General features: G+C 38.4%; 4 protein-coding genes and 2 pseudogenes across 4 annotated transcripts; 2 read left to right on the top strand and 4 right to left on the bottom strand.

Moving 5' to 3' along the window:
- The first annotated feature begins 3054 nt into the window (after positions 1 to 3054).
- LOC140616800 (glyceraldehyde-3-phosphate dehydrogenase-like) lies at positions 3055 to 4076 on the top strand (annotated as a pseudogene).
- Positions 4077 to 5878: 1802 nt separating this feature from the next.
- LOC140616941 (olfactory receptor 8S1-like) lies at positions 5879 to 6835 on the bottom strand. Its single transcript, XM_072797593.1, has one exon. The coding sequence runs from the start codon at positions 6833 to 6835 to the stop codon at positions 5879 to 5881; it is 957 nt and encodes a 318-aa protein (XP_072653694.1).
- A 26211-nt stretch (positions 6836 to 33046) lies between these two features.
- Positions 33047 to 33982, bottom strand: LOC140616801 (olfactory receptor 8S1-like). The gene has a single exon (XM_072797551.1). It carries the CDS (start codon positions 33980 to 33982, stop codon positions 33047 to 33049), a length of 936 nt encoding a protein of 311 aa, XP_072653652.1.
- Positions 33983 to 45771: 11789 nt separating this feature from the next.
- Positions 45772 to 46722, bottom strand: LOC140616942 (olfactory receptor 8S1-like). Its single transcript, XM_072797594.1, has one exon. It carries the CDS (start codon positions 46720 to 46722, stop codon positions 45772 to 45774), a length of 951 nt encoding a protein of 316 aa, XP_072653695.1.
- An 8370-nt stretch (positions 46723 to 55092) lies between these two features.
- LOC140616802 (glyceraldehyde-3-phosphate dehydrogenase-like) lies at positions 55093 to 56134 on the top strand (annotated as a pseudogene).
- Positions 56135 to 57916: 1782 nt separating this feature from the next.
- Positions 57917 to 58873, bottom strand: LOC140616943 (olfactory receptor 8S1-like). Its single transcript, XM_072797595.1, has one exon. The coding sequence runs from the start codon at positions 58871 to 58873 to the stop codon at positions 57917 to 57919; it is 957 nt and encodes a 318-aa protein (XP_072653696.1).
- Positions 58874 to 72089: the final 13216 nt, after the last annotated feature.

A 72089-nucleotide genomic window follows, 5' to 3' on the forward strand; every position in this document is an offset into this window, starting at 1 on the left:
AAGATTTTTTTAAAATAAAAATTTAATTTTAGAATAGTTTTAGATTTACATAAAAGGTGCAAAAATAGTGCAGAACATTCCCATATACCCCTGCCTAGTCTCCATTATTATTAACATTTCACATTAGTGTGGTACATTTATCACAATTAATGAACCATATTGAAAAATTATCACTAAAGTTCATAACGTATCCATATTTCCTTAGTTGTTACCTAACATCCAATTTCTATTCCAAGATTCTATCCAGGACAGCACATTACATTTAATTCATGTATCCTTAGGCTCCCTGGATTGTGACAGTTCTCAGCCTTTGTTTTTTTCATGACATTGGCAGTTCTAAGTCAGATATTTTGTACAATGCCCCTCAACTTGGTTTTATTTGATGTTTTTCTCATGATTAGGGCTGTGGGTTTTGGTGATGAGGCCCACACGGTGAAGTGTCATTCTCATCACATCATATCAGGAGTGTATACTATCAACATGAGTTAACCACTGCTGACATTAATCTTGGTCATCTGTCACAGGTAGCATTTGTCAGGTTTCTCAACTTTTCCCCCGTTTTCATACTGTATTCTTTAGAAGGGAATCATTACGTGCAGCTCACCTTTAAGGAGTGGCTAGTTATACTCTACTTCATTGAGAGTGCAGTTTCTATACAAGTTATTTGGGAATTCTTCTGAAAGGGAGATTGTCAACTCTCTTCCATTTATTTAATTATTAAATTATTTATTTATATAAGTATATTATTTTATACTTTGGTTATGATCTAATACTATGCTACTTATTTTGTTGCTCAAATCGGTCCATCCTTAGTCACTGGGGGCTCTTTCATTTGGCTCTGGTGTCCCTTTAACATACCCATATCATTTTGGGGTGGGTTTTTTTTTTAGTACTTTCTGTTGCTATGAGATGCTTCAGGTTCATATTGTATCTTCTTTGTTTCAGCCTTAGAATCATTCAATTCTCCATGTGGCCTTGGTTCTTTCTTGTTGGAGAATGGTGTTAGAAATCAAGCTCTGAGTACTTAGTGTGCTCCTTGTTACTGGGATGTTGTTACTTTTAGGTCTTCTCAGCTGATAGAGTAAAGAAATAATGTGCATACCTAGCTGTCTATATTCACATATCTGTAAATATTTCTATATGCATCCAAAGAGGAGAATATTTTTATTTTTACCTTCTTGGATGCTGAAGAAAGAGCCACGGACAACACTTTGGGATTATGGGTGATACTGGCTTTTTATCCTTTTCAAAATTTTTCATATTTTCTAAAATAGTGGATTGTTTTGTAATTGGAGAAATGATAGTGTTAAATACTTTTAAAGAATTGACAGATTGCAAGAAAATGGAATTATTTGTCAAAATTGTAGAGGAGTAATTATCATGTAGACATGAAATGTAAAAAATTCCATATATCATACCTGGCTAATAGTAAAAGCTCAGTAAATATTGATTTCCACTTGTTTCTAATGACTTTATCTTTCCTTACATTCTCATTCTCTTTCCTCACCCTCCACTGATCTTGGAGGTACAGATATGTGGGAACTTCTCTGTTTTTAGGTTGGTCCTGGGTTATCAAGGTGAATCACCCAACAATGGGAGAGAATGGAGTCTACTTACTGAGTGGGGATTGTGTAGGTATGTGAGGTATGCTTTGAGCCTCTTTAAGATAAGAACATGAGTATAGTTTTTATGAACATTACAGGAAGTGGAGGCCTGACCCTTGTGTGCATCCTGTATTTTTGAAGGAAGTTTCCTTATAATGCCAGTAGATTGTTTATAATGCATTGATATCTGAAGGGGAATATGAAAGATCTCTGTGAGAAATTCTGTTGTGAGTGGAATATTCCATTCTGAGAGTCATCTGTATCTACTTAGCACAGAGTATACTAGAGGAAGAAGGTATTTAAGTTGCAAGAAGAAATCATTGAGACATCAGTGGTTAAATGTAGGCAAACTGAAATTACACTAATATAATGAAATTGGTGTCTATTTTGTGGAATTAAAAAAAGACATGTGAAATATTTGGCAATGATACTGTTTAGGAAGGAGAGAAGCCTGTTCATAAATGCATGTTATTAGTAACATTTTAGTTGTTAGGTTAAGCTGTGAGACCATGGAAGGTTTATGTTATCATTAAAAAAAAAGGCAAACAAATATGCAACAAAAAGTAAACTAAAAAAACAAGATGTACATGTATGGACTAATTATCACACGTTGCAAAGGATTATGATTTTTTTTTATTGGAATTCAATTTGCCAACATATAGCTTAACACCCAGTGCTCATCCTGCCAAGTGTCCCCCTCAGGGCCCATCACCCAGTCACCCCAACCCCCCGCCCACCTCCCCTTCCACTACCCCTTGTTCATTTCCCAGAGTTAGGTGTCTCTCATGTTTTGTCACCCTCACTGATATTTTCACTCATTTTCTATCCTTTCCCTTTATTCCCTTTCACTAATTTTTATATTCCCTAAATGAATGAGACCATATAATGTTTGTCCTTCTCCAATTGACTTGGAGCATATTTCACTCAGCATAATACCCTCCAGTTCCATCCACGTCGAAGCAAATGGTGGGTATTTGTCATTTCTAATGGCTGAGTAATATTCCATTGTATACATATACCACATCTTTAAAGGATTATGATTAATTAAATTCTGCAATATGAATTTTTAAGGCATATAACAAGAAAGAAAGGAGGAAAACCTGGCTTCAAATATTTTTGGAAATATTGCATGACAAAAAAATAGGTTAATATTAGAAACACTAAAAATGTTTTGCCATATCTATTTCATATTTTTCTTACGGTGAGAAATGGGAACAAAACTAAGCACGTGCTAACTTGTTTCATAAATCCTTGCAGTATAAAAGTGAATGGAAAAGAGAAATAATAAAAATAAAACAAGAATCTTCAAAATGTATAAATGATGAATCATATATTAAGGGTTGAATATTTATTAAAGATTAAAAAAAATTACACCATTGCTCTCTGCTCCTCCCCATTCGACAGACAGCCGCATCTTCTGGTGCAGTGCCCGCCATGTCCCCGAGACACGATGGTGAAGGTCAGAGTGGACGGATTTGTCCATACTGGGCGCCTGGTCACCAGGGCTGCTTTTAACTCTGGCAAAGTGAATATTGTTGCCATCAATGACCCCTTCATCGACCTCAACTACATGGTGTACATGTTCTAGTATGATTCTACCCATGGCAAATTCCATGGCATGGTCAAGACTGAGAATGGGAAACTTGTCATCAATGGGAAGTCCATCTCCATCTTCCAGGAGTGAGAACCTGCCAACATCAAATGGGGTGATGCTAGTGCTGAGTAGGTTGTGAAGTCCACTGGGGTCTTCACCCCATGGAGGAGGCTGGGGCTCACTTGAAGGGCGGGGCCAAGAGGGTCATCATCTCTGCTCCTTCCACTGATGCCCCCATGTTTGTGATGGGCATGAACCACGAGAAGAATGACAACTCCCTCAAGATTGTCAGCAATGCCTCCTGCACCACCACCTGCTTGGCTCCTCTGGCCAAAGTCATCCATGACAACTTTGGCATTGTGGAAGGCCTCATGACCACCGTCCATGCCATCACTGCCACCCAGAAGACCATGGACGGCCCCCCTGGAAAGCTGTGGCATGATGGCCCAGGGGCTGCTCAGAACATCATCCCTGCTTCCACTGGTGCTGCCAAGGCTGTGGGCAAGGTCATCCCTGAGCTGAACAGGAATCTCACTGGTATGACTTTCTGTGTCCCCACCTCCAATGTGTCAGTTGTGGATCTGACCTGCCACGTGGAGAAAGCTGCCATATATGACCACATCAAGAAGGTGCTGAAGCAGGCATCAGAGGGCCCCCTCAAGGGCATCCTGGGCTATACTGAGGACCAGGTTGTCTCCTGCGACTTCAACAGTGACACCCACTCTTCCACCTTCGACGCTGGGACTGGCATTGCCCTCAATGACCACTTTGTCAAGCTCATTTCCTGGTATGACAATGAATTCAGCTACAGCAACCAGGTGGTTGACCTCATTGTCCACATGGCTTCCAAGCAGTAAGAGCCTCCTGGACCACCAGCCCCAGCGAGAATAAGAGGAAGAGAGAGGCTCTCAGCTGCTGGGGAGTCCCTGCCCTGGCTTAATCCCCCAACACACTGAGAATCTCCTGACCTCCAATTTTCATCCCAGACCCCCTGAGGAAGGGGAGCGGCTTGGGAAAATCTACCTTCTCATGCATATCAATAAAGTATAACGTATCCATACTCCCCCAAATTACACCATTAATGGAGAAAGGGAAATTGAAAAGTAAAACTGAAAACTCCTTGAATTATCAAGGAAGATAAAATAGGAAAATAGACATACCAATATGGCAAAATTGTAGGAAAGGCCCGAAATAGGTCTATCATGTATGGCATTTTGAAATTAGGTAAATGCAGGTTTTTCAATTATTGTATCACTAGATTATAGATAATTTTTTTTCAAGCCAAATCATTTGAAAAAAGGACTTAGGTAGACTTCGAGCATCCTCTAACTCTGGGGGATATCTGTCAAGTACTGTGCCTGGGTGGGAACAGAAATCCTGTGAGATGGAAAGGTTACCAACAGGGAAGAAAAATCCCCCAGAGCAAGACAGTCCCTTGAGTTTGAAATTTCAGGGATTCCAGAGTTTGAAAACAGAACTGTTGACTATCTTCAGGCCATGTTTTGCCTGAGCATAGAGTTAGAGGATTCCTTCCTTCTTTCAACTGCTGTGTACATTGGCGCAGTGAATTCCTCACACCACCTGAGGGCGCCAGTGCATCTATAGCCTTGGGTTTCGAATTCCTTTTCTCCCAAGGGTGTCCTCCTGGGGGTACCCTTACTTGTCTGACCCTTACTGAAGTCTTCTTTGTAAATTTCCCCTCATTCCTCCCATTCTCCCTTCTACCATCTGGTCTTCTCTTGTCTAATTTTCTTTTCTTTTTCTTTTCTTTCCCTTTCTCTACCTTGCCTTGCCTTGCCTTGCCTTCCCTTCCTTTCCCTGCCTGAGGAGGCTCATGTTTACCATTATGTGATACACCAGTTTTCTGTTGGCCCTCAGTCCTATGCTTATCCAGTGTACTTGGCTTTATATTACCTGGACTAGATGCCCACAGAGGATATCTCCCAGATTCCCAGGCTGGTGGCTTTTTCTTAGGGTCAACCAATGGAAAGTGTGGGTGAAAACTAAGAGAAGCAGCTAATCTGGTTCTGGGGGAGGCAAGGCAGTATCCCTTCAGCAGCCTCAGCATCCTCATTGATGACTGCCCCCTGGCCTTAGTACCTCCTCAGCATCCCAACAGTGGTGCCCCAATGACAAACTAGGGCTGATGGCTACCCCAGAAAGAGTGGATTCTCTCCCTGTTGCCACCAGGTGAAGGTAACAGGAGAGGCACAAAGTATGGAAAGCGTTTGTGAATCTTCCTTTGGCTCTGCCAGCCATTTTTAGATCCTTCTATCTTTTCTACAAGTCCCTATCTAGTCCAAGCTTATCCCCAACCTCCCTTCCAGCTCCTGAGTCTGGAATTTATGAGTCTTTATTATCAATGGCCTTCTTGGTGCTTTTACTTCTAGCAAAGCTTCCCCTCTAAATATTAGACCCAACAAGAATTCAGTTTCTTGTCAATTTTCTTAGTGCTAATCTCAATGGGAATGTTTCATAATTAAAAGGGAGAATAAATCCATTGTTTTGTCTCTGAATAAATTAAATATGAGCCAACATAAGCAAGTAGCTCTTGGATCTTCCCAGGCATTCCAAAGGAAACTAGCCCTTATAAGATATTTTGTCATTCTGTTATGAACCAAGAAAATTTTCCCTACATCTGTTTTTCAACCATCTGATAAGATTCTTCCCCATCTCCCAGTCATCCACTGCCTGTTCTCTGCTCTCTGAGCTGTTTTAAACCTTTTTGCAGCATTCTTTTCAGAGCTGATTTTACTTCCTTGTTCTTCAAGCTGTAAATAAGGGGATTTATTAGAGGAGTGACCACACTGTACTGTATGGAGAAAATCAGCTCCAGAGGTGAGCCTGAGGTTGGCATGAAATAGCGAAGAAAAGCAGATCCATAGAAAAAGCTCACTGCAGTGAGGTGGGAGGAGCAGGTGGAGAAGGCTTTACTTCTGCCTGAGGTGGAGCTGATGCTCAGGATGGTGGAGACAATGCGAGTATATGAGAAGAAGACCAGAAGCAAGGTTCCAGAGGCATGAATGATGGCAGAGCACACCAGGACTGTAAAGTTGGTGGAGATGTCAGAGCAAGATAGAGAAAATAGAGATGGCAGTTCACAGCTGAAGTGAGGGATGACCTGAACCTCACAGAAGTCCAAATTCCAAGCCATGAGGGTGTTAATGAGAGCATCCAGAAAGCCCAGTGCCCATGAGACCCATACCAGACCCCCACACAACTGTTTACTCATCAGCTGGCCATAGAGCAGGGGGTAGCAGATGGCAGTATAGCGGTCATAGGCCATGGCAGAGAGCACAAAAACTTCAGTTCCGGCGATGGAAAACACGAAAAATGCCTGAGTGAGGCAGCCTTCTACTGATACTGATTTCTTGTGAGATACGAGATTCTCCAGCATCTTGGGCACAATTACTGAAGTTAAACAAAGATCCAGGAAGGAGAGGTGGCTCAAGAAGAAGTACATGGGGGTGTGGAGATGGGTATCAGTCATAGTCACTATCATTATCATCAGGTTCCCCATGATGGTCAGGAGGTAAATTGCTAGGAAAAGCACAAAGAGCAGAACCTGGATGTGGGGGTCAGCAGACAGTCCAAGGAAGATGAATTCTGTGATGGTGCTGTGGTTTCCTAAGACCATGGTAGAAGATGTTCCACTGGAATGAGGACAAAAAGACACATGAAATATTCACCTTCTTTTTGTGCCACCTTAGGATTACTACTTCCTTCTATGTATGCATGTATCTCTTTTCAGTGTGTTCACCTTTTGCATGGATTTTTAAAAAATCTACTCTTCCTCCCTCTCCAGAATTCTTCCCTCACTTGGTTGCCAGTTGCTTGGCTCCTGAACCAGCCGATTTGTGCTCTTTTCCCTTGTGACTACTCTCCCACAAATAAGCTCTGGTGACCTTTACATAATTTTTCAGTTTAGTTTATGACTGATTGGTTTCATCTCCTTGAACTGTGCTTTGATTTTATCTTGCAACACTACCAGTTAAATTATATCCAATATACCTCTTAGAGAAGTGATTCTAGTCATCTCTGGTTTCTTGAGTTACACAGTCTTTCACTCTCCATTTAAAAGCTCACAATAGACCACTATTACTTAATAATAATAATACTTAATAATAATTACTTATATTTATTATACTTCTAGTTTTCATGTGTCTCTCTCTAGTATATTTGTTTATTTGATTCAAGGGAAAAATTTGAAATGTATTTGTGTGTGAGTATGTATGTGGTGGGGAATGGGGTTAAGCAAGAATAGTGCTAATGTGTATTTTTAACGGTTAACCCTTCCCCCACCTCCAAAACTCAGATCTAGAAGACTCATTTAGTTCCTCAATCTGAACAGATAGGATTTGCATCTACTCTATATGAGCCTATGACCAGAATGTGAATTCTACAATGCTCCTGAATAATGATAAACTTCTCTGGTTGGCATTTAAAGATTAACCACTATTTGAAGTAATTTCTCTACCTGCAGAGAACTTGTTTTACTTGGTCTTTTCTGGATCCTGGTGATCAGTATTTTAAACATTCCCCATGTGGTTCTGGGTGGCTCTGTGCTGCAGAATCTGGTACCAGTTGGTCAGACAAAACTTGCTCTGGTACCCTAATTATTTTCCTATTCTCCACATTGACTTCAGCTGATACTTTTGGATTTTTTTCCTTTAAATCTTGGCCTAAATGCCACCATTTTTTTTTCCATCTCACTGTAATTTCTATTTCTTCCATCAGACTTCTGTCTTGATTACTTCTTTCTCTGCCTGCACAGATTATGGAAAATAATGACACCCAATATTTAATTGATACCAATTATATGTAGGTATTATCAAACATTCAGCTTTTTCTCTATTTGAAGATCTCAACAAAACTATGGGGGCTACATTATTTCAAATTTTAGAATAAGGGAATTGAATCTGAAAATGTGGTAACTTGTTGGTATCTAGAGGATTAGTGGATAAGCTTTACATGTCTCCCAGGTGTATAAAGCTTCCATATCTGTGATTTTTACACTCTGACTAGCTGACATTTATTTGCTTAAGCACATCTACCTCACTCCATGTTCCCTTTTACCCCTTACCCTCTAACTGTTTTTGGCCTTCACTTGTATATCTATCTTACTCTGGCTTTTACTTTATTTCTTTGTTTCTATGGGTTTTAGTAGGATGTATGTGTAAGTATTTCTTTTTTCTCAGGTGCGTTGCTTGTTTATGGAGAATAGATTTGGTATTTAATCATCTATATTAAGTCCTGATCCTACAGCAGAATGAAAGGCAATATTGGGACCTTGATATTTGTTAAATGTAGAAAGAATGAATGAAGCAAATATGAGATATGTGCTTTGTTAGACGAATATCTCCAGCTTTAATTCTAACTAGAAATAAATGAAACTTGAGGCTGACTGAGAAGTGGTGGAGAGAGAAAAGGCTATGTGGGGTCGAGGGGCTCATTTTGTAGTGGTTGTGAAGGCAGAAGACTTATTTTCTTTTGTAATAACTGGTACCTAAAGATTCCTTCCCCCTGGGGGGCAGCTCAAACTTACTACCTCATTTTTGTCCATGTTGGGAGGGTGGTTTAAAAACATGACATTTAGGTGTGCACTCTATTATCCATCCTGTTGGTCAATTCAGTCATCTATCCATCTATGTTTCCACTCAATCATTTATCCATTAATTCATCAGTTCTCTCATTTATCTAATTATTTGAAATATTATGGATCTACTTTGTGCAAGGCCTCCTACTTGCAATAGATTGGCCAAACAACCTTAATGTTTGTTGAACTGTTGTGTGAATGTACATATTTGTTTTGCTTTTCCAGTCATACGTTAATGGCATTCAGAGCTGAATTCTTGCATTGGTTAATTTTTTTCATACTCAGCTTGAAACCTCAGATGCTGTTCCTTCATAAGTCCTCTTTCCTGGTATGGTAATCTTGACATCTAACCCAGAATTCTGATTTGACTCTGAGTTTCTCAGTTTTCATCTAGGGGATTTCTCTACAACGTCACATTGTTCTTGCCCAGAGAACTCATCAGAACAGATTCTATTCCTGCAGGGTCAGGTAATACCCTGGTTTTTCTTTCTTTTCTTATTCAGACAAGTGCTTATACTCCCATTCCTTATCAGAACCCATATTCAAATTACCTCTTTGTTCTATCTGATGAGTAACTTGCAGTCCAGTTTGATGGCCCAAATTAATTCCGATTCTGCAGTGAAGATGAATGACCAGATGGAAAGGTCAATTCTTCCTGTCTCTGAGTTTGTAAAATCTCATTGAAATAAACAGTTTTGGGGCACCTGGGTGGCTCAGTTGGTTAAGTGTCTGCCTTTGGGTCAGGTCATGATCTCCAGGTCCTGGGATTGAGCTCCGTGATGGGCTCTCTGCCCAGTGGGAACCTGTTTCTCCCTTTCCTTCTGCCTGCCATTCCCTCTGCTTGTACTCTTCTTTCTCTGTCAAATTAATAAATAAGATCTTAAAAGAGGGAAATAAACAGTTTCTTTGTGTTCTTCACACTCAATTCAGTACATTTACTTTAACTAGAAAATTTCTCAAGATTTAGAATCACTGATTTTGGCCACTTTCTTCATATTTACTTTCTAGTTTCTCCATATTTACTCCCATTGTAGACCTGGCTAAAATCTCATTTTTATCTCCAGCACTCAGCCTAAGCCAACTCCAGCATAACCAAAAGATTTTTGGAGCAACTATGAGTTAGAGATCCAATACTTGAAAATCTCTGTGCTATGCGGGGGTCCACACAACCCATCAGGAAGGCAGGTGGAAGCCCAACTTGTGAGATTCCATGATTTGCTTCCCCCACTCCTAATATAGATACTCTGATTGTGACCACCTGAAGACAGGTGGGCTTCATTTCAACCATGCAGTGAAAGGTAAGCACTAACTTCAATTTCTCTGCACTTACCTTGTAAAAAGGAACACAGTGGCTTCAATTCACATGAAACTGAATGCCTATTTTGAAATTTATAAAAGTCAAAGAGAGAGAAGTTTAGGCACTTACCTAGAAAAGAGTGGAAGTAATAGAGCCCAGGGGGATCCTCTTAATAAAACGTGTTATTTACCACATTGCCTTTGTAGCCATTTGAAACTTCTCAGATAGGTCACCTCTTAGTATCTCGTATATGTTTACATCAGATATCATCTCAAACAGAAGTGGAGCAGGAGATTGCATTTTATGGGTCATTTAAAAAATAATTACAAAGAATTATCATCTTCCATCCTATGATTTTTTTCAAATATTTTTATTTACTTATTCATGAGAGGCACAGAGAGAGAGAGAGAGAGAGAGAGAGAGAGAGAGAGAGGCAGAGACACAGGCAGAGGGAGAAGCAGGCTCCATGCATGGAGCCCAACATGGGAGTCGATCCTGGGTCCCCAGGATCACACCCCGGGCGGATGGCGGGCCAAACCGCTGAGCCACCACGGCTGCCCCATCCTATGATTTTTGGCTGAAGTTTACACTACTGCGAATTCATTTTACTTAAAATGAATATTTGCCTAAATTTAAGATTTACTCAATTCTGAGAGGCAAGAAATATCAATATGCCATTTAGATACAATGATCTTCTATCATTCCCAAGGAGACATTCCAAGAAAAAAAAATCTCAAAAGTTATGTACTTGGTGAAATTACACAGAAAATATTAACTACATAAATGACAGGATAGATAGATAAATAAAGATAGGATGAGAAGCAAGTACAGTGCTACAAGGCAGAGATGGTCTGGATAACTATTATTGGAAAAATAAGACTTTGATGTTCTGAGGCCTGAAATGGGAAGACAAACTTCACATACATCATTATTTTCCTTAAAATCTTCTCTGAATTCTGCTTTTCCTATTCCCCTTTAACCACTAATAGCGATGACCAGAGCTGATGGAGTGGTTAATATTATTAGAAAAGTAAACTATTTTTAGCACACACATTTAGGGTCTAATAGAAGAAGGAGGATCTCAGACCACTAAAGTCTATCTATTATGATGTGCTTTTACCCACTCCTCCCTAGACGGGGGACCTCTTAGCTCTTGGTTTCAGCTTCCCAAACCAACGCAGATTCTTAGCCAGGATGCACTCATTACTAGAGAGCACAGAGAGATTTATTTAATAGATGCAAAACAGTTAAGGATAAGAGCCCTAAAGGAGAGAAATATCTACAAAGTTATTAGTCTGTAGCACAAACAAAAGATGATGAGAGAATTCAGTGTAAGAGGAGTTGCCAGAGACAGTTAGGCAGAAGGCTAGATGAAAACAGAGACTGGAAATCACCAGATGGGAATGAAGGGAACCTTTAGAGAAATCATAGAAGTCTGAATTTTTCTGGCACAAAAGTTATCTTTTGGCTCGAGACTTAAAAAAAAAACAATTAATTAACATATAGTGTATTATTAGTTTCGGTTAATACCTATTCTCCTGAAGCTGTTCCAAAAACAGAAATGGAAGGAAAATTTCCAAACTCTTCCTATGAGGCCAGCATTACCTTGATCCCAAAACCAGACAGACCCCACCAAAAAGGAAAATTACAGACCAATATCCCTGATGAATATCACCAAGATACTAATAGGATCCAGCAGTACATTAAAAAGATTATTTACCACAGCCAAGTAGGATTTATTCCTGGGCTGCAAGGGTGGTTAACATCCACAAATCAATCAATGCGATAGGCCACATTAATAAAAGAAAGGACGAGAACTATATTATTCTCTCAATAGATGCAGGAAAAGCACCTGACAAAATACAGCATCCTTTCCTGATAGAAACTCTCTGCAGTGTAGGGATAGAGAGAACATACTTCAATATCATAAAAGCCATATAGGAAAAGCCCACAGCTAATATCATCCTCAATGGGGAAAAACTGAGAGCTTTTCCTCTAAGGTCAGGGACATGACAGGGATGCCCACTCTTACCACTATTGTTCAACATAGTACTAGAAATCCTAGCCTCAGCAATCAGACAACGAAAAGAAATAAAAGTCATCCAAATCAGCAAAGAAGTTGGACTTTCACATTTCACAGGGGACATGAGACTCTATGTTAAAAACCTAAAAGACTCCACCTCAAAATTGCTGGAACTCATACAGAAATTCAGCAAAGTTGCAGGATATAAAATCAACGTACAGAAGTCAGTTGCATTTCTATATGCTAACAATAAGTCAGAAGAAAGAGAAATAAAGGAATCAATCCTGTTTACAACTGCACCAAAAACCACTATACCTAGGAATAAACCTAACCAAGGAAGTGAAGGATCTGTACTCTGAAAACTATAAAACACTTAAGAAAGAAAGTGAGGAAGACACAAAGAAATGGAAAAACTTCCATGCTCATGGATTGGAAGAACAAATATTGCTAAAATGTCTGTGGTTGGGAGGCCTGGGTGGCTCAGTTGGTTAAGCATCTGCCTTTGGGTCAGGTCATAATACCAAAGTCCTGGGATCCAGCCCTGCATCGAGCTCCCTATTCAGCGGGGAGCCTGCTTCTCCCTCCCTCCTGTTTGTGCTCTCTCCCTTTCTTTCTCCATAAATAAATAAATAAATAAATAAATAAATAAATTCTTTTAAAAAAAGTCTATGCTATCCAAAGCAATGTACATATTCAATACAATCCCTATCAAAATACCGTCTACATTTTTCACAAGGTTGAAACAAACAATCCTAAAATTTTGGCTCTAGTCTTACCATGGTATAAGAAGTCATCTTTGGTCAGGTGATCACTAGGCACAGGAGAACCAATATTTCTATAGCCTAATTTCAGAAAGTGTACATGTTTTTTATTTACAAGTCTCAATGAGCGAAGGAAAACTGCTACTCTCACTCACTAAATACAGTGGGAAACATTCAAATTTTGAAAGGAACACAAGAGAGAATTCTCTCATACCATGCCAGACCAAATCACAGAGGCTACTCCTCACGTATCTTTCTGAGTCTATATACTGGGCAAAGAATATCAGTGAAGCATTATAATCTAGCTGATACAATCTAGGTAGATATAATCTAGCTGAAGGGAACCAGAGAGTTTGGTGGACCTAGCGGAGCTCAGCAGTGCAAGGAAGTTGTATTCCCTGAGGTCGTAGTCTGAAGCCAGACTTTAAGCTCATTAACTAGAAGAATGAAGTTTGTAGAAGTCCTACCAGGTTCTTACAGATACAGGCTATAGAAGTTTAACCACAGACCCTGGAGTCTTATGGGCTCAAAAGTAGGAAAACTGGGAAATATTTTCCTGTTGACCACTTACTGGAGGGATACCTTATTAGGAAAGTATTAAGGGAGATGTGTAGTAAGATATAATTCATATCATAGGAAACTGTATTTGTTTACAAAGATTTATTATTAACTTTAGAGAGAGTGGGGAGAGGTGGGGGAGAGAATCTCACGACCTCGAGATCATGACCTAAGCCAAAATCAAGAGTCAGATGCTTAACCGACTGAGTCACAGGTGCCCCTTAGGGAACAGTATCTTTTTTTCGTTAATTTTTTATTTATTTATGATAGTCACAGAGAGAGAGAGAGAGAGGCAGAGACATAGGCAGAGGGAGAAGCAGGCTCCATGCACCAGGAGCCTGATGTGGGTTTCGATCCCAGGTCTCCAGGATCGCGCCCTGGGCCAAAGGCAGGCGCCGAACCACTGCGCCACCCAGGGATCCCAGGGAACAGTATCTTTAAAGAACTGTGATGAACATTTTTCTGATTCAATCTATTAATTAATAAGAAACAGTTACCTATGCAACTATCTAATTCATTGGATGCATCTGTGAAACCTCATTCTACACAACAGTATGGCAAAGAGCAGTGTATAAACTAGCATAATCACAGGTCCAGCTTCACATTCTTATGGGAGACATCTTTATCTCTGAGGATGAATTGTTGGTCAATAATGAGAATTTACTCAGGTTAAAGGTTTGCTTTAAAACCTTTTTTGTATCTATTAAAATTTTTAAATTTGATATATAATTGACATTGTATAAGTTTAAGGTGTAATTATGTTGATCGATACATTTATATGTTGCCAGAGGAGTGTGTGCCATTAAAGGTTATTATTTTTTAAATTATATATATATATATATATATTTAGTTTTTATTTATTTGAGAGAGAGACAGAGAGAGAGAAAGAGAGTGCATGTGAGAGAGCACGAGCAGTGGGGAGAAGCAGACTCCCTGCTGAGCAAGTAGCCTGATGCTTGGATCAGGACCTTGGGGTCATGACTTGAGCTTAAGCCAGATGCTTAACTGACTGAACCACTCAGGCGCCCTACAATTTCTTTTTTTATGACGGAATTCAGATCTAGTCTCCTCACAAGTTTGATGTTTGTAATACAGTAATCTTGCCTATAATCACTATGCCAGGTTTTAGATCTTCAGAACTTATTTATCTACTATTTGCATGTTTGTATCCTTAAATAAAATCTGTCCTATTTCCCCATCCCCCCAGCTCCTTGTAATCACCATTCTACTCACTGATTTTGCAAGATTCACTTTCTTAGATTTCACATATAAGTGATATCATACAAGATTTGTTCTTTTCTGCCTGACATATCTCATTTGGCATAATGCCTTCAAAGTGTATCTATGTTGTTGCAAATGGCAGGATTTTCTTCTTTCTTCTGGCTGAATAATATTCTCCCTCTGTGTGTGTGTGTGTCTATGTGTGTATGTGTATACACCATGTCTTCTTTATATATTCTTCCTCTGATGGATATTTTGTTTGTTTTATGTCCTGGCTGTTGTGAATAATGCTGCAATGAATAAGGGAGTGCAGATATTTCTTCCAGATATTGATTTCATTTCCCCTAGATATATACCCAGAAGTGGAATTGCTAGATCATATGATAGTTCTATTTTAATTTTTTGAAGAACCTCCATACTATTTTCCATAGTTGATGAACCAAATTACATTCCCACCAACAGTGTACATGGGTTTCCTTTCCTCCACATCCTCAAAACACTTGTTATTTAATCTTATTCTAATAGCTGGAAGGTGCTATCCATGGTGTTTCGATTTGCATTTCCCTAGTGATTAGTGGTGTTGAGTGTCTTTCCATGTACCTATTGCCCATTTGTATGTCTTCTTTGGACAAATGTCTATTTGGGTCTTCTGCCCATTTAAAAATCAGATTGTTTTGTTTTTCTTTTTGATGATTGAGCAGTGGGAATTTTAAAAATATATTTCAGTTATTAACTTCTTATCCAATATGTGATTTGCAACAATGTTCTTCCATTCTGTAGGTTACTTTTTCACTTCACAAATGGTTTCTTTGCTATGCAAAGGCTTTTAAGTTTTATGTAGTCCCATTTGTTGATTTTTGTACTTTTGGTGTCACATCTAAAAAATCATTGTCAAGACCGATGTTAAGGAGACTCATCCCTATGTTTACCTCTAGGAGTTTTACAGTATTAGATTTTATGTTTAAATATTTGATCCATTTTTTTTATTGGAGTTCAATTGCCAACATATAGCATATCACCCAGTGCTCATCCCGTCAAGTGTCCCCTAAGTGCCTGTCACGCAGTCACCCCAATTCCCCACCCACCTCCCTTTCCACTACCCCTTGTTCGTTTCCCAGAGTTAGGAGTCTCTCATGTTTTGTCCCCCTCACTGATAAATATTTGATCCATTTGAGTTAATTTTGGTGAGTGATGTAAGATAGGGGTCCAATTTCATTTTTCTGCCTATGAGTATCCAGTTTCCCAGCATCATTTGTTGAAGAGGCTATCTTTTCCCCATTTGGTATTCTTCATTCCCTTGTCAAATATCAGGGGCTTTCTATTCTGTTCTATTGGTCTATGTGGTTTTTTTTTTTTATGTCAACACCATACTGTTCCAATTACTATAGCTTTGTAGTATAGTTTGAAATCAGGAAATGTGATGCCTCTGGCTTTGTTCCTCTGTTTCACGATTTCTTTGGCTCTTTGGGGTCTTTTGTGGTTCCACACAAATTTTAGGATTGTTTATCCTATTTCCGTAAAGAGTGCCATTGGGACTTTCAGAGGGATTAAGTTGAAACTACAGGTGCTTTGGGTAGTATAGACATATACAAAAAATAATTCTTCTGATCCATGAACATGAGATATCATTCCATTTGCTTGCGTTTTTTTTGAGTTCCTTCAACAATGTCTTGCAGTTTTCATTGTGCAAATCTTTCACTCCCTTGCTTAAATTTACTCCTAGGTATTTTATTGTTTTTGATGCTCTTGTAAATGGAAGAGTTTTCTTTATTTATTTTTCAGAGGTTTCATTGTTAGTGTATATAACACAACCAATTTGTTTATGTTGATTTTTGTATATATTGCAATTTTACTGAATTCATTAAAATTGAAAAAACCAACAGTTTTTTGGTTGAGTCTTTAGGATTCTCAATATATAAGATCATATCATCTGCAAATAATGACAGTTTTACTTCTTCCTTTCTGATTTGGATGCCTTTTATTTCTTTGTCTTATCTAATTATTCTAGCTAGGACTTCCAGTAGTATATTGAATATGAGTGGTGAGAATGAGCATCTTTGTCTTTTTCCTGATCTTAGAGAAAAAGCTTTCAATTTTTCATGATTGAGTATAATGGTAGCTGTGGATTGTCACATGTGGCCTTTATTACTTTGGGGTATGTTCCTTTTGTACCCAATCTGTTAAGGGTTTCTATCATGAAAGGATGTTGTGTTCTGTCAAATGCTTTTTCAATATCGATTGAGATGTTCATATGATTTTTATCTTTCATTCTATTAATGTGGTGTATCACATTGATTTCTGTATGTTGAGTCATCCTTGCATCAGGAAATGATGTATAAAATCCCACTTGGCCATGGTGTATAGCTCTATTAATGTGTTCTTGAATTCTATTTGTTAATTTTTTTGAGGATTTTGCATCTATATTCATCAGGGAACTTGGTCTGTGGTTTTCCTTGATTGTCGTTGTGTGGCTTTGGTATCAGTGTAATGCTGCCCCATGGGAAGAGTTTGGAAGTGTTCCCTCCTCTTTGATTTTTGGGAAGAGTTCAAGGATTGGCATCAATTCTTTAAATGTTTGTATAATTTGCTAGTGAATTGGTCTGATCCTGGGATTTTCTGTGTTGGAAGATTAAAAAAAAATTTTTTTTTAAACTCAAGTTAGACAACAAATAGTGTGTTATTAGTTTCAGGAGTAGAATTTAGTGATTCATCAACTGCATATAACACCCAGTGCTTATTACATCGAGTGCCCTCCTTAAAGCCCATTGCCCAGTTACCCCATCCTCCCACCCACGTCTAATCCAGCAACCTTCAGTTTGTTCCCTTATAGTCAAGAGTTACTTATGGGTTGTCCCTCTCTGTTTTGTTTGTTTGTTTTTTCTCTCTGTTTTTTTTTTTTTTTAGAATTTATTTCTCTTTAGAGAAATATTATTCTTTTTTTTTAGAATTTATTTATTTCGCTTCTCTCTAGAGAGACAGAGACAGAGAAAGAGTGGGAGGGGCAGAGGGAGATGGAGAGAGAATCCCTAGGAGATTCTGTGCTAAGTGCAGAGCCCAATGTGGGGCTTGATCTCATGACACTGAGATCATGACCTGAGCCCAAAACAAGAGTTGGATGCTTAACTGGCTGCACCGCCCAGGCACCTGCCCTCTCTCTCTCTGTTTTTATCTTATTTTATTTTTATTTTTCCTTCCCTTCCCCTATATTTATCAGTTTTGTTTCTTAAATTAAATAGAGTGAAATCATATGGTATTTGTCTTTCTCTGGCTGACTTATTTCACTGAGCATAATACACTTTGGTTCCATCAATGTCCTTGCAAATGGCAAGATTTCATTCTTTTTGATGGCTGAGTAATATATATATATTGCCTATATATATATATATATATATATATATATATATATATATTGCCCACATCTTCTTTATTCTTTCATCTGTTGATGGATATCTGGGCTCTTTCCATATTTTGGCTGTTGTGGACATTGCCTCTATAAACACTGGGGTGCTTGTGCCTCTCTGAATCCTTATGTTTTGTATCCTCTGGATAAATACGTAATAGTGCAATTGCTGGGTCATAAGGTAGTTCTATTTTTAACTTTTTGAGGAAACTCCATACTGTTTTCCAGAGTGGATGCACCAGTTTGCATTCCTACCAGCAGTGTAAGAAGTCTCTTTACTGGGAGACCTTTGATTACCAATTCAATTGCTTTACTCATTATTAGTCTATTCAGATTTTCTATTTCTTCCTGATTTAGTTTTGTCAGGCTCTTAGTTTCTGGGAATTTATCTATTTCTTCAAGGTTATCCAATTTGTTGTCATTTAATTGTTCACAATAATTTCAATGATCCTGTAGTAATAGTTGTAAATGTATCTTCTTTCATTGCTGATTTTATTTGAATCTTTTTTCTTCTTTTCTTAGTCTAGATAAAGGTTTGTCAATTTTGTTTATCTTTTTGAAAACCAAACTGTTATTTTGATCATTTCAGTTGTTTTTCTGTTTTTTTTTTTTTCCCTCCGATCTTTGTTATTTCCTTCATTCTGTTGACTTTAGGCTTAATTTGTTCTTCTCCTAGTTTCTTGAGGTGTGATGTTAGGGGTTTATTTGATCATTCTAATTTCTTAACATACGCATTTATTGCTATTAATTTCCCTTTCAGAATTGTTTTACAGAATCCCATAGGTTTTGGTATATTGTTTCCATTTTCATTTGTTTCAAGATATTTTTTTATTTCCTTTTTTGAACCACTGGTTTTTTGGTAGTGTGTTTTTTAGTGTCCAGATGCTTGTAAATATTCCGGCTTTCCTCTTGCTCTTGATTTCTAGTTTCATAGCATTGTGGTCAGAAAAGATGATTTCAGGCTTCTTAAATTTTTCAGGACTGGTTTTGTGTCCTATTACTGTGTTCTCTATCCTGGAGAATCCTTTACATGTGCTTGAAAAGAACATGTATTCTGCTGTTATTGGGTAGAATATTCTAAATATTTTGTTAGGTCCATTTTGTCTAAAATATCATTCAAATCTAACTATTCCTTGTTGGTTTTCTGTCTGGATGATCTATCCATTGTTGAAAGTGGAGTACTGAAGTGCCCTAATATTATTGTATTGTTATCTATTTCTCCTGATATTTGCTTAATATATTTAGGTGCTCCAATGTTGGATATGTATATATTTGATATATTATAATATCCACTTGATAAACTGACTAATTTTTAATTATATAATGACCTTTATATTTTGTTACCATTCTGGCTTAAACTCTATTTTGTTTGATATGAGTAAAACTATTCCTATTTTCTTTGTTCTATTGAGTCTATGTATGTCCTTAAAGCAGAAGTGAGTCTCTTGTAGGCAGCATATAGTTGAGTCATTAAAAAAAATCCATCCAGCCACTATGTGCCTCTTGATTCATGAATTCATCCATTTACATCTACAGTAATTAATGATATGTAAGGACTTACTAATGTCATCTTCCTGACTGCTTTCTGGCTATTTCATATTTCCATTTTCTCTTTTTCCTTATTTATTATTTTTTCTTTTTCCCTATTTCTGTCTACCTTTGTAAATTGGTGGTTTTCCATGGTGGTATACTTTATTTCCACTTTTTAAATATTTTGTGAATAATCTTTCCTAGATTTTTGCTCTGTGGTTACCATAAGGCTTACATAAAACATCTCACAGATCAAATAGTCCATTTTGAGCTTATCTTTGCACCTTATTTTTGCCTACAAAGAATCCATTTTTTCATGCTTCCCTTTTATATATTTGATGTCACATCTTATCTTTATGTCATGTACTCATTTAAATATTATAGTAGCTATATTGTTTTTAACACTTTTCATTTAGCATTTATACTATAGTTAAGTATATAGTACACCATCCTACATAAAATTAGAGTTTTCTAAATCTGACTATATTTTCACCTTACGAGAGTTGTATAGAGTTGTATACTTTATATATTTTCATGTCTCTGATTAGCTTCTTTTCAATTCAGCTTGAAATTTTTCAGCATTTTCTACAAGGCAGGTCTAGTGGGGATGAATTCCCTCAACTTTTGCTTGTTTGGGAAAGTATTTCTATTTCAATCTGAAAGATAATTTTCTATAGGCTTTGTGCACTTAAATATTCATTAATAAGGTAAGGTAGATCTCATGTTAAGTGTTCTTACCAAAACAAAAATCATCAAAAAAAACCCCCAAAGGGACACAAGGAAGCTTTTGGGGAGTGATAGATAATGTTTATTACCTTGATTGTGGTGATGACAATATGAATGTATACATACATCCAAAATCACTAAATTGTATACATAATTTTTTTTATTGTTGTTCAATTTACCAACATACAGAATAACGCCCAGTGCCCGTCACCCAATCACTCCCACCCCCCGCCCTCCTCCCCTTCTACCACCCCTAGTTCGTTTCCCAGAGTTAGCAGTCTTTACGTTATGTCTCCCTTTCTGATATTTCCCACACATTTCTTCTCCCTTCCCTTATATTCCCTTTCACTATTATTTATATTCCCCACATGAATGAGAACATATAATTTTTGTCCTTCTCCGACTGACTTTCTACACTCAGCATAATACCCTCCACTACCATCCACGTTGAAGCAAATGGTGGGTATTTGTCATTTCTAATAGCTGAGTAATATTCCATTGTATACATAAACCACATCTTCTTTATCCACTCATCTTTCAATGGACACCGAGGCTCCTTCCACAGTTTGGCTATTGTGGCCATTGCTGCTAGAAACATCGGGGTGCAGGTGTCCCAGCGTTTCATTGCATCTGTATCTTTGGGGTAAATCCCCAGCAGTGCAATTGCTGGGTCGTAGGGCAGGTCTATTTTTAACTCTTTGAGGAACCTCCACACAGTTTTCCAGAGTGGCTGCACCAGTTCACATTCCCACCAACAGTGTAAGAGGGTTCCCTTTTCTCTGCATCCTCTCCAACATTTGTGGTTTCCTGCCTTGTTAATTTTCCCCATTCTCACTGGTGTGAGGTGGTATCTCATTGTGGTCTTGATTTGTATTTCCCTGATGGCAAGTGATGCAGAGCATTTTCTCATGTGCATGTTGGCCATGTCTATGTCTTCCTCTGTGATATTTCTTTCATGTCTTTTGCCCATTTCATGATTGGATTGTTTGTTTCTTTGGTGTTGAGTTTAAGAAGTTCTTTATAGATCTTGGAAACTAGCCCTTTGTCTGATACGTCATTTGCAAATATCTTCTCCATTCTGTAGGTTGTCTTTTAGTTTTGTTGACTGTATCCTTTGCTGTGCAAAAGCTTCGTATCTTGATGAAGTCCCAATAGTTCATTTTTGCTTTTGCTTCTTTGCCTTCGTGGATGTATCTTGCAAGAAGTTACTATGGCCGAGTTCAAAAAGGGTGTTGCCTGTGTTCTTCTCTAGGATTTTGATGGAATCTTGTCTCACATTTAGATCTTTCATCCATTTTGAGTTTATCTTTGTGTATGGTGCAAGAGAGTGGTCTAGTTTCATTCTTCTGCATGTGGATGTCCAATTTTCCCAGCACCATTTATTGAAGAGACTGTCTTTCTTCCAGTGGATAGTCTTTCCTCCTTTATCGAATATTAGTTGACCATAAAGTTCAGGGTCCACTTCTGGGTTCTCTATTCTGTTCCATTGATCTATGTGTCTGTTTTTGTGCCAGTACCACACTGTCTTAATGACCACAGCTTTGTAGTACAACCTGAAATCTGGCATTGTGATGCCCCCAGCTATGGTATTCTTTTTTAAAATTCCCCTGGCTATTCGGGGTCTTTTCTAATTCCACACAAATCTTAATATAATTTGTTCTAACTCTCTGAAGAAAGTCCATGGTATTTTGATAGGGATTGCATTAAACGTGTATATTGCCCTGGGTAACATTGACATTTTCATAATATTAATTCTGCCAATCCATGAGCTGGAATATTCTTCCATCTCTTTGTGTCTTCCTCAATTTCTTTCAGAAGTGTTCTATAGTTTTTAGGGTATAGATCCTTTATCTCTTTGGTTAGGTTTATTCCTAGGTATCTTATGCTTTTGGGTGCAATTGTAAATGGGATTGACTCCTTAATTTCTCTTTCTTCAGTCTCATTGTTAGTGTATAGAAATGCCACTGATTTCTGGGCATTGATTTTGTATCCTGCCACACTACCGAATTGCTGTATGAGTTCTAGCAATCTTGGGGTGGAGACTTTTGGGTTTTCTATGTACAGTATCATGTCATCGGCGAAGAGGGAGAGTTTGACTTCTTTGCCAATTTGAATGCCTTTAATGTCTTTTTGTTGTCTGATTGCTGAGGCTAGGACTTCCAGTACTATGTTGAATAGCAGTGGTGAGAGTGGACATCCCTGTCTTGTTCCTGATCTTAGGGGAAAGGCTCCCAGTGCTTCCCCATTGAGAATGATATTTGCTGTGGGCTTTTCGTAGATGACTTTTAAGATGTTGAGGAATGTTCCCTCTATCCCTACACTCTGACGAGTTTTGATCAGAAATGGCTGCTGTAATTTGTCAAATTCTTTCTCTGCATCTAATGAGAGGATCATATGGTTCTTGGGTTTTCTCTTGCTGATATGATGAATCACATTGATTGTTTTACAGGTGTTGAACCAGCCTTGTGCCCCGGGGATAAATCCTACTTGGTCGTGGTGAATAATTTTCTTAATGTACTGTTGGATCCTATTGGCCAGTATCTTGTTGAGAATTTTTGCATCCATGTTCATCAGGGATATTGGTCTGTAATTCTCCTTTTTGGTGGGGTCTTTGTCTGGTTTTGGAATTAAGGTGATGCTGGCCTCATAGAACGAATTTGGAAGTACTCCATCTCTTTCTATCTTTCCAAACAGCTTTAGGAGAATAGGTATGGTTTCTTCTTTAAACGTTTGATAGAATTCCCCTGGGAAGCCATCTGGCCCTGGACTCTTGTGTCTTGGGAGGTTTTTGATGACTGCTTCAATTTCCTCCCTGGTTATTGACCTGTTCAGGTTTTCTATTTCTTCCTGTTACAGTTTTGTTAGTTTGTGGCTTTCCAGGAATGCGTCCATTTCTTCTAGATTGTCTAATTTATTGGCGTATAGCTGTTCATAATATGTTTTTAAAATCGTTTGTATTTCCTTGGTGTTGGTAGTGATCTCTCCTTTCTCATTCATGATTTTTATATTTGAGTCTTCTCTCTCTTCTTTTTAATAAGGCTGGCTAATGGTTTATCTATCTTATTAATTCTTTCAAAGAACCAACTCCTGGTTCTGTTGATCTGTTCCACTGTTCTTCTGGTCTCGATTTCATTGAGTTCTGCTCGAATCTTTATTAACTCTCTTCTTCTCCTGGGTGTAGGATCTATTTGCTGTTTTTTCTCTAGCTCCTTTATGTGTAAGGTTCGCTTTTGTATTTGAGTTCTTTCCAGTTTTTGAATGGATGCTTGTATTGCGATGTATTTCCCCCTCAGGACTGCTTTGCTGCATCCCAAATATTTTGAACGGTTGTATCTTCATTCTCATTAGTTTCCATGAATCTTTTTAATTCTTCCTTAATTTCCTGGTTGACCCTTTCATCTTTTAGCAGGATGGTTCTTAACCTCCACGTGTTTGAGGTCCTTCCAAACTTCTTGTTGTGATTTAGTTCTAATTTCAAGGCATTATGGTCTGAGAATATGCAGGGGACGATCCCAATCTTTTGGTATCGGATCAGACCTGATTTGTGACCCAGTATGTGGTCTATTCTGGAAAAAGTTCCATGTGCACTTGAGAAGAATGTGTATTCAGTTGAGTTTGGATGTAAAGTTCTGTAGATATCTGTGAAATCCATCTGGTCCAGTGTATGATTTAAAGCTCTCGTTTCCTTGGAGATGTTGTGCTTAGAAGACCTATCAAGTATAGAAAGAGCTAGATTGAAGTCACCAAGTATAAGTGTATTATTATCTAAGTATGTCTTCACTTTGGTTATTAATTGATTAATATATTTGGCAGCTCCCACATTCGGGGCATATATTTTGAGGATTGTTAAGTCCTCTTGTTGCATAGATCCTTTAAGTATGATATAGTGTCCCTCTTCATCTCTCACTACAGTCTTCGGGGTAAATTTTAGTTTATCTGATATAAGGATGGCTACCCCTGCTTTCTTTTGAGGACCATTCGAATGGTAAATGGTTCTCCAACCTTTTACTTTCAGGCTGTAGGTGTCCTTCTGTCTAAAATGAGTCTCTTGTAGACAGCAAATAGATGGGTCCTGCTTTTTTATCCAGTCTGAAACCCTGCGCCTTTAGATTGGGGTCATTAAACCCGTTCAAGTTCAGAGTTACTATTGAGAGATATGAGTTTAGTGTCATCATGATATCTATTCAGTCCTTGTTTTTGTGGATTGTTCTATTGGACTTCTTCTTAAAGGGGAATTTTGAGTCCCCCTTAAAATTTCTTGCAGACCTGGTTTGGAGGTCACATATTCTTTCAGCTCCTGCCTGTCTTGGAAGCTCTTTCTTTACCTCTCCTTCCATTTTGAATGAGAGCCTTGCTGGATAAAGTATTCTTGGTTGCATGTTCTTCTCATTTAGGACCCTGAATATATCTTGCCAGCCCTTTCTGGCCTGCCAGGTCTCTGTGGAGAGGTCTGCTGTTACCCTAATACTCCTCCCCATAAAAGTCAGGGATTTCTTGTCTCTTGCTGCTTTAAGGATCTTCTCTTTATCATTGGAATTTGCAAGCTTCACTATTAAATGTCGAGGTGTTGAACGGTTTTTATTGATTTTAGGGGGGGATCTCTCTATTTTCTGGATCTAAATGCCTGTTTCCCTTCCCAGATTAGGAAAGTTTTCAGCTAGGATTTGTTCAAATACATATTCTGGCCCTCTGTCCCTTTTGGCGCCCTCGGGAACACCAATTAAACATAGGTTTTTCTTCCTCAGGCTGTCGTTTACTTCCCTTAATCTATCTTCATGGTCTTTTAATTGTGTCTTTTTTCCTCAGTTTCCCTCTTTGCCATCAACTTGTCTTCTATGTCACTCACTCGTTCTTCCACCTCGTTAACCCTCGTCGTTAGGACTTCTAGTTTGGATTGCATCTCATTCAATTGATTTTTAATTTCTGCCTGATTGGATCTAAATTCTGCAGTCATGAAGTCTCTTGAGTCCTTTATGCTTTTTTCTAGAGCCACCAGTAGCTGTATAATAGTGCTTCTGAATTGGCTTACTGACATTGAATTGTAATCCAGCTTCTGTAACTCTGTGGGAGAGAGGACTGTTTCTGATTCTTTCTTTTGAGGTGAGGTTTCCTTCTAGTCATTTTGCTCAGTGCAGAGTGGCCAAAAGCAAGTTGTATTTGGAAAAGGAGAAAAAGAGAGGAGAGAAACAAGGAAAGAAAAGAGAAAGAGGGAAAAAAAAGGAAGAAAAAACTAAAAAAAAGAAGAAAAAGAGAAAGAAAAAGAAAGAAAGGAAAAAAAGGGGTGGGGGAAGGAAACAAATCAAAAGGCAAAACAAAACAAAACAGAACAACAACAACAAAAAAAGATAAGAAAAAAAGAACCACGGGGGAGTATCTTCTGATTCTGTGTACTTTAAGTCCCTTGGCTTCCCTTGGAAATTGTCCGTCTAGCTGGTCTTCTGGGGGAGGGGCCTGTTGTGCTGATTTTCAGGTGTTAGCAGTTGGGGGAGCTGCTGTGCCCCTGCCTGGTGCAGGGCTCAGTGGGGGTTGTTTACCCCGTGAGGCCCCAGGAGCAACAGCCCCAGTGGCGGGGCCAGCTCTGGAGCCCTGGATTCAGCTCCCACAGTAACCCCAGAGCTCTTGGTCTGCAGGGCCTGGAGGCTCCGGGGCGGGGCCGCTGATCTGCCCAGCTCGGGGCAGGAGCGTCCTCGCTGTCCTGGGCCCTCCAGGCCTCTGCCTGTCCCGGGGGAGGCCGGATCCTGGGTTGTGTCCCCGCGCCTTGTGCTCCGGAGCCTGCGCTGTTGGATTCGCGCTCCCGGGCGCGCAGCCCCCTCCGCGGAGCCGCCCGCCTGAGCCCCTGCGAGCTGCTCCTGGAACCGCGTAGCCCCCTCCGCACGGAGCCTCTTCCTCCGCCTGAGCCCCTCCGAGCTGGTCCTGGAACCGCGCAGCCGCCTCCGCGGAGCCTCTTCCTCTGCCCGAGCCCCCCCGAGCTGCTCCCGAGGCCCCGCAGCCCCCTCCCTGGAGCCGCCGCCCGAGCCCCTCTGAGCTGCTCCGGGTCCGCCGTGCGCGCTGCAGCCCTTAGGGAGCTCGGCTCACTCTCCTGGGCGCGCAGTTGCTCTGTTACTGTCCCAGGGAACCCGAGGGCATCCTCGCCCTCCTGGGTCCTGCTCCAACTCCCTGCGAGCTCCTTTCCGCCTGGGTAGGTTGGTGCAGCTCCTGCTTCTCCTGGACGGGGCTCTCCTGTCCTGGGGACACTCGCCCCGGCCTCAGCCCGGCTCCTTGCGGGGCCCCTTCCCCTTGGAGGCCTTTGTTTCTTTATTTCTTTTTTCCCGTCTTCCTACCTTGATAGAAGCGCGAACTCTTCTCACTGTAGCATTCCAGGTGTTCTCTCTTTAATTCACAGGCCGAATTCATAGATTTTCAGGATAATTTGAAGGTTTTCTAGGTAATTTGGTGGAGACAGGTGATTTGGAGACCCTAGTCTTCCGCCATCTTGCCCCTCCTCCTGTATACATAATTACATACAGTTTTTTATAATAAAAATAAGTGGAGGAAAGAGATGTAATAGCTAATAATTTTCCAATACTGATTTAAAAAATTAAAAAGCAGCCAGAATATGGTAGTTATGCTTGTGATGAGCAGCACAGCATAATATATAAACTTGTTGAATCATTGGAGAAGAAGGGGAAGACAGTGGTGGAGTAGGAGGACCCTAGGCTTGCTTCATCCCACAGATACAACTAGATAACTATCAAATCATCCTGAATGCCCCAGAAGTCAACGTTGAAGACTGGCAGAACAAGCTTCACAACTAAAGGTAGAGAAGAGGCCACATTTAAGAAGGTAGGAAGTGTGGACATGCACTTTGGGAGAAAAATGGATCATGGTCTCTGTGGTGGGGGGGAGCCACAGTTGTAGAGAAGGGCAAGACACAGACTAACAGGGGATCCCACAGGGGGAAGATGAATCCTTATAGCAATAGACTTGGAAAGCAAAAGAAGCTAAATTTTGTGCATTCTCACAACCAGTGGGTCTTAAAGCCTGGAGTTTTAAAGGTTAGTGGGCTTGGCTTGGGGAGAGCCTGGAGGGCATTGGGGCTGCTCAAGGAGAGAAGGCAGGACAAACAGCCCACGATATATGGTGTGGAAACAGTTATCTAAAGAGTGTCTGAGCGACACAGTGGGGAGGCTATTTGCTCACCTCAGAGCATGTTCCAGAGAGGCAGTGTTCATGGAGAGACCCCTACAGGAACAAGGGAATTGGTAGGGAGATATAAGTAACATGCCTGATTGAGAATTTAAAGTAATGACCATTAAGATATTCACCAGACTTGAGAAAAGAGTGGAAGACATCAGTGAGACCCTTAACACAGAGATAAAGAATAACAGCAGACATAAAATGTTTAATAAACACAATGAGAAGCACACTTGATGGAATGAATAGCAGGCTGGAAGAAGCTGAGGATGAACCAATAACCTAGAAGACAGAGTAATGGAAAGTGATCAAGCTGAACAAAAGAGAGAAAAAAAGAATAAAGCAAAATGATAACAGATTTAGGAAACCCAACGATTCAATCAAATGTAATAACATTCGTATTATAAGGATCCCAGAAGAAGAGAGAGAATGAGGGACAGAAAATTTATTTGAAGAAATAATAGCTGAAAACTTCCTTAATCTGGGGGAAGAAACAGATATCTAAATCCAGGAGGCACAGAGAACCCCCCCCCCAAAAAAAAGCAGAGACACACCAAGGTATTGGTATAATTGTAATTAAATGGAAGAAAAAATTTTAGAGCAGAAAACCAAAGAAGACAATTACATACAAGGGAAACATCATAAGACTATCAGCTGATTTTTCTGCAGAAACTTTACAACCCAGAAGAGAGAGGCATGATATATATATTCAAAGTGCTGATTAGAAAAATCTGCATCCAATACTCTATCTCCATCCATACTATATCCAGCAAGGCTATAATTCAGAATAGAAGGAGAGATAAAGAGTTTCCAAGACAAATAAAAACTAAAGGAATTCATGACCATTAAGCTGCTAGTCCTGCAAGAAATATTAAAGGAGACTCCTTGGGTGGAAAGGAAAAACAAGTGACAGTATGAAAGTAGGAAGTAGAAAAGCAGTAAAAATGATTATTTCTCTAAAAAATCAGTCAAGTAACCCACAAAATAAAAGGTTGTAAAATATGACTCAATATACCTAAAACATGGAGGGGAAAGAAATAAAGAATGGGTTCAAACTTAAACAACCATCAACTTAATATAGATTGCAATATGCAGAAGTTGTTATATACAAACCCAGCGGTAACAACAAATTAAAAACCACTAATATATATGCAAAGGATAAAACTGAAAGGCAATCTATAGAATTGGAGAAGATATTTTCAAATGACATATCTGATAAAGAGTTCGTATCCAAAATATATGAAGAACTTTACAACTCAACACCCCAAAACCAAATAATCCAATTAAAAAATGGGCAGAAAACATGAACAGACATTTCTCCAAAGAAAGAATCCACGTGTAACAGGCACATGAAATGATGCTTAATATCACTCTTCATCATCAGGGAAATGCAAGTCAAAACTATAATGAGATTTCACCTCACAATTCTCAGCATGGCTAAAATCAATAACACGAGAAACAACAAATGTTGGCGAGAATATGGAGAAAGGGGAACCCTTGCACTGTTGGTGGGAATGCAAATGTAGCCTTTGTGGAATACAGTATGGAAATTCCTCAAACAGTTAAAAATAGAATTACCCTATGATCCAGGAATTGCACTGCTGGGTATTTACCCAAAGAATACAAGAACACTAATTCAAAGTGATACATACCCCTATGTTTACAGCAGCGTTACTTCTAATAGCCAAATTATGGAAATAGCCCAAGGATCCATTGGTGGATGAATGGATAAAGAAGATGTGGCATATATGTATATATATACACACACACACATACACACACACACAATGGAATGTTACTCAGCCATAAAAGAGAATGAGATCTTGCCATTTGCAAGGTTGTGGATGGATCTAGAGGGTATTACAGTAAGTGCAATAAGTCAGTCAGAGAACGACAAATACAATATGATTTCACTCACGTGTGGAATTTAAGAAAACAAAAAAAGCAAAAGGAAGATAAGAGAGAGAGAGAGAAAGTGAAAAAAAAGATTTTTAATTATAGAGAACAAACTGATGGTTACTAGAGGGGAGGTGGCTGGGGGATGGGTTAAATAGGCAATGGCAATTAAGGAGTACACTTACAGTGATGAACTCAGGGTGATGTATGAAACTATTGAGTTACTGTATTGTATACCTGAAACTAATATTACATTGTATGTTAACTAACTGGAATTAAAATAAAAAAAGAAGAAAAACATGAATATTATAGCTCTACAGTCAGTAAATTTATTATATTTCTGGTAATACTATTAAGAAATTTTTGTTAAATCCTAAAAAAGAAGTCTTTTTTTTGTTTGTCTCTTAAAAATCCACATATGAGTGCAATCATATGATACGGTGTTTGTCTTTCTCTGACTGACTTAGCATTACATAGCATTACAGCTTCTAGATCCATTCATACTGTTGGAAATGGCAGGATTCATTCTTTTTTATGGCTGAGTAATTTTTATCCATTCATCTGTCAATGGACACTTGGATTACTTCCATATCTTTGCTATTATAAATAATGGTGCAAAAAACAGGTGTGCCTGTAGTTTTTCAAAATAGTGTTTTTGTTTTCTCTAGGTAAATACCCAATAGTGGAATTACTGGGTCATATTAGAAATCTATTTTTAATTTTTGAAGAACCTCCATACTGTTTTCCACAGTGGCTACACTACTTTGCATTCCCACTAATGGCGCATGAGGGTTTCCTTTTCTCCACATCCTTATTAACACTTGTTGTTTCTTGTATATTTGATTTTAGCCATTCTGATAGATGTGAGGTGATATCTCATTGCAGTTTTGCTTTCCATTTCCCTGATGATGAGTGATGTTGCACATCTTTTCATGTGTTTGTTGGCTATCTGTATGTTTTCTTTGGAAAAATGTCTTCCATTCATTTTTAATTAGATTATTATTTGTGTATGTGTGTGTTGCAATATGTTTTGGATATTAACCTCTTATTGGACATATGCAAATCATTAATAAAAAGTAGGATATCAATACATATACTATAGATATTGAAAAGATAATAAAGTGAATATTATGAACCAGTTTAATTGCTAATAGATCTAAGAATTTATGTGAGTGGACCAATTTCTCTAAAAACACAATTTTTTCAAGTCCTACAGAAAAAGTAGAAGGTCTGAATTATCTAATAGGTACTAAATAACTTGAATTCATTATTTTAAAAAAGCCCTTGGGGGAAAAACCCCAAATCATATCAATTTAATAATGAATTCTTATGAATATATGAAGAAATACCAATTTTACACAATTCCTCCACAGAATAGAAAAGAGAGAATGAATCTCAAGTCTTTTTATAAGTCTACTAAATCCTAATAATAAAACCTGATGGGAGGGATCCCTGGGTGGCGCAGCGTTTCGGCGCCTGCCTTTGGCCCAGGGCATGATCCTGGAGACCCGGGATCGAATCCCACATCAGGCTCCCAGTGCATGGAGCCTGCTTCTCCCTCTGCCTATGTCTTTGCCTCCCTCTCTCTCTCTCTGTGACTATCATAAATAAACAAAAAAATAAATAAAAAAAATAAAAATCAATTAATATAATTTACCTTTAACTACTAAAATCAGAAAAACTATATGATAACTCAATAGGTATAGGAACACCAGTTGATGAAATTTGCCATAATTTATGCATGAAACACTTAGCAAACTAGGAAAAGGAAAGAAACTTTATTAATATGAAAAAGTTAATTTACAAAAACCCCTTAAAATGATGAAATGAAGCTAAGAAGTTCTCTGATACATAAAAAATCAATTGTAATTCTATATCCCAATAAAAATACACATATTATAACATTTATAAATAATACTACTTAAATGGAGTTAAAAACATGAAATGCATAATAATACATTTCACAAAATGTACACAAAAACTCTATAATAAAAGCTGTAAAATATTTTTTTAGAGAAATTAAAAATACCTAGTTAAATGGAAGGATATAACTTGGTTAATTGGGTCACTCAGTATTGTAAAGATGCCACAGCTTTTCAATTTGATCTATAGACTCAGACACGATAAAAATCCTAGACAGTTTTGTAATTGATAAGCTGATTCTAAAAATTTAGATGAAAATACAAAGAACCAAGTTCTTCATCCTGAAGAACTGAGCTAGAAGGAACACTTATACTTCCAACCTTAGAAATATATTATAAGGTTTACAGTAAAACACAGATTGTTATCGGTACAAAAGCAGAGAAATTAATCATGGAACAAAATGGAGATTTTAGAAACAGATCCACACATATACCTGGCTTATGATGAAAGTAATATGATAGTGCAGTGGGAACACAAACGGTTATGGGCCAATGCATTTCCATATTGAAAAATGAATCTTGACCTTTATCACACATTATGCACAGAAAGCAATTCCAGATGGATTATCATAAAGTGCTAAAGCTTAAAAAAAACCCAGATTATTTTCATAAGCTCAGAGTAAAGGAAAATTTCTTAACCTAGCACAAAAATGGCAAGTTATACAGGAAAAAATGATTACTTGGATTTTTATTAAAATTAAGAATTTCTCTTCATCAAACCAACATTAAAAGAATGAAAGTCAATCCACAAAGCAGAAGAAGAAAAGGTGCTTAACTTTATTAGCTATCAGAGGAGTGCAAAGAAAACCTTAAATGCAATCACAACTCACCCACTAGAGTTATAAAATGAAAGAAACATAAAATATCATGTGTAGTCACCATAGGGAGCAACTGGAATTCTCATAAGCTACTATGGGAATATACAGTTTTACAACCACTTTGGGAAAGTGCTTGGAAGCATGATGCACACCCTACAATCAAACAAAACCACCTGTAAGTATATAATAAAACAAAGCAAAATAAAATTATTTGTGGTCACTAAGAGATGTGTACAAGAATACTGATAGCTACACTATTCAGAATAGTCATAAACCAAAATTACACAAGTATCCTTCAAACGTAAAACAGATCAATAAGTTATGTATTCATACAATGGAAAAGGATGCAACACAGGAAAAACAACATACAAATAAATTATACTTGGAGAGTTAGCTCTCTAAGTATAATATTGAGTGTATTAAGTCAAGTACAGAAGAAATAGATGGTAGATTCCACTTACAAGAACAAGAGAAGGCAAAAGTAATGTATGGCATTAGATTACTTGTGAGTCTGGGATAGTGTTGCAAAGTGGACTTGATCTGGTTGTATCCTTGCATGCTGTGCACTTTTCTATATGTATGTTACATTTTAATAGAAATAAGCCAAAATGCTAAAAAATCTGCTTTAAATTTCTTTAGAAAATAAGTAAGGGTCATTTTATAGTACCCATCTATATTCAATGACAAAAACTAAAAATGATTCATGCTTTCACATTGAGAATGCTCAATAATTTGTTCAATTAAAATCTCTATGTACAGAAAAAATTAGAAGAAAATATACTGAATTTGGGTAGTAAAATTATTTACTAAGGCATCTGTCAGCATTTAACAAGATGCACATTCAAGCATTTTACTTGACATCAACTCAACAGATATTTGCATGCATGTAGTTTGAGCCTAATCCTAATCATCTCTACCCATAGTTTGCTACCTGTACTGTTGCAAAAACTTCCCCAAGGTTCTTCTCAGTGCATTTTTAATCTCCCTGTTTTTCAGGCTGTAGATGAAGGGGTTTACTAGGGGAGTTACCACACTATACTGTATGGAGAAGATCAGCTCCAGAGGTGAGCCTGAGGTTGGCATGAGATGCCGCAGGAAAGCTGAGCCATAGAAGAAGCTCACTGCAGTGAGGTGGGAGGAGCAGGTGGAGAAGGCCTTGCTTCTGCCTGAGGAGGAGCTGATGCTCAGGATGGTGGAGACAATGCGTGCATAGGAGAAGAATATCAGGAAGAATGTACCAAAGCCATGCAGGAGTGTGGAACAGAGCAGGACAGTGAGGTTGGTAGAGACATCAGAGCAGGACAAAGGGAAGAGGGAGGGCAGCTCACAGCTGTAGTGAGGGATGGTGTGGGCCTCACAGAAGTTCAAGTTCATAGCCAGGGGGATGTTGATAACTGCATCCAGGAAACCTAGGCTCCATGAAGCCCATACCAGCCTCACACACAGCTGGTTGCTCATCATGCGGCTGTAGAGCAGAGGGTGGCAGATGGCTGCATAGCGGTCATAGGCCATGGCAGAGAGCAGGAAAATTTCTGTTCCTCCAACGTCAAACACAAAGAAGGCTTGAGTCAGGCATCCTTCTATTGAAATGATTTTCCTTTTAGATAGGAGGTTCTCCAGCATCTTGGGCACAGTGACCGAGGAAAAGCAGAGGTCTAGGAAGGACAGATTACTCAGGAAGAAGTACATGGGAGTGTGGAGGTGGAAATCAGCACTGATCACCAGCAGCATTGCCAGGTTCCCCATCACAGTCAGGAGATAAATCCCCAGGAAGAGCACAAAGAGCAGAGCCTGGACTTTGGGGTCAGCAGACAGCCCGAGGAGGATGAACTCAGTGCTGGTGCTGTGGTTTCTCAAGGCCATATAGAGAGCACGTTTCCTAGAAATAAATATAGGATGGACTCAAAACTTGTCTTGATTACACCCAATTACAGAATTAGGGACCTCCTTTTATGTTCCCACTCTTAATTATTTAGGTTTCACGTATGCTCTTATCAACTATCTAGAATCCCCTCTTCCCTGTCTTCTAGTATTTGGTTTCAAAGTCTCTATGATATTGCCATATAGTTGTTAATTCTACTTTATTTTTTTTTTAATTTTTTTAATTAATTAATTTATTTATGATAGTCATCAGAGAGCGAGAGAGAGAGAGAGGCAGAGACACAGGCAGAGGGAGAAGCAGGCTCCATGCACCGGGAGCCCGATGTGGGATTCGATCCCGGGTTTCCAGGATCGCGCCCTGGGCCAAAGGCAGGCGCTAAACCGCTGCGCCACCCAGGGATCCCTTAATTCTACTTTAAAGACTGCTGAGGAAATTTGTGAATTTGTACAGACCTAGTCCATGACTAATTTATTCTATGTTCTTCAGCTGAGCACTGCTTTGTCGGCAGTGTTCTGGACACGTTTTACACATTGTAGTAGAATTTTTAGGGGGCTCTTTCAGCATTTGTCTTCTCTTCTCCATTTTCCCAACCTATTCTTACCCCATTTCAAAACCCTCCTAAGATTCGTAATTGCTTTAAATAGTATCATTTTGTCTTTCTATAGTTTTTTGTCATTGATACCACACATTAACATATATTATTGACCCTTTGGGACAAGATTGAAAGATGATTGTGTGTGTGTGTGTGTGTGTGTGTGTGTGTGTGTGAATGTTGAGTGTGGGACAAAAGAATAAGGGAATTATTGCAACTATTTTTTTTTGCAAATTAAAAAAAGTATTATAAATGATGTAACTCATTCAATGCCATCATTTGTCTACATAGACTATTACAGGATCCTGAGACACCAGGTCTTTCTTACATACAGTGACTTTCATTCAACGCCTGCCTTCAAATTCTCCACCATACGGCATTTAGATAATGTTATGGTTGTTCTCAGCTCTTTTGGTCTCGTTGCTGTGGGCAGAAAGGTGTACTTGCTCCTGAGCACCCCTTGGGAATAACTTTCTCTCTGCTTTTACTTTAGCATCTGCTCTATTTGAAATGCCCTGCCTTTAGGGTAATTAATTGAAATCTTATTTATTATCTTACCCCATCTTAATTTTGATCTCTTATTGAGATCCTTTTTGATCATTTGCTTCTCTGGACTCCCATAGTACATAATGATAATAACAACTAGCTTTTTTTCTTTTTTTTTTAAACTGAGGGCCTAATATGTCTTTGGCACTCTTAAAAATTTGACATTTTCTCATTTAATTTCACAAGCCACTCTGGGGAAATCTTTCTATCCTAATTTTTCAAATCTAGAATTTTGCCTTGTCAGAGTTAATCCGTGGCTATATCAGGATTTCACCTGCATTTAACTTTTCTTTTTTTTAATTTTAATTTTTTTTATTTTCACCTGCATTTTCACTATTGCTTCTCATCTGGTACTTCTGCCTCCCCTTTTCTTATGTATTTTTCAAGGGTGTTAGCTCTCCTCCTGTCATGTTAGCTCTCCTCCTGTCATCTCCTCCTGTCATGCCCGTCTCCTCCTGTGGCAGCCATGGAGGTGCTTCACTTGGGTCTACCTTAAAGAAAGAACCTAACATTCATCAGTGATGGATCCAGTTAGTGGACAGAATCCAGTTGCAGTACCTTTGAGATTAACTGCAGCTTTAGCAGAGGCCAAACTGTTCCCAGGGAGTCAGTGAACTGAGCACGCCTTCTCTAAGGGGCAGTCTTTGCTCCAGACCTCCCACTGGCTTGTATGAATGTTTCTCATATCTGTATTGCAGTCTGAAGCTCTTAGAGACAATTCTGCTTTCCTTCTGTCTTTCTTGTTGCCAAGGTCACGTCTGGATCATTGTCTGAAGGCTTTTCTGACCCAATACTGATTCCTCCTCTTTATCTCTCACAGGCCCCTCCTCACCAAATTTCATGTAATCCTACATCAACACTCTTCCGGAAGGACCTTACCTGCTATACTTCCGCTCTGTGCTAATTCATTAACTCACCATTGGCGACTCTTCATTTTATGCCATTGCTGAATCACCATCTTGTTTTGACAGTTAGTGGTTAGAATATTTATGCCATGTTTCTTTATTTTTCTTTTCTTCCCTCAAGCAATGATATTATAGTTCTTTGATGAAGGTGATTATGCTCTAAATTACTTGGTATCTCTATACCATAACACTTCACCCAATGAGAAGCACATATGGTGGGTCCTTTATCACTTTTTGTTGGATGAAAAAAGAAAGCAAAGAAGTGAATTGAACAGACTGTTTAGCTAACCTTCTTTAGAAAAGTCTTCAGACTCATAAGCCTGGTAAAGGTTCAGCACTAAGAAGACAACAAAGTAGGAAGCAAAGAAATGGTATGTGTGTTTGCATGTGTGTGTACAGTTTTAAGCAACCAGTGGTGTACTTAACATATATTCCATGCCTACTATCCCATTTCAACCTAGAAAGGCTAAAAACCATGAAATTCCCTGTTCATTCACCCATGTTTCTGAACATTAATTAATTAATTAATCATATTTTATTTTTTGTATATTTTTTATTGCAGCTCGATTTGCCAACATACAGAATAACACCCAGTGTTGGGTGTTATTCTGTATGTTGGCAAATTGAACACCAATAAAAGATAAATTTATTATTAAAAAAATAACACCCAGTGCTCATCCGGTTAAGTGCCCCTCAGTGCCCATCACCCAGTCACCTCAACCCCCCGCCCACCTCCCCTTCCACTACCCCTTGTTTGTTTCCCAGAGTTAGGAGTCTCTCATGTTTTGTCTCCCTCTCTGATATTTCCCACTCATTTTCTCTCCTTTCCCATTTAATCCCTTTCACTATTTTTTATATTCCTCGAATGAATGAGACCATATAATGTTTGTCGTTCTCCGATTGGTTTACTTCACTCCAGTGAAGTAATACCCTACATAATAATAATACCCTCCGGTTTTATCCGCGTTGAAGCAGATGGTGGGTATTCATCATTTCTGATGGCTGAGTAATATTCCATTGTATATGTAGACCACATCTTTTTATCCATTCATTAATTTATTTGGTTTACCTGTTGGTTCTTTAATATATCCTTTCCATGAACTTAGTCTTCTATATATTTATTCTTTGATCATTCTTCCATCTATCCTTCCATAACTCAATCATTCATTCATAAGATGCCAGCTATATGTTGGGGTATGCTGGGCTTAGAGAAGACCACATCACAAATATGTTGAACTGTTATATGCATGCACATTTGTCTCCTAAATTTTTTTAGTTTTTTTATTGGAGTTTAATTTGCCAACATATAGTATAACACCCAGTGCTCATCCCGTCAAGTGCCCCCCTCAGTGCCTGTCACCCAGTCACTCATTTCCCCGCCCACTTCCCCTTCCACTACCCTTTGTTTATTTCCCAGAGTTAGGTGTCTCTCATGTTTAGTCACCCTCACTGATATTTTCACTCCTTTCCCTTTATTCCCTTTCACTAATTTTTATATTCCCCAAATGAATGTGTCTTCTAAATTTTAAGTCAGTCTTGTCCAGGATCCAGGAATGACTTATCTTTCTAGACTAGTTCCTTATGCTTAATTTGAAACTTGATATGGCACTATACATGCAAGTCATGCTTCTTTATGAAACACCCCTTGGTTGGTGACTTCATACAGTCTTCTGACCAGTCCCTTGAACTCTTAGCCTACCTTTTATTCTTTAGCTTTGTTCTGACACCAGAGTCTGATGTTCGTATTGCCCAAAGGACTCACAACAAAAAGTTAAATTCATGAAAAACTAGGCCAACTTTCCAGTCTTTGTCATTTTCTTTACTTGGACAAAAAAGCGGAGAAGTCTTTTCTCCACTATTAATATTAAATATTCACAGAGATCCCCAGACTATTCACAGAGATCTTACTTAGAACTTAGATCTAGATTATGTCTCAGTCTGTCCTGTAGGGGAATCTGTAGTTTAGGATGGCCCAAATTAACTCTGATTCAGTAAACAATGAGAGAAACTTGCAGGAAAAAAAGTCTATTTTAAGGAGCCTGACTCATCTCTGAGTTTGTCAAGTTCTTTCAAAATGAATATTTTCTCTGCTTCTTCAATAGCAAAATAACAATCACAACAAACAATCATAATTAATTTCGATCATTCTTTTCTAGAATTTGTAAATTTCTCCAAGTATTTGGAATTTTCTGAATGAATTAGACAGATAATTGCTTCAATTATTCTACACATACTTTTTTTTTTTAAACTAGGCTTTACGCCCAGTGTTGGACTTGAACTCACAACCCTGAGTGTAAGGGTTACATGCTCTAATGACCACTACATGTATTTTTTAAAGTATACCTGACCACCTTGTTTTTATGTGTTTCTGACCATGCACTTAAGAACATACCAGCATCTGCAGAGGATATTGGGAAGTGTCATTTAAGGATCCAAAATCTGAAAACTATGGTCCTACAATGAGGGCCCATGTGACTCCACAGTGGGACAGGCAGCAGTCTGTTTATTGTGATTCTATTTGTTAATAAAACATTACTGACACATACCTTTTTTATATATGAGAAACTAGGACACAGAAAAGTTAGGTAAATTTGTCAGGATCATGGAGATAGTATGAGTTAGCCGAAATTTGGGCTCAGGAACTTTGTATATGACATTGTCATATCCTGTCCAAGGGAACAGGTATCTGAGGTCATTCCTTGGAGAAAGGGCCAAAAAACATATAATACAAAGTGCTTAAAGTCTTGGTAGCCTCACTCACATTTAATTTTGTATGTGTTTGTTAATTGAACAAATGATGTGATTGATGAATCTTCTTGAGAATAAGAGGAGAGAGAAGTGCAGTGTTTCCTCTATAGACAGAACATGGAGATGTTCTGCATGACCAAATGCAGGGTAGGAATTTGGATACTCAGTGGTAAGTGGTATAAAGACCCTGGATATCTAGACAGGCACCTGGACTGGGGAAGACAGATGAAAATAGGAGAGAACTGAAAAGAGCTTTTTGAATCCATAGTTTTCCTCAGACCTGTTCAGATCCTGCCCCTCTTTCTGTGTGCTTCACATCATCAGTATTTACTGGGCCAAGGGGAATTATTATGCAGAAAAATGAACTTTTTAATAGTATATGTGGTTTGGCATTCTAGAAGAAGAGCGTTTCCTCAGAATTGCCATTATCTGCTGTCTAGTCCAGTGTACTATCCACTATCCCCATCCACCTTGACATTTGTGCTTCCACCTACTGGTCCCAGGTTTCACTGGCTATAACATAAGCCAGGGCAGAATTTGAGACTAGGATGAAAGATATGCCAGATCCCAGAGCTCAGCATAACTCATTGAGGATAGAGAGTTCTTTCCATGTAGCTTCTTAGGACCAAGGCCCCATTTTATGGAAAATGTGATTCCTAGGTCAGGGACCTCAGTCTCCAGCAGGCAGAAAGTTAATGAGAAGACAGGAAAAGAAGGTTGGATCAGGAGAGAGAGAGAGGTAGGGGCCAGGAAAGAGAGACAAGATCTTCAGAGCAATCATAGCAGACATTACCAAGTTCCAGGCTTTTTCTGATTCAGAAGATTTCCTGTTGCTTTGGTCTTTGCATGGTGGGATCTCATCTGGACTGGGATGGTCTCGATGCCCATAGGAATCAATACTTCTGTAGCCTAGTTAAAGGAAAAGCAATCAATCCTTTTATCTATTTATCTATTTATCTATCTATCTATCTATCTATCTATCTATCTAATTGGAAGTCATAGTGACAACAGAAAACTGATTATCCCAGACCTAGATACTCTTAAAGGTAGAAGCTTCAAGACAAGCATTTTCTGAGCTCTAGCTTGGTCCTGCCTTCCTCTTGTACTCATTACATGGTAAGACTACGTGTAAGGAACTTCCCTCCAATGGTCATAGGCCCAGCTACACAGGCACCTCTTTATTTAATTTCCTCTCTGATTCTAAATACTGTCATAAAAGAGTCTGGGAATTGAGTGATTCTTACATAAAACTCTTGAGAACTGGGTATATATAGATTAAGCAGTCAGTAATTGGCTGACTGAACATGGCAACTTAGAAGATGAAGGAGCCAATGTTCTTTATTCCCTGAAGTCATAGCTTGAAGCCCAGTTTGAGACTCATTAACTAGATAAGTTGAAATTTGTGAGGGCCTCTGATGATTCTGTTCAGTATGGTCGTATGGAACTTCTGTGTTGAGGTTTTAGCCTAGGATGAGGTCACTCTCCCAAAATAGAGCCCCTTGGGATATTGAATATTTCATACTAAGGAATGAGAAATGGCAGGTGTAGGGAAGCACTTTCTGACCTCCCTCTGAAGCAAATCATAAAACCCTCATGTGAGAGGTGACTTCCCTATACTTGGAGGAAAGGGGCAACCTTATTTCCAAAGATGAAGGGACACAGAGAGGAATCTGAATAGGCCTTGCTAATTACCATTCCCCATCTCCCCATTTCCATTTACCATATGTATCTCACCTTTGTTTTATTACATCTTTCCATGACTTTCCTGTCTTTCCATAAAAATGCTTAGGTTTGTACCCTTTGGTCAACATGTTCTCATTATGAGGTGTCAGCTAAGTTATGGTGGTAAACAAACTGCAGTATATAAGTGTATCAAATCAATATGTCATACACTTTAAACTTACACAATGTTGTATGTCTATTATATCTCAATAAACCTGGGAAAATATCCCATTCAAGTTTAACTGTTTCTTCTGGCCTTCATTTTCTTTTTTTTTTTGTATATCTTTTTATTGCAGTTTGATTTGCCAGCATATGGTATAACACCTAGTGCTTGCTATTCAACATAGTACTAGAAGTCCTAGCCTCAGCAATCAGGCAACAAAAAGAAATAAAAGGCATTCAAATTGGCAAAGAAGAAGTCAAACTCTCCCTCTTCGCAGATGACATGATACTGTACATAGAAAACCCAAAAGACTCCACCCCAAGATTGCTAGAACTCATACAGCAGTTCGGCAGGGTGGCAGGACACAAAATCAATGCACAGAAGTCAGTGGCATTTCTATACACTAACAATGAGACTGAAGAAAGAGAAATTAAGGAGTCAATCCCATTTACAATTGCACCCAAAAGCATAAGATACCTAGGAATAAACCTAACCAAAGAGGTAAAGGATCTATACCCTAAAAACTACAGAACACTTCTGAAAGAAATTGAGAAAGACACAAAGAGATGGAAAAATATTCCATGCTCATGGATTGGAAGAATTAATATTGTGAAAATGTCAGTGTTACCCAGGGCAATTTACCCATTTAATGCAATCCCTATCAAAATACCATGGACTTTCTTCAGAGAGTTGGAACAAATCATCTTAAGATTTGTGTGGAATCAGAAAAGACCCCGAAATAGCAAGGGGAATATTATAAAAGAAAACCATAGCTGTGGGCATCACAATGCCAGATTTCAGGTTGTACTACAAAGCTGTGGTCATCAAGACAGTGTGGTACTGGCACAAAAGCAGACACATAGATCAATGGAACAGAATAGAGAATCCAGAAGTGGCCCCTCAACTTTATGGTGAACTAATATTCGACAAAGACGATCCACTGGAAAAAAGACAGTCTCTTCAATAAATGGTGCTGAGAAAATTGGACATTCACATGCAGAAGAATGAAACTAGACCATTCTCTTACACCATACACAAAGATAAACTCAAAATGGACGCAAGATTTTCATGTAAGAGAAGAATACCTCAAAATCCTAGAGGATTTTGGGAACACCTTTTTTGAATTTGGCCACAGCAACTTCTTGCAAGATGCATCTAAGAAGGCAAGGGCAACAAGAGCAAAAATGAATTATTGGGACTTCATCAAGATAAAAAGCTTCTGCACAGCCAAAGAAACAGTCAACAAAACTAAAAGACAACCTACAGAATGGGAGAAGATATTTGCCAATGACATATCAGAGAAAGGGCTAGTATCCAAGATCTAGAAAAAACTTATTAAACTCAACAGCAAAGAAACAAAAAAATCCAACCATGAAATGGGCAAAGGACATGAACAGAAATTTCACAGAGGAAGGCATAGAGCAACATGGCCAACAAGCACATGAGAAAATGCTCCACATCACTGGCCATCAGGGAAATACAAATCAAAACCACAATGAGATACCACCTCACACCAGTCAGAATGGGTAAAATTAACAAGATAGGAAACAACAAATGTTGGAGAGGATGTGGAGAAAGGGGAACCCTCTTGCACTGTTGGAATGTGAACTGGTGCAGCCACTCTGGAAAACTGTGTGGAGGTTCCTCAAAGAGTTAAAAATAGATCTGCCCTATGACTCAGCAATTGCAGTGCTGAGGATTTATCCCAAAGATACTGATGTAGTGTAATGCCGGCACCCCTGCACCCCGATGTTTCTAGCAGCAATGTCCACAATAGCCAAACTGTGGAAGGAGCCTCAGTGTCCATCGAAAGATGAATGGATAAAGAAGATGTGGCGTATATATACAATGGAATATTACTTAGCTATTAGAAATGAGGAATACCCACCATTTGCTTCAACGTGGATGGTACTGGAGGGTATTATGCTGAGTGAAGTAAGTCAATCGGAGAAGGACAATCATTATATGGTTTCACTCATACGGGGAATATAAAAATAGTGAAAGGGATTATAGGGGAAAGGAGAGAAAATGAGTGAAAATATCAGTGAGGGTAACAAAACATGAGAGACTCCCTAACTCTGGGAAATGAACAAGGAGTAGTGGAAGGCGAGGTGTGCGGGGAAATGGGTGACTGGGTGATGGGCACTGCAGGTGATAGTTGGTGGGATGAGCACTGGGTTTTATAGTATATGTTGGCAAATAGAATTCCAATAAAAAATACATAAAAAAGGAGAAAACAAAAAAATACATGTATATATATTACACAGATATCAAGCATACATTATACATATACATACCAAAGCACATTAAAGTTATTGAATAAAAACAAATCTGGTATCCTGGAGGAGTGTGGCATGGTAGGTTAGAGAAAATGTTTTTGAGTATGCTGATTAGAAAGAGGTAATAAAACACTTTCTTTGCATTGTATGCATGAGGTAATGAGGTATTTCCTTTTTTTTTAGGTTTTTAAAAATTTTTATTTTTTAAAAAGTTAATATGTGCATAAAAGGAAACTGAAAAACACAAGAAGCAAAGAACAAAGTCATCCATAATCACAAGCAGTTTACAGTTTGACTTCTAGGTCCTGTGTGTGTGTCTATCTACACAAGTAAGCATTTTAATGTAAGATCATACAGTTGTGTATCATGCTTTTACACACCATGAATATTTATCATGTCAGAGTCCCCAAACTATGAGTATTTCGATAACCAAGAATACACTACACCAACTCCATCTGAAAAAAAAATGTAATCCTGCCTTTCTTGGCGACAAAAATATAAAAGACAAAAATGGCAACAGGCCTCTAGATAAAGATATTGGCAGAGTTACAATTAAAATACTGCATTCCCTTAATGTTCAATTAAAACTGAGACAAGAAGTAACAGAGTACACAACATATAATGCTTCTAAAAGAATTCATCATCCAATCTATAATATTCAATTAGCAAGGAGGTATGTTTCCATTGAATCACTTAATGTATTCCTATAGCACAAAGAGACTAATATACGTTAACAGTTATTAAAATGTAAGTATGAAAACATCCTCATACAACTCTCCCTCTATACTTCCTTCTGCCCCTCTGTTGCCAACCTAGTAAGTTCTGACATTTCTCAGAGACAGCTTAACAATCTCATGTCCAAGATGCTTCTTCCCTATCAATGATAACAAAGAGAAACTTATAAATTGGTTAAATCACTAGGTGTACATTTTAATGAGGTATTTCATGCAAGTGTGTACTCTTCAAAATTTTAACATATTAACTCTTGCTGTGCTTTTGTGAACTGCAAGACAAGAGATAGTCACGAACACCTAAAGTTTCTTAGTTCTATATACCTCTGCTGAGGTTGTTATAAAATATTGTTATTTTGGATAATAGTGCAGTCAAAAGTGACTATTTCTAATACTCAAGCAAGAAGCTAAACAGGAAAATAGGTCTAAAATGAAACAGAATGTTTAAATGGGCTGAAACATGTTCACTTTATATGAAAACCTAACATTTGACAATTATAGATCCAAAGAGAACGTTTTGTAGGAAGAATTGATAATTGGCAAAAATGGCTTAGACAAATGTCCTTTAAGTGGAAAATCAGTGGAGTTCTGCAGAAGGGCATTTGAGGGCACCAAGTGAACAAAGGGACATAAAGAAGAGGGAGGTATACAGACAGAGAAGAAGGACCACAGGGCTTACAGTCCTCCAAAGTGGAAGGAGGTCATCATGGGCCTTTTGTAAGAACATATTTGTGTATTTTGGTTTCATTTAAATCCAGAGCAAAAGTCTTTCTTCATTATCAATCCCAGGGATGGATGCAGAGAATTCCCTGCATCCATCCATATTCTGGGACAAACAGATGTTCTCAGTGATCTTCCTCTCCAGACTGATTTCTTCCCCATCTCTCTGTATCACTATTTGCTGGTACCGAGTCCTCTCCCTTTCCACACTGCTCCTCCCCTCTCCTCCTCATTCTAGCTTTACTGCCCGCTGTACTCTGTTCCTGTAGGAGGAGTGTTATATGTTTACTTGGTTGAAAGGCAGAATTCTAAAGATGGCCTTTCGAGATTTCTGATCCATGGTTCTTCAAACATGAATCTAGAGACTGCTATGAAGGGATTTTGTAGATATAATTACAGTCCCAAATCAATTGGCTTTAAAATATGAGATTATGCTGGTGGGCCTAATCTAATCACACCCCTTTCGGAGCAGAGAGTTTTCTCCAGATGTTAGCAGAAGGGGACATGAGAGGGATTTGGAATGTGAGAAGTAGGTGATGCACTGTTTTGAAAATGGAGAGGGCCAGGTGAGAAGTAAAGGGGCCCTAACAAGGAGAGACTGGTCCTCAGTTGACAGCCAGCAAGGAAATGGGGATCTCAGACCTACAGTTTCAAGAGACCGAATTCTGCCAATAATCTGAATCTCTAGAGCCTGTGGAGAAGGGCCCAACCCAGCCAGAACCTTGATTTCAGTGTTGTGAGACCCTAAACAGAGAACCCAGGGAGTCTGCTCAAATTTCTGACCTAGAGACCTATAAGGTAATAACTAGATGTTATTTTAATTTGTTGAATTTTTGATAACTGATTATGGCAATAACGGAAAGCAACAGAGAACTAATATGCCTGGTAAATTGTGACTTCCCTCTGTTGACCACACTTTCTATTTCTGCCTATTGCCAGAGATCTTACCACTACCCATGACCCTTTCCTTCACCCTGTAAAGCCCAAGTCTTTGTTATCCATTTCTCAGAGACCCAGGATATTTTATTTCTATAAAATCTTTCCCCAGACACAGTAATTCAAAGTAAGCATTCAGAACATAAAATATTTTAGGATCCACTCTAATTTGAATGCTTTTTTAAAAATGTGGACCGTGAATTGACACATTATTAACTAAATCTATGAAGCTGAGAAGATTTTCCGACTTATGTGCTCTATGTCTGAATAGGATTGATTCTGAGCCATGCAAGCAAAATAGCTTCTAGCACTTTCCTTGATAATTTTTTAAAAGGGAGCATCAGCAATATGCATTGCAACATGTGACAAAACAGGAAATCAGGAATTTAATATCAATCATGAGATTTCTTGCTGCAGTTCTGTTTCTTTCATGTTATATCTCTTGTGCTGAGACATCGTAAGTATTTTATCATCATTCTTCTCAGAGCTGCTTTCACCTCCTTATTCTTCCAGCTGTAGATGAGTGGATTCACCAAGGGAGTGATTACACTGTACTGTATGGAGAGGATCAACTCCAGAGGTGAGCCTGAGGTTGGCATGAGATAGCGAAGAATGGCTGAGCCATAGAACAGGATCACTGCAGTGAGGTGGGAGGAGCAGGTGGAGAAGGCCTTGCTTCTGCCTGTGGTGGAGCTGATGCTCAGGATGGTAGAGACAATGCGCACATAAGAGAAGAAGATCAGGAGGCATGTCCCAATGGCATGCAGGAGGGCAGAGCAGAGTAGCATTGCAGAGTTGGTGGAGACATCAGAGCAGGAGAGAGGGAAGAGGGAAGGCAGCTCACAGGAGTAGTGGTGGATGGTTTGAGCCTCACAGAAGTCCATATTCAAAGCCAGGAGGATGTTCATGAGTGCATCCAGAAAGGCCACGACCCAAGAGCCCCACACCAACCTCTCACATAGCTGTTTACTCATCACCTGGCCATAAAGCAGAGGGTGGCAGATGGCAGCATAGCGGTCATAGGCCATCACCGAAAGCAGGCAGGCTTCAATCCCTGTAGTGGCAAACACAAAGAACACCTGAGCCAGGCAGGCCTCCACTGAGATGGTTTTCCTCTGAGACAGGAGGTTCTCCAGCAGCTTGGGCACAGTGACTGTAGAGTAGAAGAGGTCTTGGAAGGAGAGATGGCCCAGAAAGAAGTACATGGGCATGTGGAGGTTAGCATCTGTATGGATCACAAGTATTATCAGAAGATTCCCCAGTAGAGTCAGAAGGTAAATCATCAGGAACAGAACAAAGAGTAGAGCCTGGACATAGGGGTCAGCAGACAGCCCAAGAAGGATGAACTCCGTGATTCTGCTGTGATTCGCTGAGGCCATTTACGGTCACTGTTCTTTAGAGAAAAATTAGGAAGAAGATATAAATCTCTTCTTTCCATAATAGTTTCCAGAAGGCATCACTCTTTACTATTTATTCCTTATGTCTTTCCCTATATATTCCTTCCTGCCTGGTCTGGTCTCCATTTTCATAGCCCCTTTAATGGTTCCATGGAGTCCCTTCTCCTCCCTGGCTCTCTGCTGTGCTGTCTCTGAGCTCTGGAGCAGCCCTACTGGGAACTGGGCTAATAGAGAAGTTTGCCTTGTACAAATAAATTCCTTGCATGTTTTCCACTGTGTGTGTGTGTGTTTGTACAGGGGATGGTGAGATAAGAGACTGAACTCATTTTACAGGTGAAAACATTTAAACCCAGTGATCCTAGAACTTGTCTAGATCTCTACACTGATCAGTTTTTTTTTTTTTTTAAAGAGCAAGGAAATAAATCTGTTGCATTTGGATGTAGAACAAGAGCTTATCTACTATATGACCTGCTTAGAGAAAAAGCCAAACTCCCTAGTTTGGATTTCAAAGCATTAATCACCCAGGATTTTCTAGATGTCCCACTGCTGAGGCCAGATAGCATTGCTTTGTTTGTTCTCCGTCACTCCTGTTTTCTCTGATTTGATTCAGGCTGATATATTTTGTGTACCTATTAATTGATCTACATCTAATAAACCTTGGAATTCCCACCTTATTTACCACCTATTCTATGAGTCCTTTGATCACACCCTTCTTTGTCCTCACGTAAATTTCTGGGATAATCATCATGAACCACATTTTTTCAGATGATGAAAATAAAGCTAAGTAATCTAATTCAAGATTCTAATTAATCTCTAATCTAAGATCCCAAAACCTTGCCTGCTTCCCTTTTCCATGTAACAATTCATCAACACACTGTAAGTTTTGCCATTTTTGGTATTACTAGTTTGCTTTATCACCTAGCGATATGTGTGAGTATCACTTCTTGTGTCTACAATGACAGTGCAGTTTCATGGAGGGCAGGAATTATTTTCTTATTCACACCGCCCATCAATATTTAATGGATCTTAAATAAATCATTGTTAAGTAAGTAAATACAAAAATTAAGAAAACTGAACAGATCATGTAGTAAACACTCTTGGAGATTATCTCCAGGTCTAGAAGGTCAACTTCAAGTTGTAGTCAAGGGCAAAGCATCAAGGAGGCCTGGAATTGGAAGAGAAAGGGAAGAAGTGGACTACATATCTCCATTTTGCTGTGGAGGGCTTATTCCTTCTAAAATCACTAATACCTATAGATCTTTGCTTAAGAGAGATCACTTCACACTTTGCTTAAGTGTTCAATATCCATCTATCCACCCACTCATCCATCCATCCATAATGTTACTGAATAAACATTTTTGAGTCTCTGTTCACTAAGGTAAGTGTGTTGTACATACAGCTGAAGACAATTCTCTATTGTTTTTTTGTTGACTCTTGCGTGAATGCACCTACCTGAGCATTTCTAGGTGTGACCACTCCTCCTAACCTGTTTCCTCCTCATCAAAAGCAACCTGTGGTTATACAGTCAGATTCAGCCTTTCCTGGGATCCTCATGAGTGCTTTCCTATCTATCAGAGTGTTCTAATCTGCCCCTTGAACTCCGAATCTTTCCTGAGATCTCCACCTTTTGTGTCTACCACACAAATGTAATCTTGATGTCTCTCATAGGACTTGCAATAAAAGGTATAATATTGCTCAGAAGGTAAATTTCCCAGTCCTTGAACTTCCTCTCTACCCTATTCTACTCCTGCTACTAAGCTTATCAAATACATACTGCTAAACTTTAAGCCTTTATTTAGAATATGTCTGAATTACCTATGAGTTCTGTCCAGTGTGTAATCTGTAGTCCAGTGGGTTGGCTCAAACTAATGAAGACTCAGCAGTGAAGAAGGACTACCTGCAAAAGTCAGTTTTATCTTTGAGTGCATAAAACTCTTAAAATATTTTTGATACATTGCTTTTTAAAAATCTCTTATCTAAGTTAATCCTATTCAGCAAAAATGACAATAAATTTTATAAATTGTAGTTTAAGTCTTTTAAAAACCAGGAACCTAATATGCTTTATGATAATCAAAGAACAATACTAAATCTGAGTTGTATGAGCTGTTAACTTGTAATATGTTTTAATGTTTAGCTTAAAAATAAATAAAAACCAACCACATGCTAATATACTGTCACAAAAGTTTCTCAGAGATGTCCTCTTACTGTGTGTCAGTATTTTTCTGTTTCTTCACTGAGGTACAGAATGCAGCCATATCAGGTGTCAAGGTACTCATTCTAAACTGCCTTATCCTACTCATTTTAGGGGTTGTATTGGATAGAAGGCTGATATTTATTATCCCTCAGCTAGTCCATAAAATACTTTTGAAAGTAAACTACTTCTCTGGATTTTTAAAAAAGATTTTATTTATTTATTTGAGAATGAGAGTGAGCACAAGCAGGGGTAGCAGCAAGAAGGAGAGGGAGAAGCAGGCTCTCTGCTGAGTGGGGCTTGATCCCAGGACCCTGAGATCATGACCTGAGCTGAAGGCAGATGCTTAACCAACTGAGCCACCTTGGTGCCCCAATTTCTTTGGATTTTATACTAACAAAATAACACTGTGAACAACATTCATTCTTGTCAAGACTATGAACATTTTTAAGAATTTGGAATTTAATTAATTTCTCATTTAATTAATCCAAATGAGAGAAATCGGTCCAGTTCTTCTATGCTTACTCTCTATTAACCTGGTTATAAGAACTAATTAGCATGAAAATACTCTAGCATCTTCAGAAGATATTAGAGAAGCTGCTTATCATGGATCCAAAGCCTGAAAACTTTTATCCTGGAATGGAAGCACCACACCACAGTCTATCAGGGAGACAGCTATATCATGTGATGCTATGTTCCATCTCACTCCAGGCTCAAAGCATAGATCTTCTGACAAATGATACGTTCTTTCAAAGTAGGACAATGTCTTTATCTTCATATTTAGGAAATGATAAAATGTTAATACAAAATCTTCTCACTTACCTCCAAGAAGGAACACAGTGAATTCAATTCAGGCCGAAGTTTGAGTGGTTCCAGACTTAAAAATGGTGTGAATATAGGGAGTCATGGAGTAGTTCCTGAGAAAGTAGAGGCAGGAAGGGCAGCTTGAGGGATTCTCCCAAGACTGTTCACCAATTTTCCTTGAATTGCACACAGAAGAAAAGCAAACTCAGCTTTCCACATTTTTTTCAAAGACCATCTTAACAACTTTAGAATATAAAGTTGAAATTAAGTAGCATCATAAATAATCACCATCTTCCCTTCTACTGAAATTTCAACATTGGAGATTGTTTATGCCAGAGTGAGTCTGTGTCTAAAGTAAAATTAGACAATTTTGATAAGGGTTGCACATTGAAACAGTCATCAAGTCGTTAGGTCTAATGAGACCACCAGCGTTTTCCAAGGTGACAAGTAGTTAAGGACTAATAATCAAAATATGAGACTTATTTCAATAAGTGTCTGATACTTGTCCTGGTATAGTTCAACTCAGAGGATGTTGAGGTCCTTAATTAAATAATTGATAAGTGAGGTTAGGAGAAGAGAAAGCTAAAATACTTCAGTACTTATAGAAGGGGCCTGGTGACCAGAATGAATTGTTATAAATAAGTCTCCTATTGTTCTTTACATTAATTCTTCAGCAGGGATCAGAGTGGGAATGGGTAATAATAGCAGAAAAATGAATTCTCTGCACGTATATGTCTGAGGACCTGATAAAGGAGAGTGTACCTTAGGGCATCAATATTTTCTGCCAATATTCAAGGACTCCCCTTCCCTAATGATTAGCATTATTCACTGACCGCCTTATTACCCAATAAGAGAACTGGAGGACAAAACTGAATAAACTGAGAAATGCAGACACAGCTTAGGGAGCACTGAGAGGCAAGGTCTCTCTGTTGTGTGGAAGTTGAGGTGAGAAAGTGAAAAGAAGTGTCTCAGAGATCCAGAGAGAGAAGGTCCAGTGAGAGATGTTAATAAAACTATAAAGCAACTGGAAAACATTTGGAAAAAACTTTAAGAAAAATCATAGGAAATATTACCATGCTCCTATATTTTCTGATACAGAAGACATTTTGTAGCTGTTTTCCTACTCGACCTTATCTGAGGTCCTAAGAAGTAATACTTCAATGAAGTAACTTTAGGAAAAACAGCAACTTTTATTTTTCCAGTTGGGAGTCACAAGGAGGGCAGGAAGACAGAATGTCCTAGATTTAGATTGTTCTGAAGTGTTGGTCTTCCATGTCTCAATTGGCCACAGTGAAAAGATGTTCCAATCCTCAGTAAGTGCAGTTTGGTGAGAGATTTCGGGTGGTTTTAGGACTAGTTACTTAGTTTCTCTTAATTGAACATTCTCTGTGACTAAATATGATGTTCAAGAGAGTAAAGCTCAGTTCTAACCTCTCAGAAAAGCAATTATAGTTCCTGCAGTTAGTTTATTGGCTGGTTGAAACTGGGAGATCAAGAGAAAGATGGAGAAATAGCCTTTATTCCCTGGAGTTAGATCCTGAACTACATGAGTTAATTAGGGAAGTTGCAGTTTGTAAGAATTGTAGATTATCTCAGATGTTGACTTCAGAACTTGACTTAGAAATCTTACTGGAAACTCTTGGGTGAGAACTCCTGAGTATCTGGTGTTTTTTCTTTACTTTCCTCCCTCTCTGCCTCACTCTCTTCCTTCCTTCTTGATGTTGAGTTACAATTAAAATATAAAATTTTATATGTTTAAAATGTATGATGTGGTGATCTGACATATGTATGCTTTGTGAAATGATTTCCACCATCAGATTTTTAAAGATATTTTATTTATTTATTTGAAAGAGAGTGTGTGCATGTGTGAGCAGTCAGCTGGTGAACCAGGTAGAGCTAATATTGCAGATGAAGCTTAGATGAAGTCCACTGGAAGAATTCCCTCCTGTTTGTGGGAGGTCAGCCTTTCGTTCTAGTCAGTCCTTCAACTGATTGGACATGGCCCACCCACATTATGGAGGGCAATCTTCTTTGCTCTAAATCTGCCATATCAAACTTATGTTTTTGGTAGTAGTCCATTTTGGAAAAGAATTATTTTTTAAATAGATGCCTTACTCTAAATATTTTAAAGGATTTGAAACATCCTCCCAAGCTTTAGAGTAATAATATCTCGCCATCCACCAGAGTAGCCTGGAGAAATATTCAGAATGCCTCAGACTATGTGGTATTTGTCATCAATGAACTGATCCATGCCAGTCACATTGATTACCATGGATGATGAGATTGGAGATGGGAAGGAGAAGATTTTTTTAAAATAAAAATTTAATTTTAGAATAGTTTTAGATTTACATAAAAGGTGCAAAAATAGTGCAGAACATTCCCATATACCCCTGCCTAGTCTCCATTATTATTAACATTTCACATTAGTGTGGTACATTTATCACAATTAATGAACCATATTGAAAAATTATCACTAAAGTTCATAACGTATCCATATTTCCTTAGTTGTTACCTAACATCCAATTTCTATTCCAAGATTCTATCCAGGACAGCACATTACATTTAATTCATGTATCCTTAGGCTCCCTGGATTGTGACAGTTCTCAGCCTTTGTTTTTTTCATGACATTGGCAGTTCTAAGTCAGATATTTTGTACAATGCCCCTCAACTTGGTTTTATTTGATGTTTTTCTCATGATTAGGGCTGTGGGTTTTGGTGATGAGGCCCACACGGTGAAGTGTCATTCTCATCACATCATATCAGGAGTGTATACTATCAACATGAGTTAACCACTGCTGACATTAATCTTGGTCATCTGTCACAGGTAGCATTTGTCAGGTTTCTCAACTTTTCCCCCGTTTTCATACTGTATTCTTTAGAAGGGAATCATTACGTGCAGCTCACCTTTAAGGAGTGGCTAGTTATACTCTACTTCATTGAGAGTGCAGTTTCTATACAAGTTATTTGGGAATTCTTCTGAAAGGGAGATTGTCAACTCTCTTCCATTTATTTAATTATTAAATTATTTATTTATATAAGTATATTATTTTATACTTTGGTTATGATCTAATACTATGCTACTTATTTTGTTGCTCAAATCGGTCCATCCTTAGTCACTGGGGGCTCTTTCATTTGGCTCCGGTGTCCCTTTAACATACCCATATCATTTTGGGGTGGGTTTTTTTTTTAGTACTTTCTGTTGCTATGAGATGCTTCAGGTTCATATTGTATCTTCTTTGTTTCAGCCTTAGAATCATTCAATTCTCCATGTGGCCTTGGTTCTTTCTTGTTGGAGAATGGTGTTAGAAATCAAGCTCTGAGTACTTAGTGTGCTCCTTGTTACTGGGATGTTGTTACTTTTAGGTCTTCTCAGCTGATAGAGTAAAGAAATAATGTGCATACCTAGCTGTCTATATTCACATATCTGTAAATATTTCTATATGCATCCAAAGAGGAGAATATTTTTATTTTTACCTTCTTGGATGCTGAAGAAAGAGCCACGGACAACATTTTGGGATTATGGGTGATACTGGCTTTTTATCCTTTTCAAAATTTTTCATATTTTCTAAAATAAAAGTGGATTGTTTTGTAATTGGAGAAATGATAGTGTTAAATACTTTTAAAGAATTGACAGATTGCAAGAAAATGGAATTATTTGTCAAAATTGTAGAGGAGTAATTATCATGTAGACATGAAATGTAAAAAATTCCATATATCATACCTGGCTAATAGTAAAAGCTCAGTAAATATTGATTTCCACTTGTTTCTAATGACTTTATCTTTCCTTACATTCTCATTCTCTTTCCTCACCCTCCACTGATCTTGGAGGTACAGATATGTGGGAACTTCTCTGTTTTTAGGTTGGTCCTGGGTTATCAAGGTGAATCACCCAACAATGGGAGAGAATGGAGTCTACTTACTGAGTGGGGATTGTGTAGGTATGTGAGGTATGCTTTGAGCCTCTTTAAGATAAGAACATGAGTATAGTTTTTATGAACATTACAGGAAGTGGAGGCCTGACCCTTGTGTGCATCCTGTATTTTTGAAGGAAGTTTCCTTATAATGCCAGTAGATTGTTTATAATGCATTGATATCTGAAGGGGAATATGAAAGATCTCTGTGAGAAATTCTGTTGTGAGTGGAATATTCCATTCTGAGAGTCATCTGTATCTACTTAGCACAGAGTATACTAGAGGAAGAAGGTATTTAAGTTGCAAGAAGAAATCATTGAGACATCAGTGGTTAAATGTAGGCAAACTGAAATTACACTAATATAATGAAATTGGTGTCTATTTTGTGGAATTAAAAAAAGACATGTGAAATATTTGGCAATGATACTGTTTAGGAAGGAGAGAAGCCTGTTCATAAATGCATGTTATTAGTAACATTTTAGTTGTTAGGTTAAGCTGTGAGACCATGGAAGGTTTATGTTATCATTAAAAAAAAAGGCAAACAAATATGCAACAAAAAGTAAACTAAAAAAACAAGATGTACATGTATGGACTAATTATCACACGTTGCAAAGGATTATGATTTTTTTTTATTGGAATTCAATTTGCCAACATATAGCTTAACACCCAGTGCTCATCCTGCCAAGTGTCCCCCTCAGGGCCCATCACCCAGTCACCCCAACCCCCCGCCCACCTCCCCTTCCACTACCCCTTGTTCATTTCCCAGAGTTAGGTGTCTCTCATGTTTTGTCACCCTCACTGATATTTTCACTCATTTTCTATCCTTTCCCTTTATTCCCTTTCACTAATTTTTATATTCCCTAAATGAATGAGACCATATAATGTTTGTCCTTCTCCAATTGACTTGGAGCATATTTCACTCAGCATAATACCCTCCAGTTCCATCCACGTTGAAGCAAATGGTGGGTATTTGTCATTTCTAATGGCTGAGTAATATTCCATTGTATACATATACCACATCTTTAAAGGATTATGATTAATTAAATTCTGCAATATGAATTTTTAAGGCATATAACAAGAAAGAAAGGAGGAAAACCTGGCTTCAAATATTTTTGGAAATATTGCATGACAAAAAAATAGGTTAATATTAGAAACACTAAAAATGTTTTGCCATATCTATTTCATATTTTTCTTACGGTGAGAAATGGGAACAAAACTAAGCACGTGCTAACTTGTTTCATAAATCCTTGCAGTATAAAAGTGAATGGAAAAGAGAAATAATAAAAATAAAACAAGAATCTTCAAAATGTATAAATGATGAATCATATATTAAGGGTTGAATATTTATTAAAGATTAAAAAAAATTACACCATTGCTCTCTGCTCCTCCCCATTCGACAGACAGCCGCATCTTCTGGTGCAGTGCCCGCCATGTCCCCGAGACACGATGGTGAAGGTCAGAGTGGACGGATTTGTCCATACTGGGCGCCTGGTCACCAGGGCTGCTTTTAACTCTGGCAAAGTGAATATTGTTGCCATCAATGACCCCTTCATCGACCTCAACTACATGGTGTACATGTTCTAGTATGATTCTACCCATGGCAAATTCCATGGCATGGTCAAGACTGAGAATGGGAAACTTGTCATCAATGGGAAGTCCATCTCCATCTTCCAGGAGTGAGAACCTGCCAACATCAAATGGGGTGATGCTAGTGCTGAGTAGGTTGTGAAGTCCACTGGGGTCTTCACCCCATGGAGGAGGCTGGGGCTCACTTGAAGGGCGGGGCCAAGAGGGTCATCATCTCTGCTCCTTCCACTGATGCCCCCATGTTTGTGATGGGCATGAACCACGAGAAGAATGACAACTCCCTCAAGATTGTCAGCAATGCCTCCTGCACCACCACCTGCTTGGCTCCTCTGGCCAAAGTCATCCATGACAACTTTGGCATTGTGGAAGGCCTCATGACCACCGTCCATGCCATCACTGCCACCCAGAAGACCATGGACGGCCCCCCTGGAAAGCTGTGGCATGATGGCCCAGGGGCTGCTCAGAACATCATCCCTGCTTCCACTGGTGCTGCCAAGGCTGTGGGCAAGGTCATCCCTGAGCTGAACAGGAATCTCACTGGTATGACTTTCTGTGTCCCCACCTCCAATGTGTCAGTTGTGGATCTGACCTGCCACGTGGAGAAAGCTGCCATATATGACCACATCAAGAAGGTGCTGAAGCAGGCATCAGAGGGCCCCCTCAAGGGCATCCTGGGCTATACTGAGGACCAGGTTGTCTCCTGCGACTTCAACAGTGACACCCACTCTTCCACCTTCGACGCTGGGCCTGGCATTGCCCTCAATGACCACTTTGTCAAGCTCATTTCCTGGTATGACAATGAATTCAGCTACAGCAACCAGGTGGTTGACCTCATTGTCCACATGGCTTCCAAGCAGTAAGAGCCTCCTGGACCACCAGCCCCAGCGAGAATAAGAGGAAGAGAGAGGCTCTCAGCTGCTGGGGAGTCCCTGCCCTGGCTTAATCCCCCAACACACTGAGAATCTCCTGACCTCCAATTTTCATCCCAGACCCCCCGAGGAAGGGGAGCGGCTTGGGAAAATCTACCTTCTCATGCATATCAATAAAGTATAACGTATCCATACTCCCCCAAATTACACCATTAATGGAGAAAGGTAAATTGAAAAGTAAAACTGAAAACTCCTTGGATTATCAAGGAAGATAAAATAGGAAAATAGACATACCAATATGGCAAAATTGTAGGAAAGGCCCGAAATAGGTCTATCATGTATGGCATTTTGAAATTAGGTAAATGCAGGTTTTTCAATTATTGTATCACTAGATTATAGATAATTTTTTTTCAAGCCAAATCATTTGAAAAAAGGACTTAGGTAGACTTGGAGCATCCTCTAACTCTGGGGGATATCTGTCAAGTACTGTGCCTGGGTGGGAACAGAAATCCTGTGAGATGGAAAGGTTACCAACAGGGAAGAAAAATCCCCCAGAGCAAGACAGTCCCTTGAGTTTGAAATTTCCTAGGATTCCAGAGTTTGAAAACAGAACTGTTGACTATTTTCAGGCCATGTTTTGCCTGAGCATAGAGTTAGAGGATTCCTTCCCTCTTTCAACTGCTGTGTACATTGGCGCAGTGAATTCCTCACACCACCTGAGGGCGCCAGTGCATCTATAGCCTTGGGTTTCGAATTCCTTTTCTCCCAAGGGTGTCCTCCTGGGTGGTACCCTTACTTGTCTGACCCTTACTGAAGTCTTCTTTGTAAATTTCCTCATTCCTCCCATTCTCCCTTCTACCATCTGGTCTTCTCTTGTCTAATTTTCTTTTCTTTTTCTTTTCTTTCCCTTTCTCTACCTTGCCTTGCCTTGCCTTCCCTTCCCTTCCTTTCCCTGCCTGAGGAGGCTCATGTTTACCATTATGTGTTACACCAGTTTTCTGTTGGCCCTCAGTCCTATGCTTATCCAGTGTACTTGGCTTTATATTACCTGGACTAGATGCCCACAGAGGATATCTCCCAGATTCCCAGGCTGGTGGCTTTTTCTTAGGGTCAACCAATGGAAAGTGTGGGTGAAAACTAAGAGAAGCAGCTAATCTGGTTCTGGGGGAGGCAAGGCAGTATCCCTTCAGCAGCCCCAGCATCCTCATTGATGACTGCCCCCTGGCCTTAGTACCTCTTCAGCATCCCAACAGTGGTGCCCCAATGACAGACTAGGGCTGATGGCTACCCCAGAAAGAGTGGATTCTCTCCCTGTTGCCACCAGGTGAAGGTAACAGGAGAGGCACAAAGTATGGAAAGCGTTTGTGAATCTTCCTTTGGCTCTGCCAGCCATTTTTAGATCCTTCTATCTTTTCTACAAGTCCCTATCTAGTCCAAGCTTATCCCCAACCTCCCTTCCAGCTCCTGAGTCTGGAATTTATGAGTCTTTATTATCAATGGCCTTCTTGGTGCTTTTACTTCTAGCAAAGCTTCCCCTCTAAATATTAGACCCAACGAGAATTCAGTTTCTTGTCAATTTTCTTAGTGCTAATCTCAATGGGAATGTTTCATAATTAAAAGGGAGAATAAATCCATTGTTTTGTCTCTGAATAAATTAAATATGAGCCAACATAAGCAAGTAGCTCTTGGATCTTCCCAGGCATTCCAAAGGAAACTAGCCCTTATAAGATATTTTGTCATTCTGTTATGAACCAAGAAAATTTTCCCTACATCTGTTTTTCAACCATCTGATAAGATTCTTCCCCATCTCCCAGTCATCCTCTACCTGTTCTCTGCTCTCTGAGCTGTTTTAAACCTTTTTGCAGCATTCTTTTCAGAGCTGCTTTTACTTCCTTGTTCTTCAAGCTGTAAATAAGGGGATTTATTAGAGGAGTGACCACACTGTACTGTATGGAGAAAATCAGCTCCAGAGGTGAGCCTGAGGTTGGCATGAAATAGCGAAGAAAAGCAGATCCATAGAAAAAGCTCACTGCAGTGAGGTGGGAGGAGCAGGTGGAGAAGGCTTTACTTCTGCCTGAGGTGGAGCTGATGCTCAGGATGGTGGAGACAATGCGAGTATATGAGAAGAAGACCAGAAGCAAGGTTCCAGAGGCATGAATGATGGCAGAGCACACCAGGACTGTAAAGTTGGTGGAGATGTCAGAGCAAGATAGAGAAAATAGAGATGGCAGTTCACAGCTGAAGTGAGGGATGACCTGAACCTCACAGAAGTCCAAATTCCAAGCCATGAGGGTGTTAATGAGAGCATCCAGAAAGCCCAGTGCCCATGAGACCCATACCAGACCCCCACACAACTGTTTACTCATCAGCTGGCCATAGAGCAGGGGGTAGCAGATGGCAGTATAGCGGTCATAGGCCATGGCAGAGAGCACAAAAACTTCAGTTCCGGCGATGGAAAACACGAAAAATGCCTGAGTGAGGCAGCCTTCTACTGATACTGATTTCTTGTGAGATACGAGATTCTCCAGCATCTTGGGCACAATTACTGAAGTTAAACAAAGATCCAGGAAGGAGAGGTGGCTCAAGAAGAAGTACATGGGGGTGTGGAGATGGGTATCGGTCATAGTCACTATCATTATCATCAGGTTCCCCATGATGGTCAGGAGGTAAATTGCTAGGAAAAGCACAAAGAGCAGAACCTGGATGTGGGGGTCAGCAGACAGTCCAAGGAAGATGAATTCTGTGATGGTGCTGTGGTTTCCTAAGACCATGGTAGAAGATGTTCCACTGGAATGAGGACAAAAAGACACATGAAATATTCACCTTCTTTTTGTGCCACCTTAGGATTACTACTTCCTTCTATGTATGCATGTATCTCTTTTCAGTGTGTTCACCTTTTGCATGGATTTTTAAAAAATCTACTCTTCCTCCCTCTCCAGAATTCTTCCCTCACTTGGTTGCCAGTTGCTTGGCTCCTGAACCAGCCGATTTGTGCTCTTTTCCCTTGTGACTACTATCCCACAAATAAGCTCTGGTGACCTTTACATAATTTTTCAGTTTAGTTTATGACTGATTGGTTTCATCTCCTTGAACTGTGCTTTGATTTTATCTTGCAACACTACCAGTTAAATTATATCCAATATACCTCTTGGAGAAGTGATTCTAGTCATCTCTGGTTTCTTGAGTTACACAGTCTTTCACTCTCCATTTAAAAGCTCACAATAGACCAATATTACTTAATAATAATAATACTTAATAATAATTACTTATATTTATTATACTTCTAGTTTTCATGTGTCTCTCTCTAGTATATTTGTTTATTTGATTCAAGGGAAAAATTTGAAATGTATTTGTGTGTGAGTATGTATGTGGTGGGGAATGGGGTTAAGAAAGAATAGTGCTAATGTGTATTTTTACGGTTAACCCTTCCCCCACCTCCAAAACTCAGATCTAGAAGACTCATTTAGTTCCTCAATCTGAACAGATAGGATTTGCATCTACTCTATATGAGCCTATGACCAGAATGTGAATTCTACAATGCTCCTGAATAATGATAAACTTCTCTGGTTGGCATTTAAAGATTAACCACTATTTGAAGTAATTTCTCTACCTGCAGAGAACTTGTTTTACTTGGTCTTTTCTGGATCCTGGTGATCAGTATTTTAAACATTCCCCATGTGGTTCTGGGTGGCTCTGTGCTGCAGAATCTGGTACCAGTTGGTCAGACAAAACTTGCTCTGGTACCCTAATTATTTTCCTATTCTCCACATTGACTTCAGCTGATACTTTTGGATTTTTTTCCTTTAAATCTTGGCCTAAATGCTACCATTTTTTTTTCCATCTCACTGTAATTTCTATTTCTTCCATCAGACTTCTGTCTTGATTACTTCTTTCTATGCCTGCACAGATTATACAAAATAATGACACCCAGTATTTAATTGATACCAATCATATGTAGGTATTATCAAACATTTAGCTTTTTATCTATTTGAAGATCTCAACAAAACTATGGGGGCTACATTATTTCAAATTTTAGAATAAGGGAATTGAATCTGAAAATGTGGTAACTTGTTGGTATCTAGAGGATTAGTGGATAAGCTTTACATGTCTCCCAGGTGTATAAAGCTTCCATATCTGTGATTTTTACACTCTGACTAGCTGACATTTATTTGCTTAAGCACATCTACCTCACTCCATGTTCCCTTTTACCCCTTACCCTCTAACTGTTTTTGGCCTTCACTTGTATATCTATCTTACTCTGGCTTTTACTTTATTTCTTTGTTTCTATGGGTTTTAGTAGGATGTATGTGTAAGTATTTCTTTTTTCTCAGGTGTGTTGCTTGTTTATGGAGAATAGATTTGGTATTTAATCATCTATATTAAGTCCTGATCCTACAGCAGAATGAAAGGCAATATTGGGACCTTGATATTTGTTAAATGTAGAAAGAATGAATGAAGCAAATATGAGATATGTGCTTTGTTAGAGGAATATCTCCAGCTTTAATTCTAACTAGAAATAAATGAAACTTGAGGCTGACTGAGAAGTGGTGGAGAGAGAAAAGGCTACGTAGGGTCGAGGGGCTCATTTTGTAGTGGTTGTGAAGGCAGAAGACTTATTTTCTTTTGTAATAACTGGTACCTAAAGATTCCTTCCCCCTGGGGGGCAGCTCAAACTTACTACCTCATTTTTGTCCATGTTGGGAGGGTGGTTTAAAAACATGACATTTAGGTGTGCACTCTATTATCCATCCTGTTGGTCAATTCAGTCATCTATCCATCTATGTTTCCACTCAATCATTTATCCATTAATTCATCAGTTCTCTCATTTATCTAATTATTTGAAATATTATGGATCTACTTTGTGCAAGGCCTCCTACTTGCAATAGATTGGCCAAACAACCTTAATGTTTGTTGAACTGTTGTGTGAATGTACATATTTGTTTTGCTTTTCCAGTCATACGTTAATGGCATTCAGAGCTGAATTCTTGCATTGGTTAATTTTTTTCATACTCAGCTTGAAACCTCAGATGCTGTTCCTTCATAAGTCCTCTTTCCTGGTATGGTAATCTTGACATCTAACCCAGAATTCTGAATTGACTCTGAGTTTCTCAGTTTTCATCTAGGGGATTTCACTACAACGTCACATTGTTCTTGCCCAGAGAACTCATCAGAACAGATTCTATTCCTGCAGGGTCAGGTAATACCCTGGTTTTTCTTTCTTTTCTTATTCAGACAAGTGCTTATACTCCCATTCCTTATCAGAACCCATATTCAAATTACCTCTTTGTTCTATCTGATGAGTAACTTGCAGTCCAGTTTGATGGCCCAAATTAATTCCGATTCTGCAGTGAAGATGAATGACCAGATGGAAAGGTCAATTCTTCCTGTCTCTGAGTTTGTAAAATCTCATTGAAATAAACAGTTTTGGGGCACCTGGGTGGCTCAGTTGGTTAAGTGTCTGCCTTTGGGTCAGGTCATGATCTCCAGGTCCTGGGATTGAGCTCCGTGATGGGCTCTCTGCCCAGTGGGAACCTGTTTCTCCCTTTCCTTCTGCCTGCCATTCCCTCTGCTTGTACTCTTCTTTCTCTGTCAAATTAATAAATAAGATCTTAAAAGAGGGAAATAAACAGTTTCTTTGTGTTCTTCACACTCAATTCAGTACATTTACTTTAACTAGAAAATTTCTCAAGATTTAGAATCACTGATTTTGGCAACTTATTTCATATTTACTTTCTAGTTTCTCCATATTTACTCCCATTGTAGACCTGGCTACAATCTCATTTTTATCTCCAGCACTCAGCCTAAGCCAACTCCAGCATAACCAAAAGATTTTTGGAGCAACTATGAGTTAGAGATCCAATACTTGAAAATCTCTGTGCTATGCTGGGGGTCCACACAACCCATCAGGAAGGCAGGTGGAAGCCCAACTTGTGAGATTCCATGATTTGCTTCCCCCACTCCTAATATAGATACTCTGATTGTGACCACCTGAAGACAGGTGGGCTTCATTTCAACCATGCAGTGAAAGGTAAGCACTAACTTCAATTTCTCTGCACTTACCTTGTAAAAAGGAACACAGTGGCTTCAATTCACATGAAACTGAATGCCTATTTTGAAATTTATAAAAGTCAAAGAGAGAGAAGTTTAGGCACTTACCTAGAAAAGAGTGGAAGTAATAGAGCCCAGGGGGATCCTCTTAATAAAACGTGTTATTTACCACATTGCCTTTGTAGCCATTTGAAACTTCTCAGATAGGTCACCTCTTAGTATCTCGTATATGTTTACATCAGATATCATCTCAAACAGAAGTGGAGCAGGAGATTGCATTTTATGGGTCATTTAAAAAATAATTACAAAGAATTATCATCTTCCATCCTATGATATTTTTCAAATATTTTTATTTACTTATTCATGAGAGGCAGAGAGAGAGAGAGAGAGAGAGAGAGAGAGAGAGGCAGAGACACAGGCAGAGGGAGAAGCAGGCTCCATGCATGGAGCCCAACATGCGAGTCGATCCTGGGTCCCCAGGATCACACCCCGGGTGGAAGGCGGCGCCAAACCGCTGAGCCACCAGGGCTGCCCCATCCTATGATTTTTGGCTGAAGTTTACACTACTGCGAATTCATTTTACTTAAAATGAATATATACCTAAATTTAAGATTTACTCAATTCTGAGAGGCAAGAAATATCAATATGCCATTTAGATACAATGATCTTCTATCATTCCCAAGGAGACATTCCAAGAAAAAAAAATCTCAAAAGTTATGTACTTGGTGAAATTACACAGAAAATATTAACTACATAAATGACAGGATAGATAGATAAATAAAGATAGGATGAGAAGCAAGTACAGTGCTACAAGGCAGAGATGGTCTGGATAACTATTATTGGAAAAATAAGACTTTGATGTTCTGAGGCCTGAAATGGGAAGACAAACTTCACATACATCATTATTTTCCTTAAAATCTTCTCTGAATTCTGCTTTTCCTATTCCCCTTTAACAACTAATAGCGATGACCAGAGCTGATGGAGTGGTTAATATTATTAGAAAAGTAAACTATTTTTAGCACACACATTTAGGGTCTAATAGAAGAAGGAGGATCTCAGACCACTAAAGTCTATCTATTATGATGTGCTTTTACCCACTCCTCCCTAGACGGGGGACCTCTTAGCTCTTGGTTTCAGCTTCCCAAACCAACACAGATTCTTAGCCAGGGTGCACTCATTACTAGAGAGCACAGAGAGATTTATTTAATAGATGCAAAACAGTTAAGGATAAGAGCCCTAAAGGAGAGAAATATCTACAAAGTTATTAGTCTGTAGCACAAACAAAAGATGATGAGAGAATTCAGTGTAAGAGGAGTTGCCAGAGACAGTTAGGCAGAAGGCTAGATGAAAACAGAGACTGGAAATCACCAGATGGGAATGAAGGGAACCTTTAGAGAAATCATAGAAGTCTGAATTTTTCTGGCACAAAAGTTATCTTTTGGCTCGAGACTTAAAAAAAAAACAATTAATTAACATATAGTGTATTATTAGTTTCGGTTAATACCTATTCTCCTGAAGCTGTTCCAAAAACAGAAATGGAAGGAAAATTTCCAAACTCTTCCTATGAGGCCAGCATTACCTTGATCCCAAAACCAGACAGACCCCACCAAAAAGGAAAATTACAGACCAATATCCCTGATGAATATCACCAAGATACTAATAGGATCCAGCAGTACATTAAAAAGATTATTTACCACAGCCAAGTAGGATTTATTCCTGGGCTGCAAGGGTGGTTAACATCCACAAATCAATCAATGCGATAGGCCACATTAATAAAAGAAAGGACGAGAACTATATTATTCTCTCAATAGATGCAGGAAAAGCACCTGACAAAATACAGCATCCTTTCCTGATAGAAACTCTCTGCAGTGTAGGGATAGAGAGAACATACTTCAATATCATAAAAGCCATATAGGAAAAGCCCACAGCTAATATCATCCTCAATGGGGAAAAACTGAGAGCTTTTCCTCTAAGGTCAGGGACATGACAGGGATGCCCACTCTTACCACTATTGTTCAACATAGTACTAGAAATCCTAGCCTCAGCAATCAGACAACGAAAAGAAATAAAAGTCATCCAAATCAGCAAAGAAGTTGGACTTTCACATTTCACAGGGGACACATGAGACTCTATGTTAAAAACCTAAAAGACTCCACCTCAAAATTGCTGGAACTCATACAGAAATTCAGCAAAGTTGCAGGATATAAAATCAACGTACAGAAGTCAGTTGCATTTCTATATGCTAACAATAAGTCAGAAGAAAGAGAAATAAAGGAATCAATCCTGTTTACAACTGCACCAAAAACCACTATACCTAGGAATAAACCTAACCAAGGAAGTGAAGGATCTGTACTCTGAAAACTATAAAACACTTAAGAAAGAAAGTGAGGAAGACACAAAGAAATGGAAAAACTTCCATGCTCATGGATTGGAAGAACAAATATTGCTAAAATGTCTGTGGTTGGGAGGCCTGGGTGGCTCAGTTGGTTAAGCATCTGCCTTTGGGTCAGGTCATAATACCAAAGTCCTGGGATCCAGCCCTGCATCGAGCTCCCTATTCAGCGGGGAGCCTGCTTCTCCCTCCCTCCTGTTTGTGCTCTCTCCCTTTCTTTCTCCATAAATAAATAAATAAATAAATAAATAAATAAATAAATAAATAAATTCTTTTAAAAAAAGTCTATGCTATCCAAAGCAATGTACATATTCAATACAATCCCTATCAAAATACCGTCTACATTTTTCACAAGGTTGAAACAAACAATCCTAAAATTTTGGCTCTAGTCTTACCATGGTATAAGAAGTCATCTTTGGTCAGGTGATCACTAGGCACAGGAGAACCAATATTTCTATAGCCTAATTTCAGAAAGTGTACATGTTTTTTATTTACAAGTCTCAATGAGCGAAGGAAAACTGCTACTCTCACTCACTAAATACAGTGGGAAACATTCAAATTTTGAAAGGAACACAAGAGAGAATTCTCTCATACCATGCCAGACCAAATCACAGAGGCTACTCCTCACGTATCTTTCTGAGTCTATATACTGGGCAAAGAATATCAGTGAAGCATTATAATCTAGCTGATACAATCTAGGTAGATATAATCTAGCTGAAGGGAACCAGAGAGTTTGGTGGACCTAGCGGAGCTCAGCAGTGCAAGGAAGTTGTATTCCCTGAGGTCGTAGTCTGAAGCCAGACTTTAAGCTCATTAACTAGAAGAATGAAGTTTGTAGAAGTCCTACCAGGTTCTTACAGATACAGGCTATAGAAGTTTAACCACAGACCCTGGAGTCTTATGGGCTCAAAAGTAGGAAAACTGGGAAATATTTTCCTGTTGACCACTTACTGGAGGGATACCTTATTAGGAAAGTATTAAGGGAGATGTGTAGTAAGATATAATTCATATCATAGGAAACTGTATTTGTTTACAAAGATTTATTATTAACTTTAGAGAGAGTGGGGAGAGGTGGGGGAGAGAATCTCACGACCTCGAGATCATGACCTAAGCCAAAATCAAGAGTCAGATGCTTAACCGACTGAGTCACAGGTGCCCCTTAGGGAACAGTATCTTTTTTTCGTTAATTTTTTATTTATTTATGATAGTCACAGAGAGAGAGAGAGAGGCAGAGACATAGGCAGAGGGAGAAGCAGGCTCCATGCACCAGGAGCCTGATGTGGGTTTCGATCCCAGGTCTCCAGGATCGCGCCCTGGGCCAAAGGCAGGCGCCAAACCACTGCGCCACCCAGGGATCCCAGGGAACAGTATCTTTAAAGAACCGTGATGAACATTTTTCTGATTCAATCTATTAATTAATAAGAAACAGTTACCTATGCAACTATCTAATTCATTGGATGCATCTGTGAAACCTCATTCTACACAACAGTATGGCAAAGAGCAGTGTATAAACTAGCATAATCACAGGTCCAGCTTCACATTCTTATGGGAGACATCTTTATCTCTGAGGATGAATTGTTGGTCAATAATGAGAATTTACTCAGGTTAAAGGTTTGCTTTAAAACCTTTTTTGTATCTATTAAAATTTTTAAATTTGATATATAATTGACATTGTATAAGTTTAAGGTGTAATTATGTTGATCGATACATTTATATGTTGCCAGAGGAGTGTGTGCCATTAAAGGTTATTATTTTTTAAATTATATATATATATATATATATATATTTAGTTTTTATTTATTTGAGAGAGAGACAGAGAGAGAGAAAGAGAGTGCATGTGAGAGAGCACGAGCAGTGGGGAGAAGCAGACTCCCTGCTGAGCAAGTAGCCTGATGCTTGGATCAGGACCTTGGGGTCATGACTTGAGCTTAAGCCAGATGCTTAACTGACTGAACCACTCAGGCGCCCTACAATTTCTTTTTTTATGACGGAATTCAGATCTAGTCTCCTCACAAGTTTGATGTTTGTAATACAGTAATCTTGCCTATAATCACTATGCCAGGTTTTAGATCTTCAGAACTTATTTATCTACTATTTGCATGTTTGTATCCTTAAATAAAATCTGTCCTATTTCCCCATCCCCCCAGCTCCTTGTAATCACCATTCTACTCACTGATTTTGCAAGATTCACTTTCTTAGATTTCACATATAAGTGATATCATACAAGATTTGTTCTTTTCTGCCTGACATATCTCATTTGGCATAATGCCTTCAAAGTGTATCTATGTTGTTGCAAATGGCAGGATTTTCTTCTTTCTTCTGGCTGAATAATATTCTCCCTCTGTGTGTGTGTGTGTCTATGTGTGTATGTGTATACACCATGTCTTCTTTATATATTCTTCCTCTGATGGATATTTTGTTTGTTTTATGTCCTGGCTGTTGTGAATAATGCTGCAATGAATAAGGGAGTGCAGATATTTCTTCCAGATATTGATTTCATTTCCCCTAGATATATACCCAGAAGTGGAATTGCTAGATCATATGATAGTTCTATTTTAATTTTTTGAAGAACCTCCATACTATTTTCCATAGTTGATGAACCAAATTACATTCCCACCAACAGTGTACATGGGTTTCCTTTCCTCCACATCCTCAAAACACTTGTTATTTAATCTTATTCTAATAGCTGGAAGGTGCTATCCATGGTGTTTCGATTTGCATTTCCCTAGTGATTAGTGGTGTTGAGTGTCTTTCCGTGTACCTATTGCCCATTTGTATGTCTTCTTTGGACAAATGTCTATTTGGGTCTTCTGCCCATTTAAAAATCAGATTGTTTTGTTTTTCTTTTTGATGATTGAGCAGTGGGAATTTTAAAAATATATTTCAGTTATTAACTTCTTATCCAATATGTGATTTGCAACAATGTTCTTCCATTCTGTAGGTTACTTTTTCACTTCACAAATGGTTTCTTTGCTATGCAAAGGCTTTTAAGTTTTATGTAGTCCCATTTGTTGATTTTTGTACTTTTGGTGTCACATCTAAAAAATCATTGTCAAGACCGATGTTAAGGAGACTCATCCCTATGTTTACCTCTAGGAGTTTTACAGTATTAGATTTTATGTTTAAATATTTGATCCATTTTTTTATTGGAGTTCAATTGCCAACATATAGCATATCACCCAGTGCTCATCCCGTCAAGTGTCCCCTAAGTGCCTGTCACGCAGTCACCCCAATTCCCCACCCACCTCCCTTTCCACTACCCCTTGTTCGTTTCCCAGAGTTAGGAGTCTCTCATGTTTTGTCCCCCTCACTGATAAATATTTGATCCATTTGAGTTAATTTTGGTGAGTGATGTAAGATAGGGGTCCAATTTCATTTTTCTGCCTATGAGTATCCAGTTTCCCAGCATCATTTGTTGAAGAGGCTATCTTTTCCCCATTTGGTATTCTTCATTCCCTTGTCAAATATCAGGGGCTTTCTATTCTGTTCTATTGGTCTATGTGGTTTTTTTTTTTATGTCAACACCATACTGTTCCAATTACTATAGCTTTGTAGTATAGTTTGAAATCAGGAAATGTGATGCCTCTGGCTTTGTTCCTCTGTTTCACGATTTCTTTGGCTCTTTGGGGTCTTTTGTGGTTCCACACAAATTTTAGGATTGTTTATCCTATTTCCGTAAAGAGTGCCATTGGGACTTTCAGAGGGATTAAGTTGAAACTACAGGTGCTTTGGGTAGTATAGACATATACAAAAAATAATTCTTCTGATCCATGAACATGAGATATCATTCCATTTGCTTGCGTTTTTTTTGAGTTCCTTCAACAATGTCTTGCAGTTTTCATTGTGCAAATCTTTCACTCCCTTGCTTAAATTTACTCCTAGGTATTTTATTGTTTTTGATGCTCTTGTAAATGGAAGAGTTTTCTTTATTTATTTTTCAGAGGTTTCATTGTTAGTGTATATAACACAACTAATTTGTATATGTTGATTTTTGTATATATTGCAATTTTACTGAATTCATTAAAATTGAAAAAACCAACAGTTTTTTGGTTGAGTCTTTAGGATTCTCAATATATAAGATCATATCATCTGCAAATAATGACAGTTTTACTTCTTCCTTTCTGATTTGGATGCCTTTTATTTCTTTGTCTTATCTAATTGTTCTAGCTAGGACTTCCAGTAGTATATTGAATATGAGTGGTGAGAATGAGCATCTTTGTCTTTTTCCTGATCTTAGAGAAAAAGCTTTCAATTTTTCATGATTGAGTATAATGATAGCTGTGGATTGTCACATGTGGCCTTTATTACTTTGGGGTATGTTCCTTTTGTACCCAATCTGTTAAGGGTTTCTATCATGAAAGGATGTTGTGTTCTGTCAAATGCTTTTTCAATATCGATTGAGATGTTCATATGATTTTTATCTTTCATTCTATTAATGTGGTGTATCACATTGATTTCTGTATGTTGAGTCATCCTTGCATCAGGAAATGATGTATAAAATCCCACTTGGCCATGGTGTATAGCTCTATTAATGTGTTCTTGAATTCTATTTGTTAATTTTTTTGAGGATTTTGCATCTATATTCATCAGGGAACTTGGTCTGTGGTTTTCCTTGATTGTCGTTGTGTGGCTTTGGTATCAGTGTAATGCTGCCCCATGGGAAGAGTTTGGAAGTGTTCCCTCCTCTTTGATTTTTGGGAAGAGTTCAAGGATTGGCATCAATTCTTTAAATGTTTGTATAATTTGCTAGTGAATTGGTCTGATCCTGGGATTTTCTGTGTTGGAAGATTAAAAAAAAATTTTTTTTAAAACTCAAGTTAGACAACAAATAGTGTGTTATTAGTTTCAGGAGTAGAATTTAGTGATTCATCAACTGCATATAACACCCAGTGCTTATTACATCGAGTGCCCTCCTTAAAGCCCATTGCCCAGTTACCCCATCCTCCCACCCACGTCTGATCCAGCAACCTTCAGTTTGTTCCCTATAGTCAAGAGTTACTTATGGGTTGTCCCTCTCTGTTTCGTTTGTTTGTTTGTTTTTTCTCTCTGTTTTTTTTTTTTTTTTTTTTAGAATTTATTTCTCTTTAGAGAAATATTATTCTTTTTTTTAGAATTTATTTATTTCGCTTCTCTCTAGAGAGACAGAGACAGAGAAAGAGTGGGAGGGGCAGAGGGAGATGGAGAGAGAATCCCTAGGAGATTCTGTGCTAAGTGCAGAGCCCAATGTGGGGCTTGATCTCATGACACTGAGATCATGACCTGAGCCAAAACCAAGAGTTGGATGCTTAACTGGCTGCACCGCCCAGGCACCTGCCCTCTCTCTCTCTGTTTTTATCTTATTTTATTTTTATTTTTCCTTCCCTTCCCCTATATTTATCAGTTTTGTTTCTTAAATTAAACAGAGTGAAATCATATGGTATTTGTCTTTCTCTGGCTGACTTATTTCACTGAGCATAATACACTTTGGTTCCATCAATGTCCTTGCAAATGGCAAGATTTCATTCTTTTTGATGGCTGAGTAATATATATATATTGCCACTATATATATATATATATATATATATATATATATATATATATATATTGCCCACATCTTCTTTATTCTTTCATCTGTTGATGGATATCTGGGCTCTTTCCATATTTTGGCTGTTGTGGACATTGCCTCTATAAACACTGGGGTGCTTGTGCCTCTCTGAATCCTTATGTTTTGTATCCTCTGGATAAATACGTAATAGTGCAATTGCTGGGTCATAAGGTAGTTCTATTTTTAACTTTTTGAGGAAACTCCATACTGTTTTCCGGAGTGGATGCACCAGTTTGCATTCCTACCAGCAGTGTAAGAAGTCTCTTTACTGGGAGACCTTTGATTACCAATTCAATTGCTTTACTCATTATTAGTCTATTCAGATTTTCTATTTCTTCCTGATTTAGTTTTGTCAGGCTCTTAGTTTCTGGGAATTTATCTATTTCTTCAAGGTTATCCAATTTGTTGTCATTTAATTGTTCACAATAATTTCAATGATCCTGTAGTAATAGTTGTAAATGTATCTTCTTTCATTGCTGATTTTATTTGAATCTTTTTTCTTCTTTTCTTAGTCTAGATAAAGGTTTGTCAATTTTGTTTATCTTTTTGAAAACCAAACTGTTATCTTGATCATTTCAGTTGTTTTTCTGTTTTTTTTTTTTTTTTTTTTCCCTCCGATCTTTGTTATTTCCTTCATTCTGTTGACTTTAGGCTTAATTTGTTCTTCTCCTAGTTTCTTGAGGTGTGATGTTAGGGGTTTATTTGATCATTCTAATTTCTTAACATACGCATTTATTGCTATTAATTTCCCTTTCAGAATTGTTTTACAGAATCCCATAGGTTTTGGTATATTGTTTCCATTTTCATTTGTTTCAAGATATTTTTTTATTTCCTTTTTTGAACCACTGGTTTTTTGGTAGTGTGTTTTTTAGTGTCCAGATGCTTGTAAATATTCCGGCTTTCCTCTTGCTCTTGATTTCTAGTTTCATAGCATTGTGGTCAGAAAAGATGATTTCAGGCTTCTTAAATTTTTCAGGACTGGTTTTGTGTCCTATTACTGTGTTCTCTATCCTGGAGAATCCTTTACATGTGCTTGAAAAGAACATGTATTCTGCTGTTATTGGGTAGAATATTCTAAATATTTTGTTAGGTCCATTTTGTCTAAAATATCATTCAAATCTAACTATTCCTTGTTGGTTTTCTGTCTGGATGATCTATCCATTGTTGAAAGTGGAGTACTGAAGTGCCCTAATATTATTGTATTGTTATCTATTTCTCCTGATATTTGCTTAATATATTTAGGTGCTCCAATGTTGGATATGTATATATTTGATATATTATAATATCCTCTTGATGAACTAATTTTTAATTATATAATGACCTTTATATTTTGTTACCATTCTGGCTTAAACTCTATTTTGTTTGATATGAGTAAAACTATTCCTATTTTCTTTGTTCTATTGAGTCTATGTATGTCCTTAAAGCAGAAGTGAGTCTCTTGTAGGCAGCATATAGTTGAGTCATTAAAAAAAATCCATCTAGCCACTATGTGCCTCTTGATTCATGAATTCATCCATTTACATCTACAGTAATTAATGATATGTAAGGACTTACTAATGTCATCTTCCTGACTGCTTTCTGGCTATTTCATATTTCCATTTTCTCTTTTTCCTTATTTATTATTTTTTCTTTTTCCCTATTTCTGTCTACCTTTGTAAATTGGTGGTTTTCCATGGTGGTATACTTTATTTCCACTTTTTAAATATTTTGTGAATAATCTTTTCTAGATTTTTGCTCTGTGGTTACCATAAGGCTTACATAAAACATCTCACAGATCAAATAGTCCATTTTGAGCTTATCTTTGCACCTTATTTTTGCCTACAAAGAATCCATTTTTTCATGCTTCCCTTTTATATATTTGATGTCACATCTTATCTTTATGTCATGTACTCATTTAAATATTATAGTAGCTATATTGTTTTTAACACTTTTCATTTAGCATTTATACTATAGTTAAGTATAT

This window comes from Canis lupus, chromosome 25 (assembly GCF_048164855.1).
Source record: "Canis lupus baileyi chromosome 25, mCanLup2.hap1, whole genome shotgun sequence".
In the NCBI taxonomy this organism is placed as follows: domain Eukaryota; kingdom Metazoa; phylum Chordata; class Mammalia; order Carnivora; family Canidae; genus Canis; species Canis lupus.

Bases quoted from the DNA above. Each gene is read 5' to 3' on its own strand.
- LOC140616801 (XM_072797551.1), bottom strand. From the start codon at position 33,982: ATGGCCTTGAGAAACCACAGCACCAGCACTGAGTTCATCCTCCTCGGG.
- LOC140616942 (XM_072797594.1), bottom strand. From the start codon at position 46,722: ATGGCCTCAGCGAATCACAGCAGAATCACGGAGTTCATCCTTCTTGGG.
- LOC140616943 (XM_072797595.1), bottom strand. From the start codon at position 58,873: ATGGTCTTAGGAAACCACAGCACCATCACAGAATTCATCTTCCTTGGA.
- LOC140616941 (XM_072797593.1), bottom strand. From the start codon at position 6,835: ATGGTCTTAGGAAACCACAGCACCATCACAGAATTCATCTTCCTTGGA.